The 72,089-nt window shown below is 41.8% G+C and overlaps 4 protein-coding genes and 2 long non-coding RNA genes across 7 annotated transcripts in view; all 6 read left to right on the forward strand.

The window, feature by feature from the left end:
• Positions 1-1,479, forward strand: part of mtfr1l (mitochondrial fission regulator 1-like) — a 6,837-nt gene extending 5,358 nt beyond the window's left edge. For both annotated transcript variants that reach the window (XM_062523664.1, XM_062523665.1), the window contains exon 8: positions 1-1,479. This exon is cut by the window's left edge and continues 880 nt beyond it. The gene's annotated coding sequence lies outside the window, so the exon portion shown is untranslated.
• Positions 1,480-11,725: 10,246 nt separating this feature from the next.
• On the forward strand, positions 11,726-36,344 carry stac (SH3 and cysteine rich domain). The gene is made up of 11 exons (XM_062522812.1): positions 11,726-12,140; positions 15,743-16,076; positions 22,991-23,091; positions 25,994-26,075; positions 26,268-26,374; positions 28,048-28,132; positions 28,492-28,559; positions 32,190-32,284; positions 33,702-33,753; positions 34,014-34,151; positions 34,401-36,344. The coding sequence occupies exons 1-11, from the start codon at positions 12,030-12,032 to the stop codon at positions 34,497-34,499; spliced, it is 1,272 nt and encodes a 423-aa protein (XP_062378796.1). The 5' UTR covers positions 11,726-12,029; the 3' UTR covers positions 34,500-36,344.
• A 4,802-nt stretch (positions 36,345-41,146) lies between these two features.
• LOC134068128 (uncharacterized) lies at positions 41,147-42,811 on the forward strand. The gene is made up of 4 exons (XR_009936596.1): positions 41,147-41,188; positions 41,527-41,642; positions 41,851-42,048; positions 42,375-42,811. It is a non-coding gene; the product is annotated as an uncharacterized LOC134068128 (long non-coding RNA).
• A 6,203-nt stretch (positions 42,812-49,014) lies between these two features.
• Positions 49,015-50,041, forward strand: LOC134067512 (uncharacterized). Its single transcript, XR_009936514.1, has 3 exons — positions 49,015-49,136; positions 49,260-49,363; positions 49,958-50,041. It is a non-coding gene; the product is annotated as an uncharacterized LOC134067512 (long non-coding RNA).
• A 2,958-nt stretch (positions 50,042-52,999) lies between these two features.
• Positions 53,000-54,310, forward strand: LOC134067845 (antimicrobial peptide NK-lysin-like). The gene is made up of 4 exons (XM_062523302.1): positions 53,000-53,110; positions 53,369-53,415; positions 53,910-54,008; positions 54,111-54,310. The coding sequence occupies exons 1-4, from the start codon at positions 53,062-53,064 to the stop codon at positions 54,270-54,272; spliced, it is 357 nt and encodes a 118-aa protein (XP_062379286.1). The 5' UTR covers positions 53,000-53,061; the 3' UTR covers positions 54,273-54,310.
• A 2,421-nt stretch (positions 54,311-56,731) lies between these two features.
• Positions 56,732-57,809, forward strand: LOC134067994 (antimicrobial peptide NK-lysin-like). Its single transcript, XM_062523487.1, has 5 exons — positions 56,732-56,777; positions 56,955-57,007; positions 57,366-57,464; positions 57,535-57,692; positions 57,785-57,809. Exons 1-5 carry the CDS (start codon positions 56,732-56,734, stop codon positions 57,807-57,809), a joined length of 381 nt encoding a protein of 126 aa, XP_062379471.1.
• The last annotated feature ends 14,280 nt before the right edge of the window (positions 57,810-72,089 follow it).

Consider the following 72,089-nt stretch of genomic DNA (forward strand, 5'->3'; position numbering starts at 1 on the left):
AGGGCAACAGTGAAATGTGACCCATATCGTTTGCTGTGGCGTTTGCAAAGAAAATATGATTTTTGTTGTATTTTTTTGGCTTGAGTTTTGCAGATGATATATGTATATATACATATACACACCTACTGTAAAGAGGGAATGAAGTGTCATTTGTTTTTAAAAAAGTGCTGCTGTCATGCTGCCTGAGTCAGCCTAGGGGATATATTTGTGGAAACTGGGGGGGTCTTTTTTTGTGTGTGGTTGATTTGTAGGCAAAACTGCATGTGTGCCATGACTTCAAGAAAATGTTGAGAGAGACTGAATATAAAAAATCCTGTGTAGTTTGTGTGTGTGTCTGCTCTGTTCTGTTGTTGCCTTACTTCAGAAGCTGTTGCCTATTTCCATATGATATGACTGCTGTTTGATTTAGTGGTAACCTTTTGAGATATGACATTTATGACTTGAGCCCTTTGCCCTCTATTCGACTCTCATTAGAGAACACAAGTCATCTCACACCAACAACATGGTTTAGTTTGTTAAAAATAAGTAGTCACTATGGCATTTCTGTATGGCAACGAGGAACGACAGCACCCACAGAATAAAGCTACCTTCTACAACATGTTGAGGGTGTTTAGCTAGAGCAATAGTGTTGTCCCATACCTACACATGAAATATGCTCGTTATGCACCTCCACCTGCCAATCTTGACCTTTCATCAAACCTGACGGGTGAAGTTGAGTTGTTACTTAACTCAAGTTTGATGGATCTCAGTAGAGAGTTGCATAAATCTGAATTAGCTGAAAAACATTTATCAAGCTGGTTTATCCAGAAAATGAATGGACCTAAAACAAGTGTACTGTGCAAGTCCTCAGGGGTGTACATGAAAGCACCATTGTACCAAAGCAGTGAGTGAAGCATTATGTAAAGTGACTGAGATTCCCATGACAAGTTCTGAATGGAGAACATGGCCTGGAGTCCTCTGTCATGGGTTGTCATAGAAAGCGGTTATATGCAAACACACATTACGTAAACTTCATGAGCAGTCTGCGTTTGAATTTCAGTTATTTCTGGATATCTAAGAGATGAAAATCCATCATTTCTCTCAGTAAAAGGCAGGCGTGAGACTGCTGGATTATTTTAACCAGGCATGTCCTTTTTTAATTTCATCATGTTGGTTTAATACCATGGTTCTTTCAGGATGAAAGATAACTAGGAACTTGAAAACAACGATTTTGGTGTCTAATTGTAGGATGTTATGATGGCAAGAAGCAAAGCAATATCAAGGTCTCTCATATTTTCCAAGACTACTCATGAATTTTTTCAAGTGTTTTTTGCTTTGTAATCATGATTTAAGTATGTTCTACATGATTTTGTGCCCTGGCCGATACCTGTTATCTTTTTACAGGTAATGAAGCGTGAATTTGTTTTGTTTAGTCAATGATAGAAAATGTTGCTGTAAATGTTGCATTTGTGGGTAAATAAAATGGGTTGTTTTAATTCATTGAACCATGTTTTTATCTTGTTGTGTGAACCCACTAGTTAATGAAGACTAGCACAACACATTTTGATGAAGGACAATAAAGAGTGGGTCAGTGTATTTTTAGCCTGCAGTGATGTCCTGTGGCCACAAGATGGTGTCATTTTGTTCTAATATAGAGCCTTTCTTCAATCTGAGTAAAATGTACTGGGCCGTCTTCATAGTTTCACATAAACTGCTGTTTGATTTTTTCGACAATATTACTTCTCCAAGTAACAGAATATGCAATCTCAAAGTCCCAGATGGTCAAGACAGTGTTTCAGTCAACTCAAAACTCCAAGTTGCAGCTAAAGGTTTGAGCAGCCTAACATCCTATTGATGGTGGCTGTTGAGGGATGATATTTTTCCTAAGATGAGGATGAGGAGGCCCCTCGTTGGTATCAGACATGCTAATACCTTTCACCTCATAGGGTTTGGCCCTCTGTCCCCCCTCCCTGAAGGTGTTATAGTGACTTCGAAGATTCTAGTTACCCTAATTTTCTCTCGAAGGCCTGAGTTGATTCAGGCCATGTGCAACTCGGAATCTATTTTCTGTGTGAGTCCTTGGCCTACTTTGTCACTCCTCACCTCTAGGAAGTGGATCCTGTCTATTTTAGCTGCTTGTGAGATGTCTGTGGAGAGTTTGTTTAATGGAGCCACGTGTCACAATGTCAAGTTCATAAGCCTATAAATAGCGACCTCTGGAGCAACTCTGATGTGATTTTCATAATCTCAGATGATCTGTGGGCATTTAAAAGATGACGCCTATGAATTGTTCAGACCATATATCTGATTGTGTAGTCTAACACTGTGTGTGTGTGTGTGTGTGTGTGTGTGTGTGTGTGGTGTTGAGTGGGAAGGTATCTTCACACATCTGAACATTCACCCACATGGTATTTGTACCAGAAGAAAGACTTATTTGATTTTAGTAGTAGGATGATTAACAATAATAATTGTAAATTTTTTTTTTTTTTTTTTAAACCAGCCGGAGACTAGACTGGTTTGGTAATTCATCACAGTGAACTGTTAAATGTGTTTGTCTGCTACACAACTGTACAGAGTAAGTGGTTCAACACATGACCTAAAGGATACTAGTTATTCCATCTCTGTCCACCAGCGGGACATTTATGTCTATTTTTGCCAAATGTCTCCTTTTAATGAAGCAACAAACAATGCTGTCATACTCAGAACTCTGAAAATATACAGTTACATGAGGCTCACTAAAGACCTTCTAAATTCTTATTTATTAGTGTGTTTTGAATTTAGGAAACATCTACACGGTTTTCAAGACATGGGTCGAAAAGGTCTACTGATACTCAATTAGTGTCTGAACCTGTGACAGCCCTAATGAATATCACAAAAATGATAGCTTAGGTGTTTTACATCTATTCATTCTAACCATTATTACTCACAGTCACCAGTACATGGCTCAAGCAAAGATCCTTCATTACTCCGCTTTAACCTGCGCTGTATGGCTTAAGCATGTCTTTAAAGTGCTGTATCTCATTCACGTCTCTGCTGACTACAGACTACATTCACTTCTCAACAGACTTTGATGCCCGTCCACCATCAGGACCAGTTGGTGGCTCATCACCCCTGCCTTCTCCCATCGGCAAGATCTGAGACCTTGCCATTTGCCAGATTTTGGATGGGGACCTATGCCAAATACTGCTTACTGCACTCCAGAGACGGCCAACTATATCTGTAATTGTTATCCTCATTGCTGTACGCCCAATCCAAGATCATTATCTATCTCTGTCTACTGAGTCTTACTGAGTCTTTCCGGTAGAATTCCAGTTGCCATAGATTCTTTTGCAGACAACTAACAAAGCCTTATTACAGTAATGCATAATTGCTAGGCCACTTTAAAAATACCTGACATAGAAAATGTCTGGTCAACATTCTTTGTTTCCAGGGCTGGAGCTCAGTGAAAGTCACACTGGTATTTGTGGACAAAAAGAGATGATAATGATGATAATAAATTCCTACAGCTAGCTCCTGGCAAGAGAAGAGTGACTTGAAGTAGCATTGTGGCTCAGCGTCCTTTGGATCTGCCATTTTTATATAAACACTTACAGATTGGAGATGACACTGAATCATTTAAATTAATTTAATTTCCTTGGGATTTCTCTTGCCTTCTGACATCATCAAGTCCAAAGAAAATAACATAGCAACTATACAACCAAAAGGATACCACTAAACAAAGATGCTCATTTGTGTTTCAGTGGGGAGCCTTCATGCATCACTAACATGTGATAAGTGACTCACTTGAATACAATGAAAACAAAAATCAAGACTTTCTCTAGAAGAAACCTTATTGTCTGCATTGCTCTTTACTACCAAGTGTCCTTTTGTCTCAAACTACGGCGACATTTCCAGTGCAAAATGTAAATGTGCACAGTAATTCATAAAACATAATCAGACCTTTCTTAATTTATACTCTTAAATACATTCATCTTCAGTATAACACACTGAAATGTACACAGTTTAACATTGAAACTTGAAATGATCAAACTACCATTGCTTGGATGTGTTTCCCAGAGTTAAGAAAGGTACATGTCCAAAAACACTGTAATTAGACAGCCCCAGTTAGTCGATTGTGCGTAGGAAGGATTCCAGTGCTTTCTCTCTGATCTCTCCATGTTTACACCTCTCAGTGAGACGGCTTTTCATTTCAGCCCAGCGGCCCTCATCCTGGTCTCTTCAGGCTCGGCTGCATTGTATGTTCAGATGTCCAGGCAGGCACCCCCTGGCCAGCTTTGCGTGGTCACTTTCTGGGCTTAGAGCTAGCCGTGGGTGGAAAGCCAGTCATTGATTCATGGCCGATGCGATGAAAGTGTGTGTGTGTGTGTGTGTGTGTGTGTGTGTGTGAGTGTGTGTGTGTGTGTGTGTGTGTGTGTGTGTGTGTGTGTGTGTGTGTGTGTGTGTGTGTGTGTGTGTGTGTGTGTGTGTGTGTGTGTGTGTGTGTGTGTGTGTGTGTGTGTGTGTGTGCATGTGTTTGAGCATATGTGTATGTGTGTGTGAGTGTGTTTGCCCATGTGGCTTTTCACGTTTGACGTGATGAAAGACAGAGTGTGTGGAATCCTCCACTTTGTGAGTCTGTGTGTGTGGGAGGAGCAGATCTCCTTGTGTCTCTGTGTTCTCCCCCATCAGGCGAGTGAGGAGCCGAGAGGGAGTGGATAAGACGCACATGCTCCTCTATGACTCTGGCCTGACTATCTTTACAGCACACTTGAAAGAAAACATTATGTTTTACAAACTTGCATGCCGCAAGCTGAACTCATAATCTATTGTCCATCAGCCCATCAGTCCATCGATCTATCCATCCATCCATCCATCTATCATCCATCCATCCATCTATCCATCCATCCATCCATCCATCCATCTATTCATCACTCCATCCTTTGTTTTAATAAAATGTCAGTGGATGGTATGATGCCATTGATCCACTGCTCATTTAGGCTCAGCTGGAGCTGAGGCACAAATACGCCACATGTCAGAGACAGAGACAGGCGCAGACTCCATCTGACAGCAGGATTGGCAATCGAGGATGTAGACATGGACAGACTGATGACCAAAGACCTCACCTTTGAACAGCATGTGGTACTTTTATTTATAGGTTTGGACAAGTGTAGTATAGGCTATTTTGGGCTGTGTACAAAGACCATGAAAGACTTCTGGATAGGAAACACAATATTGTTTGTGTGTGCACTGGATTCTGAGGGGTGGTGGGGTTTGGACATAACACACACACACATTACAACATAAAACACACTCACACACACAATACCTTTTTAGTGCCCAACACTGCACTACATGTGTCTCCTATTTTTCCCATTTAGCTTTCCTGTTAGATTTCTCCCACCCTGGTGAAGCCTCAGCACAAGCTTAAGGTGTTCAATTTCACCAAATCTGCCCGGCTGACTGGAGCGTGAGCCATTTTGGGTGATGTCTCCAGCTCCTCCCGCTCCTCTTGAATGCTTTAGCAGTAGCATCACACCTTTGTGGCTGCATGGCAGTCTGATTTGGGCCCACTGCTTTCATGCTGGGGCTGGCTGGGTCCCAGGTCTCTTCCCAGGGCCAGCTGCCTCCCCTCTGCCATCAAAGGGGAGAGGAGGTGGGGAGCAGGCCGGAGGAACTCACAGTACGTTCCAGGCTCCCGCTCCTTGACCCGAGCACTGAAGGGTCACATCATGAGCAGTTATCAGCCGAGAGCAGGCCTCCCCAGAACAGACACATGCTTTTGTTTCATTGTGGCTCTTTTTCCAAGCGCACCTCCTGAAATGGCTTGATGTGCCATACAATGGGGTTAGTGCCAGATCTGATTTTCTTTTCAATGTGGGCTATTTTGAAACATCCAAACATGGTTGATTTGTAATGTTTGTCATTGATCTTTGACCTTTTCCTATTTTGTGTGATGCCCCTGACTGGACCTGGTCTGAATTATTACATTTTGTCTCTGCTCATCAAAGACCACTGGTTGTACTGTTCTTTTCAAAAATAACACATAGCCTCAACATTAAGCTTAACACCAACACTGCTAAGACTGGCAGGCACCCACAAACAACAGTGTTAACCAGCTGAGTTGACTCATGTATATCCTCTTCATGACAGATGCACCCAATGAGCACATTTAGCCCTAATACAATACGAATGATAGGAAATGGTGAGCAATTTATTACATCAAAACAAATAGGAGATGAGTCATGCCTTTATAACAGATGAATATTTATAGGATATTGGACCATGTGTTTGTGTCAATTTCCGTGCAAATCAAGTGGAGCAGGGCAAGACATTCTGTCATAACTGGAATCAGAGTGGATGAAGTGGATTTAAATAGTAAACATTTTTACAGCAACAAGCAGTTATAAAAATAGACTGTTCTGGAGTCCTTTTTATTTTGGTGAGACCTATAGGCCTACATATTCCTTATGCAAGTAAAATATTCCCTCTCAAACCTGCTGTGCAGCTATGTTGTGTATGGTTGTTTGTTTGCTTTGTTTTGTTGTTGTTGTTGTGTGATAATGTAGTGTATAATGAGGTACTTGATACAGTGTATTATGGTATTGGTTCAAATACCTAGTGTAACTAACATGTTATTTTGCTCTATGTTTTAAAATGAAAAAAAAATGTGAATTACAAAAAAATATTCCCTCATACATTTGAGTAGACGAAGACTACCAACTAATCCTGAGTAGAAGAGGAATAACAACTAATCCTGTTTGTAAACTCTAAAAATGTATCATCCAGACCTATCTCACAAGAATCATCTGCATGTAAGTTGTGTATGGCCATGCTTCTGCTCATGTTAGTATGGGTGATGATCATCAGCAGTGGTTTAGGTTATTTGAGAATGTCCCCAGGTGCACTGGATGCTGAAGGCTCAATTCAACAGGGGTTTCATTAAAGCTTTTCTCTGCTATATTTACAGATATATTTCGCTGGGCCCTTGTCTCCTCAGGCTGAGCTTCTCCATCCATGTTGGAAAGGTATGTCCATGTCTGTGCTACTGCCTATGCGACCACCCCACTGGCAGAACATTTCCGTGCGTGACCATTCCCATGTGAGACAAGAGAAGTTGCGCAGTTCTGTGCCTTTTGTGACTTTAGATAGGCCTACTGTAAAATGGGCACAGGTCTTGCTGAAACATTTCCATCAGTGTGGCCAGGTGCCCTCGAGTGTCTGTGCACGAGCTCGTTGGGCTGGGATGGAGAAGCTCCCAGCTTGGCCTTCGTTTCGGTTGGAAATGCTTTTAGCGAGGTGGGGGAGCTGGAGCTGCTGTGTGCTGTTTTTAGCCCTCGTCTGCAGCCTCATTAGCGCTGCCTGGTGCACAGAGAGGGTGACCGCCAGCTGGGGAACCGACCGCGCGGTCATAGGAGAGCCGGCTATGCGTCATGTAGGTAGACACGCGAGCGCAAACGCGTCATACCTATCGCTGACATTTCACACTGAATGTACCGTGATGGGCTGACAGCACTTGTAGCATATTGTGTTCATCCATGTTTCTTTTCATGCTATTTACCTCTATGGGTCACTTGCAGCCTACTAAAACTAAAATTTGCATTTGCTCGCTATCAGCGTCTTATAACACATTTGTTCCAGGTTTAGTAAATAGAACGTAAAAGGAGAGGGCAGCTACAGGTGCTGTTTTTGCTGTCGGGCAATTTCTAAGGTAAACAGCGCTCAACATCTGCCTATACATGTATCATGGTATGTCTACCCTTCTCCACCCACTGGCTTTCTGATAGTGGTGACATTAGCCTAGGCTACTAAAAAGAAAATAAAAATATGGTCTTATATTTTAGGCCCTGTTAGTAGACTATGTTGCCTTGAAAACAACAATCAACAGATGTGACACTTTTGCACTTGCGACATGTAACCCCACCAGACTTTATTTTAGCTATACGCACCTGTGCTTTGTCTTTTGTCTTATTTTCATTGTAAAAAAGTAAATAGTTCTGTTGAATTGTTGATAAAGAAATAACACACTGCCATTCAATTCTTGGAATAGGCTGTAATAAGTATTAAGTATATTGGTTGTATTTTTGTGAACTACATGTATCCTATTAGTCGTCAGTAACCTGACCTGCTGGGACTTGAGGTTTGAAACATCTCATTAGGGCCTGACTTAATTAGCACAGAGTCGCAGCACAACTCAACCTGGCAGGTTCATTGAGCACATTTATCCATCCTCCCGCTGCGTTTCCACGGCAGAAGGTCTGCATGGGGTGGCACAGCATGTCCCATACACCAGGGTTCACATTGGGTCGATGTCCTTCCAGTGGCTGCCTGACTTTCGTGTTTTCTAGCTGTTCTGCAATGCATTCTTGAGTTATTGCCAGTATTGTTGAGATGTTCTTTTGATTACACCATGTTAACCTAAGTATAAATACATGTTAATATCAAGTTCTTTGTGGAGTTTAATGTGGGAACCATACTTTACTACTACTATGTGAGTGTAGTGTTTGGAGCTTTGCTTTAGCTTTCTCTCAATTCACAGTTCTCACACTTCTTATGCAGGAGCTATCACATCTGTCAATGGAAAACACATTTTAAAAATAACTCACTGGCATGCTCAGTCTTTGAAAGGTGGTGATAACTTGCGTGGAGTGAAGTGTGACTTCTAGTAAAAAAGTGTGCCTGACAGATCCTCCAGTATGCCAGCAAGATCTCGAAACATCCTCAAACTTTTCCCCCTTGTGAGGATGTCACTTCCTTCACCTGGAAATGGGGTGATGGCTGTTTGATCCAATGGCATCCAATGGCATTTTTTTTATTTTGTTTAATGAATTTCACGTTGCACAGGCAGTAGGCTTTGTTATTTTACTCCATATTACTTGGAGGCCATTTCTATACCCAGAATATTGTATCTGTTACATAATAAGATATGACAGAACATTAATCTTAACGGGAGTAATAATCAGCCTTTTATGGGCTTGCAATTACACTTCCTTCTCTGTGAAATAATTACCAATTCAGCGTTGCTCTGAAAGAGCGCATATACTATTCACACCTCAACTGCTCTCCTAGAGACAGTGAACAATAATTCCTCGATGTCATTTGCACAAACTGAATTTAGCAAACCATAAAATAAGGCTTTTGTCGAAAAAAACGATCCCTGGGTTCTCCAGCTGAGAGTCAATAGTCTGTGCTCCACCTTATGGTAATCAATAATGGCCTTTTAAAATGAGATATTCAGTTATAGCTGTTCAGTATTTGACTAATTACAGTCTCTTTAAAGATTTATGGCCATGTTGTCATATGGCTGTTGGAGAAATATAGTTCCGCTGAGTAGAATTGATTGGGTCAACTCACACATTGTGCAACGTATCCATTATGATTAAATCGATGCCTTAAACTCAGAACAATATGGCATGGACACTGGCAGCTATTGGGCTAAACGGTGCCTAGCCTCGTCCAAGGGGGAAAGCGCCTGGTCGTAGAGTTTGTGAGAGATAGATGGGTTTGCTCTGAGTGTAATCCAGCTCAAACACTCCGTGGGGATCCTACTGTCTGCATGAGATGCGTTCTGACAGATGGGTTCATGAGATGAGAGGCTTGTGCTGTTTGCAGCGGGAACTGAATATTTTGCAGATTTGATTCCCAGAGAAAAATATTTCTTGACAATATAATATAAAGTAAACAATTACATTATTGTTGAGAGAGAGAGAGAGAGAGAGAGAGAGAGACTATTCCATGGTAAATATACTCACAAGGTGTATTGAGATGTTTTTATTGAATGTGCATATGCATGTGTCTTTGTTGGCCCGTCTCTGTGTGTGAGAGAGAGGCAGAGAGGATACATTAATGACCTCATTTGTACATTAGTATACAAACATGCATTATAGCAGCTCTTGATGGAATTAATATGAAAATAAATACCTTACCTTCCTAAGCTTCAATGTATGAGTACTTGACAATTTGGCAAAATGTAATAAACTCTGGTCTGATGAATACAAACAATCCCTGTGGCACACCGATTGCATAGGCTAGGCAACAGGTGACATCCGTGAGGGATCTGAATGATTTTTATTGATATGGTGTTTGTGTTTGTGTGTGCTTCATTGTGACACCAATATATGTCAGTTGTTTAACTGTTGGGACACTCTCATGTGGCCCATCTCACATTTGTCTCTATCTCTCTCTCTCTCTCTCTCTCTCTCTCTCTCTCTCTCTCTCTCTCTCTCTCTCTCTCAGTGTCATTACTTAGATCACCAGCACACAAAGGACACAGCCGGGTTTAAAACACAGACACAACACTGATTTCAACATGCTATTCCGATTTAGCCTATTGTTTTAAATTATTATTTTTAAACTAGCACAAGCACAAATAACCATTAATATTTATTTTAGAAATTAGGGAGCCCATTATATAAACTGTATAAGCGCCGAGCCCATTAACAGCACATCCCTGCGCCGTGCTGCAAAACCAGTCATTTCATACAATTAACTCCCCATCTCCCATTCTCCCTCAGCCATGAGCAGTAGCAGAGCATGGAAATGAGTCCTCCTTTTTTGCACACTTGTTTTCTCCCTCCCCCTCTGTCCCTAGCTTGTGCCCACTATAGATTGATTTCTCAGGCCACTAGCTGACTAAAACCACTATTTGTTGTTTTATACACTGACTGAGGTAGTGAACCTTGCAAGTTGCAGGTTGTATTTTTTTTTTTCAGGAGAGCCACGGCATCACGAGTTATTAAAAGGTGTAAGTGTGTGTGTGTAGGGGTGTGTGCGAAACATCTCACACTCACACCCCAGCATGACAGAGGCATGCTGCTAAGAAAAGGAAGCGAGCATTTGGTTTTTCATCAGTCAGCCGGATATGTATGGGTAATATAGAGCATGAGGAGAAGTGAATGGCCAATACACAAATAGGCCTATACATGCAAGCAAACATAAAAAAAAGAATGACAAAAGTCATTGTTGTTTTTCATTACACTTGTATGTTGTCTTCATTAGTGACCTCTCTCATTAGTTCCAAGAGAAAGCTGTATCGGAGTTACCCTGTGGTCTTTTATTAAATATCGCTTTTTTTGTTTGCACCTTTTTGCATTCAAGTCACAGTGTGACTGCAGTAAGGTTTTCAAGGACACACAGAGCAGGGAGTCAAGACAGACAGAAAGACAGACAGACAGGAAGAATAAGAGAAGGGCTACCGTTACCCAGTAGGCATGTATAATCCACTAAAGTATCCACTCATATGCAAATAAAAGTAGTTTGAGCATGGGTTTCTTCAAGGTTATGGGCATGGTTTATGTTGTGTTAGCAAAACAAGGATGATGAATGTACCAAAATAAACAAATGCAATATTATGCCGCTTCTGCCAATAACTTGCAATTAATTAATTGATAATTGACAATTAATTAATTATGCTGGTCCTATTTTTGCCATGTCATTCCTTCAAAGGTAACAGCACGTTGTCCACACCTCACATTCTCATTCTGAAAGCTAGCAGTTGGAGAGAGCAGAAGAGAGTCATACCTTCCTCTACTGAGTGGAACAGAGAGAAATTGAATTGGTTATCATCATTGCAGGCTATCACAATTTATCATCACCATCTTGAACCTAGAGTGACAGTACTGTCAGAGATTGCTGTACAGTAACTGTCTCTGCAAGACTCCTCCCTCAAGAACTCCTATTCGCCTGTTCACAGCGTAACAGTCGCATCCTCAAGCTCCCTGGAACAGTTGCCTACCACCTCAGATCGCTGAACATTTTCGCGTAGCACCCTCTTCTACAACAGCGAACCAACCGGACCCTTATACCACAAGTATAATCAAAGTTATGACAAAGTGTTTCATAACTTGTGTTGTTGTTAGACAACAGTTATAGGCTACTTCACCTTTGGAGTTTTTTTTCTCGTCGCCTTGCTACTCGAAGACCGTGGGACTTCGTTCACATCTGACTTCTGATTCTTTGTAAATCTCTGGGAAAATATGTAAAGACACCTGGTGCTTCCACAGGTGGACACAGGTGGACACTCGTGTCCAGAGTTCATCAACTCGTATAGCTTGTTTTGTCCGTTTTATAAGGAAATGATTCCACCGACGAATATGATGCAGGACGACAGTAGTGGCAAAGAAAACAATCGCGAGACGCACGACCTGCCACAATCTCCTACATCAAACAGTAACCAAGAATCAAAGGTAGGCTATTGTTTTTCTTATAGGTTTTTCTGAATTGGCTTTCCTGTAACCAACTTGTTTTGGCAGTGAAACCTGAAAAATATCTCCATATAGGCTGCTCTCTACTTGCCTCACCAGCTGTCAAATCAACACGTGTAGCCTATCTGTACAACTGCATATAATACATGGACATGCATGCATAAACCAGGTAAATGCAAAATCCTGTCACTGTCTAAAAATGAAAGGTGAGATTTGTTTATGTTTTTTTTTTTGTGGGTTATGTTTTAATGCCTCCTTGCAATGTACAGCAAGCCTATGTCATTTTGATCTGCGATTCTTTATGAAGTTCACAAGATCTTGCCTCACATATGGCCTGTATAAATTGTGTATAGGCTAGTCTCACAGGGTGGGGGGATGTCGTCATTGCCACTGATATTTTATCTACTTTTATTGATCTCAGATCATAATCTGGGTCATCTATGGCCCTGAGTAGTACTGCAACAATTAGCCTTGAAATAACTTATTGTAGGCTACAGGGCCCTGGTTGTAGATGCGTTTGGTCAGTCAGTTCACCTCCTGTTTAACCATTTACGAAATCAAGAAGGTTTAGGTGATCACCAATCAAATGCGAAGTGTTTTTAAGTGTTAAAATATGTTGTGAATTAAACAAAAGACAAATACACACCATGACAAAATTACAAAATTAACATAGGCCTACCAGGTGACCCATTCACCAGATACCAAGATACATTTTCAGTTTTACAGAATACAGACTGTAACAGTAATAGTCATGACTTGGTTTTTTAATTATTATTGTTTTTAATGTAAGTTCAGATACTCTTGTTACTCACTTGAGTGTTCCTCTGGCATCCCAACAGTAAAGATTGAATTGTCCTTTCATGTGTGACAGACTGTGATGAAGCTGCGGTTGAAAACATTGTCCTCATCTCCTTTTTTTTCTAGACCGAAAGTGAAAATCCAATTATAGTGTTAGATGTCTAATTTGGATTTGGATTTGTTTAAATATAGACATTTTAAATGAATACCTATGGCTTTGGATAAGTGTGTAGGCTTTTCCTCATATGTGTCTTATAAAAGCACAGAAAATGTATTAGCACAAAAAAGTGCACAAAAACAAAAACTTGTTTACTGAGGTGTGATCAGTTCATGAAATAAATGCTTCCCGCAGAGAACTAAAGAATATTTGAATTCATTAAATAATAACTTCCAAAGGAAAGTATTAAATCCATAATATGGTGCTCATAACAGCATATTTAAACTCCAGTATTCATTTCATAATTCATGATGATCCCCGAGGAGCCGTAAGAGATTAGCTCTTAGGGTGAGAAAGGGGGAGGGGGGTAAACAGCCAAGCTCATTAGGTTCTTCCAGAGTTGATTGAGTGCCTCTGTTTGAGACACTTCAGGAAGTTATTGCTCGCGTGACAAATCTGATGTCAGCAGAGTAGTTTTTTTTCGTCGCTCAGGTGGTACCTCCAGATGCGACGCTGTTTTCCTCCTCCTAGTCACGGCCTATTTGTTATCATTTCTCGTTTTCTCATTTAGGCCGGCAAATTGGAGCCGAGATGCAATCTGGGGAGGAAAAACGATGTTGCTTTAGAGCTGTGTGTGTAATGCATCAGGAGGAGAGCTCTGGATTCCTGCAGTTATTTGTGGTCTGACGTGGTCTTGTGCCGTCATATCAGTTTTTCCCTCCATCAGCCAGCGCTTAAGCCCTGGAAAAATCTGGTTCCAAATGGCCAACCTCTGTCATCGACGTGGCTTTTATAACGTCAAGTCCACTAAAGTTGCAAAACAAGCAATCACATAACACTATCGGTGCTCTTGTGAGTTTCAATTAAGGCTAGATATGTAAGACCTGGAGGGCAAGGGCCTGAATAGTGAGGAGTGCACTGCCTAGTCTGGTCCAGTCGGACAGAATGTTTAAGTGGTTTTTGCGGACCCTCTGTGTCCAATTTCTGCCTCGGTCAGACTTTTCTAATTTAATTTGAATGCATGTGCTCAGCACATACCATACTCACCTCACCATATTCAATTATAACAAAATGACACTCATAGCTATTGAAAAGTCTTGAGTGGGGAAGAGAATGACAGACTAATCATGAGGAATGATGAATCGGGCTCCTCAGCCGTCATTTTGGCTGTCATCAGTCAGAGGTCCATGAAGGCTCTGTGGCGTGACAGTAGGGGGGGACCGCCAGCCCCTGGACTGAAGCGCTGTCACCGCTCTCTGATGTCCACAGACAGGGCATGGCGGTGGGCGGGCTCATCATCGATCATGTTCCGATTGGCTGCAGCGATCAATAGGTCATCATTGTACGCTAGCATGCCGGTAGTGCCACAGCGGGGCCTGTTGATGTGCTCTGTCCATTTGGATTGCTGGACTTGTGTTATTGCATAGTCCAAACAGTGAAAGGCGTGACTATAAATAGATGGCGTCCAGCTAGAGAACAGAGTGTTTTCCCTCATTACTCATTACAGAAACTTAGATCATTGTGATTACTCATGCACTCGTCAATGGCTTTATTTGATCCATTTCAAAATGACAGTAACCAAAACCGCTCTTATATGTGGCCTCTGATAGGGTTATTGTTGAAGTACCACTTAAATCTTTGAACTCTGATCAAAGGCCTGCTTTTGACATTGTTATGCTTGTTTACGTCTGACTGTAGAGTGACCTGAACAGCTGAACGTGTCTGAAAGTGTGGCTTTGTCTCAGGAGCAAAACAAAGCAAAATGAAACAGAAGTATATTTGTTCAATTCTACTAAGACTGGAAAATACTAAATATACTATATAATAGGCCTATAGAGCATGAGAAAATTGTACACACACACACACACACACACACACACACACACACACACACACACACACACACACACACACACACACACACACACACACACACGCAGACAGAGCTAAATATACACACAGAGATATATACACACGTTCCAGTTTGGCCGCTCTCCCAGTGTAGTAGCAACTAGAGTTTATACGCTCTCTTCACTGATAGTGTGAATTAGATGAACCCCAGTGCCTATTTATGCTCATTCAAGGGACACATTACCGAGCTCACTTTTGAGACAGAACACAAGCTCATCTTCCTGCCAGCTTGGGCTCCCGATGTCAGCTAAATGACACTGAAATAAATTGGAACAGTACAGGAGACATCTCTCAGGTCGCTGTGAGGGGATATGAAATCGCACCCTGGTGAGAGAGATTTCCCAAGCCTTGTCTATCACAGAGAAAATTAAATTAGTCCTCTTGGCAGGGTACCAATGAAATTTTGTTCTTGACAGTCACAGCGAGTTGATTTAAGCAATTGACATCAGGTGACCTATTTGTAGATTTATATGATTTAATCTGTTGACTCTGGTCCATCTCTTGAAAGTCAGTTGTGTCAGTAATGATTTATGTTGCAACGCCTGTGATGGTTTGTTACACTTATTGCTTTTTTATTGCTCTATTGCCATCTCTTCTTCTCTTCTCTTTGCTTCTCTTCTCTTCTCTTCTTTTCGTTTCTCTTCTCTTCTCCTCTCTTCTCTTCGCTTCGCTTCACTTTTCACCTCTCTTCTGCTTCCCCTGCCGCTGTTTTGTACAGCTGCAGAAACTGAAGAGATCGCTGTCCTTTAAGACCAAGAGTCTTCGCAGCAAGAGCGCCGACAACTTCTTCCAGCGGCCCGGCGGCGACATGACGTTCCAGTCCGACGTCAGCAGCAGCACCGGCCAGCTGAGCGCCTGCGGCGTCGCCCCTGCCACCCCCTCTCCGATGTTGCCCCCCTTCATGCCATGCCCCGCCCCCATGGCCATCTGCCCGCCCATCTTCACCGCTCAGCAGCCGCTGGTGGACCCCTCAGGACACTGCTTCATCGAGTACATCTTCAAGAAGCCCACCTTCTGTGACGTTTGTAATCACATGATCGTAGGTAAGAGAGGTATGTTCTTTCTTGGTATTTTTAGGTTGGTAAAACTGGTCCTCTAGTGACGTATGTATGGTATCTATGTATGATAGGGTATGTATTTGTGGTTTATGGTCATCTTTTCAGCCTACGTGTTGACAAATCCTCTGTGGCTCACAAGAGTTGAAGAGCTGTGACCAGCCATCTCTACCATTAACCTGCCTGGCACCAGAACAGGAATCGCACGTACAGGCATGAGCAGACTGAACTCATCTTGCGTCAGATCTCGTCTGATCTGCATGGCCGAGCCAGACGTGTCCGACAAACGCATGTCTCACCTGAGCGAGTGGGTCAGCTGGTCTGCGCTGGACCCCACTGTCCAACTGATGGGCCATCAGAGCCGGTCCCCAAGCAGATGCTCCAGATTCCTGCCCTCTTGTTAGGCATCCGTCCAGGGGAGAGCGTGGCAGGGGAGGAGAGGGGGTTGGTTGGTTATGTAAGATGGGTCTATTGGGAGAATAATGAGGGTCTTGGTCACCATCTGTTCAGCCAGAGTGCATGAGCTAAATTGTGGACCATGAGAGGAAACATATGACAGTGCACGGCATCTGTGAGGTGATGGCTTCTTTTGAGAAGATGCTCTGTTTTGATTGTTCCCAAGCACCACTCTGGCTCCTTCTGGTTTTGAAATGTGTTTGGAATGAGGTTTCACTGCTTTCTATTCAGGTACCTTGTATTAGTTCTTTGCAAATAGGCTCATACGGAACTGTTTCCATGGTGGAGGATTGTTGTGACTGTGGCTGAGTTATCTCAGTCAATCATACGAGGAATTTGTTTCATTACTCTGTGTGTGTGTGTGTGTGTATGTGTGTGTGTGTGTGTGTGTGTGTGTGTCTGTGTCTCTGTGTGTGTGTGTGTGTGTGTGTGTGTGTGTGTGAGAGGCAGCTGATGAGGTGGGCTGTCGCAGGCTCGTTAATTAGCCCAGCTGGAGCCCTGGCCCTGCTCCATTCCACATGCCCACCTGCCAGAGCCCCGGGGTCAGCCAGCGTCTGCCACCCCAGAGCTGACAGCCCGATTTATGGACGGGAGAGCCAGAGCTTCCCCACAACCCCCCAGCTACCTGGCACACACTGCCCCACGGTCTTACAGTAGAGTCTGTCACAGCAAAACTTTTAACAGGCTCAGGTATATACAGTGTAATGGGCGTTTATGTCACAGTTATCATAGTTTAATGGGCAGTTATGCTGGAGATGGCAAACAGAGTTCCATAATCATATGTTGTTCACAACCTCCTCTTGCGAATGATCACACCCCCAGGACGCTCTCTCAATATGAGGGAACATAAAAGTCAGATGTCTTCTCAAAGCAGTAAAGACTTCAGTGAGAGTGAGAGAGACAGAGAGAGAAAGAGAGAGAGAGAGAGAGAGAGAGAGAGAGCAAGCAGAGGGAAGCAGAGGGAAGCATACAGGATGTCTCACAGACAAACCTTATGAGTCAGACCAGACAACCAAAATCCTTGACAATTTGAAGCGAAAAGCACACCAGGAAATAAGGAAAGTAGCATACAGGCAGTCCCACAGGAGAAGTGATTCATCTAATAAGATCTCATTGATTCACCACATTTCTGGTAAAAGCTGAATCTGCTCCTAGTGGCAAACCGATACTCATTGACTGTTGACCAGGGTCATTTTCTAGTTATTGTGTTCCACACTTCCCGGCAGACGCCACGTTCCTTTTCTGCGGTCCTCTCTCGGCGCTGCGCCCGGTTCGCCATCACCTCATTTCTCTTGCAGTAAGCTAAGCCTAAGTAATCAGTTTACACCCTTGTACCAAAACACACCACTCTGCCACGGGTGGACATGTTGAACAGGTCAGAAGGCAGGGGAAGAGGAGAAATAGCCAGGCCAGGTCAGGAAATGACCAGTCTGAAATGTACCGTGAGCAGTAGACGTGAGCAATAGAACAGTGAAGGCATCCGTTATTTTGAATTAAGGACTGAAGTGCTGTTGTTTTATGGCCAGGTTGAGTGGTTTAGCCCGCCAAATGATTCCTCTCAACTCGCCACTCCCGTGGAGAGGAAACGCTCGGCAGTGGCATTGTTAATAACGCGCCGGCATCTGAGCATATGTCTCCGACAAGCCCCATCGGCCATCCCCCCCGACTCCCCCACCGAGGCAGACCGGAGAGCCGCCTCGCCTCGCCTCGCCTCTGCAGACATGGCCAGGCGGAGGTCGCCTGAGGACGAGGGAAGCCGTCTGTCCTTGAGCTTAATGCCCTCATACAGTGGCTTTTGCTCGGTGAATGTGTCGCGTCCTACGGGGGAAGGTGAACAGCGTCTTGGTAAATGACCTATGTCTAATGAATCAGTTGGATTTAGTCCTTGTGTGTGTGTGGGTGTGATTGTTCTTCGCGACGAGAAGAAAGTGTTGCGGTTTCGGTGTACTAATATGATTGATTGCGTATTCCATTTTAGAAAACCCTTGCACACTACTCTTAGAATAGTCATCCATCAGGATCAGGTCCTTGACACAAAATGGCCATTATTCACCAAAGTGACGCACAAAAGTGGAAACATTTCCCCCTTCCAGAATACCAGAGACGTACTGCTTCAGTCTCTATCTTGCCGTCTGTGGGACTTTGCTATCCCACAGCGGCATCCTCCTACCAAACTCTCCTTGTGCAATTGCTCTGCGAGCAGCTCTCTCTCTCTCTCGCTGCATGCATGACTGTCCCCGTGCCATAAATGAGCGAACGCCGCTGCTCAGAATGGCCCTCCGCCACAGATTGTGAGGGAAATAAGCCGCCGCTGAAGAAAAAAAAGAAAAGCCCTTTGGATGCGTTTGTAATAACCAGCATTGGGGCATTGGGGCGATAGCCATTGGGCCATGAATGCTGAAACCCCCCTCTTTGATTGAAAACAGGGCAAAGCGCGCCACAGATTAGGTTCAGGAGGACATAAAAACACTTTTCTGATGGAGTGCTGAGCTCTTGCCAGTTATTGATTATGGCCTCTGCCTGCAAACGACTCATTACACAAATGTCTACCTCTTACCTGTGAGAGAACAGGGGAGCTCTGTGGGCGTCTAACATCGGCAGAGGGTAATTTACGAGGCCGAAAACAGGTTATCAATCCTCGTCCACCCTCAAATGTATTATTTTAACGTTGAGTAATACTCTGGATGCGGTGATTTGATTGTGGACAAACACCTTGATTTATCAGTGTATTAAGAAGTGTCTGAAAAGGCTTCAGGGAAGGGTGTGTGTGTGTGTGTGTGCGTGTGTGCGTGCGTGCGTGCGTGCGTGCGTTCGTGCGTTCGTGCTTCCGTGTGTGTGTGTGTGTGTGGTGTTTCTCCTTAGAATACTTATACCTGTTCCTAAGAGATGTGAAAGACAAACCCAGTCCCAGGAAGTAGTCTAACGTCAACAACTCTTAAGCAATCAGTGAGAGATAATCAAAGATAGCTCACATGCAGCATCTCAATTCAGGCTCAAACCTGCAGGCACCTCGTTCCACTCTCCTTTAATTACCAACCAGCGAAGCTCCTATTAGCTCAGACCTCCGACGAGATGAAGGTAGCCGCCAAACAACCGGCAGGAGCCTTCCCCTTTGAAGTCTTCGGATGCTGGGGGGGGGGGAATGAGTTAGCAGATGGGGCGAAAGTCATCCTAACGGGAAATGAAAGACCCGGAGTCAGGGAAGAGGGCACCACTGAATCAATGCTCGCCATAGTGAGAAAGAGAAAGACAGCTAGAGAGAGAGAGAGAGAGAGAGAGAGAGAGAGAGAGAGAGAGAGAGAGAGATAGGAAGTTAAAGGGAGGAGAGGGACTGAAGGGAGGTTGTTGCTTGGCGCTGGTCCAGGCCATTACTGTGGCGCAAATGAAAAATGGGCAGTTGAGGCGGCGCGGCCGAGGGAGTAAACGGCCCTGAGAGCGAGCGGCCGCAGCCATCCTTCCTCCTCTGCTCCGCTCTGCTCCTCCACCCTGCAGCATCCCCACAAGTCCGTTTCAATCCAGCATGTTCTCTAACTTCATTTGAAGAAAAATACTAATAGAGACGGCTTTATCTTGCCTGTATCTGATGTGACTGTGCCCAGATACCCAAAAGCTCGGGTTTGTTTACAGCCGTTTCTATTTCGGGGCTACATAAGTCTTCCTAAGTTCCCTGTTATAAACGGACTCTCGTACATTTCCTGCAGGCTCCTTGTGAGCAGCCTCAGCACATGAAGCCATGTGCCAAACTGCCAATAGATACAACTGACCGTGCAGTTTGCAAGTTTTGTTTCGGAATACTTTAAAAAGATTATATTCTTTAATCTTGGCCAAGACATTTTTGCTTCTCACCTCACTGTATCAAATTACCTTCTGCTTTGAAACATAGTCTGTTTAAATAGTAATGGCACCAACTGTACATTGCAGATCCATGGCTTGCTCAGCCTCAGCCCACGTGTGTTCTGGGCCTAAATCTCCACCACTAACTGTAGCGGTAAATGGTGGCTGACCATCACCTGACCCAAATCTCAACAGGTGGATCCTTTTACCTTTTGTCGTGTGCAAGACAGACAAGACGTGTGCTGTTGGCTGGAGTTGGGTCATGGCTGTGGTGCCTTCCAGTCTTCAGGTACAGAATTACCTTTCTTGGGTTTCCAAGTTCATTTCCTGATTACTTGAGCTTGGGCAGGAGAGGCTCCAAGTTGACTCATGTGACTCACCTCACGGTGCATGGTGCAGAACTTTGCTTTCAGGTCAGTGTCCCCAGAAACTGCAGAGCTGCGAAATTGAACATATTCTGCTTGAAAGACCTGATTTGAGAAGCACCTCGATCTCATGTTCTGTGTATTCAAATAGTGACTGTTACCCCCTAAGTGATTACCATGGGTAATGACATATGCTTTACATGTTAGTGAAATCATGGCATGATACACGGCCATTAATAAAATATGACCTATCTTAATTACCACCCCACCCTACATGAAGAATAGTTTTTGGTGCATTCACCTCTATAAAACTTTACATAAAAGGTAATGTTATACAGTATATAATAATAAATGATTGAAAGTGGGTGTAGATCATCTTAAGTATATTTATTTCATGATATGATCCTACGTTATTCTGAGTGGTACAAACATGAAAATGGGGCTGCCACAGATTTGTCCAAGACTACGCTGTTAAAGTTTAAAAGCAAAGGATCACATCTCTGTTTAGCGAGAGAGCTAGCCCTAATCTGTCATTCAGTGGTGAATTACTGTCCTGTAAAGTGATATTGGTGTGTTTAGTGTAGTGTGTGTGTCTCGTCCTACCTGAAGGATTGCGCAAGAACCAAATCCACACCTGGACTGTGGTGCTGCTTAGACATGTGCAGTGGCTTGTACTGCTTCAGTCTGTTGACTGGACTCAGATCGGACTCATGTTGCTGTGACTCACTATCCTGCCTCATCCTGTTTCGCCAGCACTACTTCACCCCAATAGGACCCATGGCAGTCCCGCTCGCTCAGATACTAAATGCACTCTTTTTTGCGAGGTTATTAAATCTCTGAAGATGCAGAAAAAGATCAATAAAGTCATTTTTTCGGACGCGCTCGCTGGTGAGATGTAGAGCACGAGCAAGGCACGTGAGCATTGATTAATCAATTAGATGCCCGCGGGCAAACAGTTCCAACGGATGAGGACAAATGAGAATGGGACTGCAGTCTGGGGAGGGAGTGTTTTCCCCCCCTACTCTACTGCAGCCAGACACACGCTATGCGCTGGAAGGCACCGACGTGTGGCTCAATCACGCAGCCGAGCGTGGCGGAGCACGACATAAAGTTGCCGGCCAAAGAGAATGGAGCAGCGAGCAACCCTGCCCTTTACCTGCAAATGTTATTACTCAGATTTACAGCCGTATAATGTCCCGATGTCGCGCAGAGGGAAGCCCTCATTCTACTTTATAGACTGTTGTGTCAGGGCCAGTCGATAAATTAACCCCTTCATCCCCCATTAATTTTCCACAGACAGTCGTAAAGAGGGCACGGTTCAGAGTTAATGCCATAATTAGCATAAGCTCGTGCCCCCCCTTGACACACACACCCACACACACACACAGAGTCACGCACATGGAGTCATGCACGCACAACCTCAGGAATGAGTGGCAAGCAAACAAGAAGCAGACTCTCCCCTCCCTCTCTCTCAGCTCTGTCATTTCTGAAACTAATTAATGTCAATTTATCTTCATTTACTCAAATGTCTCTGATGCATGCAAGGTGCTGCAAGATTGAAGGAGACTGAGTATGTGTGTGTGTGTGTGTGTGTGTGTGTGTGTGTGTGTGTGTGTGTGTGTGTGTGTGGTGTGTGTGTGTGTGTGTGTGTGTGTGTGTGTGTGTGTGTGTGTGTGTGTGTGTGTATGGTTAAAGGGGAAGAGAGGAAAAAGAGGAGAGTGTTTTTGGAGGTGAGAGAAGGTCCATTAAAGCTTCCCAGAGCAGATGCAGATGTGATGAACTGGCGCTGGAGCTCAGTTGGTCTAAGAGGACAGAAGTTGGAAGTTGGAAGTTGGAAGTGGAGGGAAAGTAAAGAGGAAGGGGACTCTTCTGACATTTTCTTCTGCCATATTTGATGTAATTACCTGAGGTCTGATGTCCCGATGTCCTCCCCTACCTCAAGGTGAAGACTAATATCCAACAACACACACATGTCTGCAGCAGTTTCCACTTGACAGTGATCTGTGCCAGGCAGTTTTATTTGTGTGTACCCCCCTATCCCCACACACACACACACACACACACATGCACACACACACACCTTTAATCTCTCTCGCAGGTAGTGAAGTGTGTCTGTGCATCCCACACATTACAGAGCACTGCGCGACAGACACAGACAGGTGCCAGGAACAAACCGGAGAATCCCCAGACTGAGACCGGCTGACTGACAGCTGATGTGCCTCATCAAGTCTCCTCTGTGTGTTGTGTCATTCACAGGCACCACTGCCAAGTACGGCCTCCGCTGCAAAGCCTGCAAGATGAGCATCCACCACAAATGTGTGCACGGGGTTGGACAGCAGAGGTGCATGGGGAAACTGGTAAGGCTGAATGTGTCAGTTGTGTGTCTGTTTAAATGATGAAAAATGAATTGTGCTATGTCTGTACTGTCTGGTGTTAAATCCCTAAGTTTTGTAGGAGGAATCAGTTGAAGTACAGCTAAATGTTATATCATTCATACAGTTTTATTTATTGATTGTATCTTATGAATCATGAACACTGAAATGATCCTTATGTCTAAGTCTAAATGTCATCCCTATGACATCGTCTCAGAAATAGAAAGCGATGTCTAAAATGGTCATCCGTCAGTAACATGTCTGGCAAGCCAGCGTGGTGGAGAGCACACAGATTAAATGTGATACCCTTACAAGGTGGGTCCAAGGTACAAGGGAATCCCTCTCTCTCTTTCTCATTCTCTCTCTCTCTCTGTCTGTCTTTCTCTCTCCTCTCACTCTGTCTCTCTCTACCTCTCTCGCTCATCTGATGGATAGTGGCCCTGAGTCAGTTTTTTTCCAAATGGTTATTTTTGAGGCGTTCGGCGAGGCATGGCATGCGCGCGTCCCTTCGCGTGATTCATCAGCCGGCGTCTCTTCCCCCTCAGTCTGCGCGCGGCGAGTGTGAGAGTGAGCACGCATCTTAATCAGGAGGCACGGTGGGCAGAGAAGTGATGTCAAAACGCTGCCGAGATACAGGCGTCATTTCTCCGTCTGGGGGTGAGGAAGGGGTGGGTGGGTTTGGAAGGAGGTGTGTGTGTGTGTGGGGGGGGGGAGGCTGGCAGTCACGACAGCACCAGGGTCTTCACACAACCCACACAAGGAGGGGCGGGTGTAAGGGTGGCAGTGGCAGTGGATAGGCTGGGTGGAGGATTGCGCATTTGTCAGTGTGTGTTTGTGTGTGTGTGTGTGGGGGGGGGGGGGGGCAAAGTGAGTCTTGTCTTGTCTCTTGTCATATGCACACAGTGAAGTGTTCCCATCACAGCTCCTCCCTTAACAGATGTGTGTGTGTGTGTGTGCGTGTGCGTGAGAGTCTGTCTTGGGAATGGCAGAGTATTGTCGAGTGGGCCAAATGCTTCATATCCAGAGGAGCTTGAAGAAGAGGTTCAGATTGCGTGTGCTTCTTCCATGAGTGTTTGTGTGTATATGTGGGCAAAACAGGATGTTTAAAGAAAGCCTCTTCCTGTCCCTCTCCGATTTTTCCATGACTGTAGTCGGCACCCAAAGATGAGTCTTTCAGGGACACTATCGTGTTCCAGGAGTGGAAAATGGGGTCGCGGGGTCGAGCGTTAAAAGAGAAGTATTCCCCTTAGACCCCTGTGATAATTTAGGCTTTCTCTTAGCTTGCTAGTCTTTTATTTTTGAGTCTGCTTTATTTCCTTTGGCATGGCTCACTATGTTACAAATACTTTCCAACATTTCCCTAAGTTTTGTTTAAACCAGACATATCCATATTATCAGTGGATCTGAAAGCCTTTGCCGTTTTATTACTCAGCAATCCATCACCCATTGGTCTGAATGGGCTTGAAAAGCAATATGCATGTAAGGTCCGCTGATATTAAAACATAGCACATATTTCTATAGTAATAAATTCTACACTCTGACAAAGTCACAACAAACAAGCTGTGCGGTATGTTCCTTCTCAGTAGACCTGTATTTTAGTGGGCCTCCACAGGGCCTTGTATGGTTTCCCAGTCCCAGAAAGTTCTGCTTGGCAGCGGGCCGTGGGCAGAACCAGTCCCCCTCTCCGTGTGGGACGGTGCAACTCTGCTCACTCTGCTCAAGAGGGAGTGGTGTCAGACAAACAATGTCAAAGTTTCCTATCCTGTCTCGTCAGCTGTCGTAACCATAATGTCCTGCAGTTTACAGTAGCCGTGAGATGTTTATAATAGCCTAGAGTGGACACAAAGAAACAAAATCGAATCCGTGCGCTGAGGGGTTTGTGTACTCCAAGCAACCAGATGCACCCATGAATAAATATGCCGTGTTTAACCTTTTCCCTGAATGAACTTGCATGTGAAATGTGACATTGTGCACGACTCAAGAGGTCCTTCTCCACCTGGAGTGTGGCTCGTTTTGGCCCGGTTCATTTTGGAGGCGCAGCCAATGAAAGATTAATCAAAACAGATTAGCGATGCTGATTGCTCGGCTCTCTCCATTAACTAAACCAAACATAAACAAAACCGCTATGCTAATTACCGCAATACTGTGGCTTTGCACAAAAGAGCAGGAGCTGCAGCAACCCTATATTTAGCTCCGTCTGGTGAGTAGTTTCATTATTTCTTTTACAGCTGCTTTTCATTTGATTCATTAAGATGCATAATGAACAGTATTTGCAAACACCTGAGATCCTCGGAAGAGTGTCTCTTAATTTTAATCAAACATTCATCATGTGAAAGTAATATTGAAAATGAGGGAGACCTTATGCCTGCATGGATGACTGTACCTTAAATGTCTATTAAAGGTTGCCTTTGTATTAGTGCTATAGACAACTGCCTGAGGTTGTCTTATTGACAATCCTGTGTGCTTGTATAGTAAACATGACTTTGAAACTCATTTAGTGTGATTCTCTTTCTGAGGCACCAGATTCGAAATGTACAATATGTCCAGAAGTAGAGGATGAGTTAGAAGAATCAGATTATATAGAGATACTGGGGAAAAGTGAACATTCCTGAAGTCAGTGGGGTGAAAATCCTGCACTGGAAGGAGCGTAAGTGAGTTGGACAGTGTCTGTGTGATTTTTATATAGACTCGTCAAATTGAAGGAGCTCACGTTGCTCTTTCCCTTTAACACACAGATGAAGGGGGCATCTCCCATTGTGTTATTGATCCTCTGTCACTTTTCCTCTCATCCAACTCTTTCTCTATCTGTCTCTCTCTCTCTCCCTCCCCCTCTCTCTCTCTCTCTCTCTCTCTCTCTCTCTGTCTCCCTCTCTCTCTCTCTCTCCAGCCAAAGGGCTTCCGGCGCTACTACAGCTCCCCTCTTCTCATTCAGGAGCAGTTTGGCTGCATCAAAGAGGTCATGCCCATTGGTGAGTAAGTGGCTATTCAGCCATCACCACACCAGTGGACCAGGGGCCGTGTGTACTCTCACAGCTCTGTCTCTCTCTCTTTCTGTCTTTCTTTATCTCTCTCTGTCTTTCTCTCTCTCTCTCTCTCTCTCAACTAACTGCTAACCGGACCATTTTGTTCTGCTCTCTCTCTCTCTCTCTCTTTCATGGCAGCCTGTGGCAGTAAAGTGGACCCGGTGTATGAGGCCCTGCGCTTTGGGACATCTCTGGCCCAGAGAGCCAAGCGGACCAGCGGTTCCGAGTCCCCACACAGACACTCAGTAAGCGAGCAGCCATCGATTGAAACCTTGATGGTCACAGGCAGGCCTCGGGAGTTTTCAATTTGTGACAGGCTTGTTTTCAAATGTCACGGCCGCTTTGAGAGTTCCCGTTTAAATAGCTCTGGTGTCACAGAGGAGAACTCTTTCCCTCTCGTCGGCTGACAGATTTGTGGTGTTTGTGAGTGTGCATGTGTTTGTGCGTTGATAAAGATATAAACAAGTGAGTGTATGTGTGAGAGAGAGAGAGAGAGAGAGAGAGAGAGACTGAGACAGAGGAACAGAGAGAGAGAGAGAGAGAGAAAGAAGGAGAGATAGGGAATGGTCTTGGCGTGGAGCCCTGGGAGGCCGAGGATTGATGAATGGATAGAGGGAATATCCGTCAGAGGAAGTGCAGATTTGCTGGGCATAATTAATCACGTGTCCATAAGTCACTGGAACGGCAGGCTCAGGGCAGAATTTACTGTGGATGCCGCTGACAGCCAGGAGCAGCCTCGTTGTTTGATTGATTTTTCTGTGCCAAACGACACACCGCTCTTGAACCGTGAAACCCTACTCGTGTGCCGTGACACATTTGAAAAAAATATGAAATATGAAGAGCATAATTGGAAATAAATACACAGAGAGCACCTATTGATCAGCTGACTGATGCAGTTGTAACTAGTCATTTACCATTTTAAAGACCAGCAGGGCTGGCCAAGAAGGCAAACTCAAACTCAGCGAAGGAAGTTGAAGATTTGACTCGTGTGGTGAGGAAGGATGCTTTTCACCAACTTGAGCAAACAAACCAGCACAAAATGAGCTGTTTACAATGACAGATGAACATACTATGCAAACACCACGCACAATAGTACTGGCCCACATGGGGATTGTCGTGCTCAGAGACAAAACGAGAATTAGAATGTGTTCATTCTCTTTTCCCTGTGCAAGTCTTTTAAACTTGTTTATCTTGTGTATGAAATGGTGCCATCTTGAACGGTCGGCTTTCCCAGCAATTAAAAGTCAGGTCCAGACATGGCAGATGGCGTACAGCAGATATCACTGCTCACCACAGCACAAATGTGACCAATAAAGGACAGGAACCAGAGGGAGCCATGAACACCATGCACACGGAGGTCTGTGGGCACATGAAACATAAAAATGCAGCAGGTCTCCAGCTTCGCAGGAAGCAGATAACGCCAATAAACAGTACGAGAGACATAAACAAACTGCTCGTATGTTTCTTTTGATATCCAGTGCCTGCTGCCTCCAGTTGAATGGGAAGAGAAGCCATTTGTGCTTTATCAAGTGTCATTGTTTGGCTCGCCGAGGAAACTTAGTGGCTCTAAATCATTCATGGTGCTCAGTGTGGTGTCCAGACGTCCTGCTAGGAAGATCTGTATGGAGGCTTTCTGTCTCCTTCACCTGCTCTCTCTCTCTCTCTGGCCCCCTCTCACTCTTTGCTCATTGAAAGAAAGAAAGAAAGAAAGAAAGAAAGAAAGAAAGAAAGTTAAAATAAAAGTAAAATCAATGCTTTGTGGAAGAAAGGACCTATCACATGGTGACAACATAATGTATATGTAATGTGTATCACATAATGCATGTGTTTAATGTTGTTAACTACATTATTTACAGTGCAAATTGAATGGTGTCTGCAGAGTGTCTGTATTGAATGTTGATGTACTGACCGTTCCCAGAGCAGCGGAGACCTGGCTCAGGTACCGGAGGAGGTGTCGTCCCGCAGCAGCAGAGCAGAGCTCACCAGGAAACACAGCGACAACGGTGCATACTCCATTTCATTCACCTCAGGAGTGGCAGGAGATATTTACATACTGTACTGTGATCGAGAATATTCTTTTCTAATTCATTCTAGAAAGCATGTAGAAAACGTATGAACATTGAGTAAGCATATTATATTGATGACATCAATCATTATGAGACGGGATGTGTGCATGTTTTAGTAAGCTAATCTTGTTCAAGGTCAATTCTGTTGCCAACTTGCCTTTTCATGTCTTTGAAGTACATCCTGTTGTCCAGTTAACTCAGGATATCATTGTTAGGAGAGAAATCAGAAACAGCCGTACCACTCGCAGCAGGTCTGCAGTTTAAAGACATTATGCAATCTTTATTACCATTTGCAGTGTTCTTGGCCCTGGAGAATGGAACAGAGCCTTTCCACGTGGCCGACCGGAAGGCAGACAGCTCACCGGTAAGGATCCTTAGAACATTCCCATGACTGGAATCACTAGAAAACCTCTTGGGGGAAAAAAAAAAGATCTGATGTGTTCAACAGGCTCTTTCCAAATGAAAGAGGAACACAAGATGGGGACCTCTTGGGAGGGGAAGGACAGAGCTGTATGTGTACAGAGGCCACTTACAGCCAAATAAGTTTGAGTGAGTTCATGGAGGAGACAGGAGAAATCAGATAATCAGAGGAGAAGTCATGAGGAGAATATTAGTGTTGGGATCTGGGTTGAAAGCCATCCATTACATGAGTTTTTAAGTACCCCTTCTGTCATAGAGAAATACGGTCGACGAGAAGATGGGAAGTGAGAGCCACAGCGCAAAGGACAAGTGGAAATTAAGATTCATCCGTGGGATTTTTGCATAGTTATGTGTAATTTCAGACGCAGTTTATTTCCTCAAACATCATTACCCGGAACACTCCAATTATGTGCTTGCCATTAAGATTCCACACAAAGATATGTTGCCATTGTGTACCATTCCAGTGTGTTTTAAATCACGCTGGATTAGATGTGAAAAACAGATGTGGTCATTCCCCACGATGTTCACCAAAATCCCACTGACACCACATGATAGAATGTACCCTCGTTTGGCACATTGAGCAAGCCTAAAGACGAGTAAAACCCCAAAAGACGTGGAAAAAATACGGAGTGGAAGTGCAGCTTGAGAGACGAGCCGGGATGGCTTGCCTTGTGGCTTGTGGTGTGGAGCGGAGCGGAGGAGTGGACATGGAGGCATAAATACCAGCGCTGGGCTTTCAGCGCGAGCTGTACAAGGTCGCGAGCAACAGCTCCCCCGTGACGCCCCGTCTCTGAGATGGTCCCCTCGTGCACTTCTGGACAATACTTTCAAGACCACACACATGTACGGCCACGGCCAAGCTGTGGACTAAGGCCAGCAGACAGCTGCTGAAAGTACACATTTTAAAAACCATAATAATCATAACTTGAAATATGGACTAAAGTAATCTTAGACAGAAAGAGTGCTAATGTGTGTTGTCTCCATTAAATTAAATGTTCATTTGAGCTTCAGCAGTGCTGTCAGCATACTTCCCATCGTCCATCTGGCATAGCCATTGAAAGAGTCGTCTAATTTTCTGTAATTTGCGGTGTAGATGCAAAAGTGTTTGGCAGGCAGGAATGGCTGTCTGAATATTTGCAGATTGGCCTGACTCTGTTGATATTGCAGTCAGAATACAGAGCCTTGGAGAACGCCAGAAATATTTTGCACAGAGCATGCAAAGTCATGATTGCTCACGAAATCAGTCGGAGGATTCTACAAAGTATAGCGCACAAGCGGAGCAGCTGTAGACTACTCAGGCATGAGTTCATAACTGGGAAAGATGGATCTGCATTTTGAATCAGTCCCCATCTTCACAAGGGTTGCCTTCATAAGTTGACCTTCATTTGGCATGTCAGGTTCTTGGGTCAGTTCTATTTGGGATGGTCCTGTGGGGACTTTTACTCCACTCCACTCCTGGGTCAGAGCTTTTTAGGATGGTCCGGTGGGTACTAGTGCTCTCCTCTCCTCTCCTCCACTCCGCTCTGCTCTGCTCTGTCTCTCTTGTAAGTCTGAGAACTGATCTTGTGCCAGGTTGTTTGGTGTGTTCATAGACGGCCTGAACTTGGCGAGACTCCACAGGCCCTGAATTTCCCAGCGTTTGAGAGCTCGATCATCCCCCCAAAAAAGCCCACATACCTCTGGCTATGCTTGTGGTACATACAAATATGTATTTGCCTCTCAAGATGAATCCGTTTTCCCCTTGTTCCTCTGACCATGGTCTCCACTGCATTTGGGTGCACTGCAGATTTCATGGATAGATCACAGACAACTACAGCGTTCACAACTCCAGGCCAAGCATTTGTTAGATTTGTATTGTTCGCTCTCCTCTTAGTTGTGCTTCTTTCTACAATTCCTCAAAGGTGTTTTCCCTCTTCAAATATTTAATCAGGTTAGGTTTTGGGCTCAGAGGTAGAGTAACCTAACCCTACAATTTGTACTGTCTTCACAATAAGGCTGACTTATTGGAATAATATGCATTTGTAGCCTATAGCCACAGCGTTTCTGTTGCAACTGTTTCTCATCCGTCCATCATTGTGTAAAGTCCGTCCTGACAACTTGACTGGTCCAAACAGATCTTGTGCGAGCACGTTTTAAGGAATGCTGATAGAAATCTAACTCAAAACTCCCTTTCAAAACTCATATCTACTGTTGATGAATGCAGGTTTACAATTCTAACCACACTGCACCGCACCGCTTTACAAAAATAAAGACTCTCCCACTTGCGCTTACTCTCTCTGTCTCTGCCCGTCATCTCGCTGTGACAAGCATTCCCCCCATTTCCCCTTATCTGGTGGCGCATAGCATCGTCTGCGAGGAGCCCATTTGTCTCAGCTGACGGCCGGCTCCATAAAACAAGCCCGACGGACGTTAGCAGGACAGGGTAATGAGCAGAGGAATAAAACATGGGCCTGGGAAGAGATCACCTGCCGCGGCCGCCTGTGTCTGGAATCAGATTGAACAAACAGAAAGGAAAAAAGCCCCAGTCATTCAGATGCACTTTGAGCTTCCTTATCGCACCAGTTTCCATGGACGCCTGGTTCCGGGCTCTGGTATTGGCCTATTGAAACATTTTATTGCGACTTTCTCGTATGTTAGGGTGTTTCTGTTGTCAGAGGTTTTTGTGTGTATTCAAGGCCCCGCGAACAAATGTGCTTGAATTCTCTGGATGAAGTATAGCAAGCATTGTTTAGTCATTGTGAGCTGGAGCTTTGATACATGATCCATGGCTTGGCACCCTGCATGCGACCATTGTGAATGGTTGACCTGTATTAATCCTCTAAAATGGACAAATCACGAGTCATTTTCCGTTTTTAGTCAGAGATTTGGCAGGGCCTAGTCTCCTTTGTGAATACATAGTGTCACGGCCTGGTTTTCACCGCCCTAGTAGCCCAAAGTGCTTGAGTGCAGAGTGTCCCCCTCTTTAAACAAAAAAACAAGGACACAAAGATGCAGAGAAAACTCAGATGAAGGAGAGCATCACTTTCAGTCAGAGAGTCACCACACTCTTTTTTTTATCACGTAATCTGGAGGGGGAAAAGTCTGTCTGTGTACGCTCATCTATGCCTTTGTAGCATGAATCCTCAGATACAAGGAGCTTCCTTGGCTTTGATTTCCCAGAAAAAAGCAGCAGAGAGAAACAAAGGATATCTTCTCCCACACATGCAGATTAGTCTAATCTCATGACAAAAAAACAAAAAAAATTGGTTACTGTATTTCTCAGAAGGCAGCAAACCATTGTAAACCAAGATACAGATCACAAATGTATTCAGATTCTCCCAAAAAGGAATCTTCCAGATTAAGTCTATGTCATTGCCTTTTACCCATCAAGCACAAATGTTCACAAAATCAATACACAGAATCTGACTCTACTATTCCACAGATCATTTTTGATTAAAGAATCTATTCAATAACCAAAACTCAGAAATGCCATGTTTGCCATGTATAATGCTACGGATGCTAGATAATAAATTCTAACATGATGTGCCCTGTTGTCTTTGTGGCTCAGTATGACAATGGCGTTTGTGCATCGCAGGTGAGGACACAACAGCGTAAGGACCTCCTGCAGCTCAACACCTACGTGGCCATGCACAGGTACACACCACAGGACGGGGACGACTTAGACATGAGGTGAGCATTACCTGTGCATCCCATTCAGCTCCTCAGCTCCTCGTGCATGCCCCACATTGCACATGTCTGTTAAAGGGACAAATACATGAATTGCTTGCTCCAGATTTACTGTCTGCACGCATGTCATAAATGTAAAAGGAGAATGAGGGTAACCACCAGGGGGCGTACGCAAGTGATTAACTTTTAACTATTTCCATGAATACTTAAAAGTACAGTATTCATGGAAATGTTCGGTCCTTTTCTTTGTTCTTGATGGTGGTTTTACTAAAGGAGTGGTGGGCCATTGTTTTCATACAGACTTTGTATATATTCCCGAGAGGATAGCACCTGACGGATTTGCAGGTTACTGTGCATAGCTCAGTTCAACTGATGAAAACATGTGCAGCAAATCTCTTGACACTAGCTGGCACTGTTGTTTGTGAGTAATTTGCAGCTCACCACTGTGTGTTGGATTTGCCTCATCAGTATTTGACACACACACACACACACACACACACACACAGACACACACACACACACACACACACACACACACACACACACACACACACACACACACACACAGTGTGCAAAAACAGAGATGCCCTCAACAGCCCCTCAGGCTTTATATACAGTATGCAGTGGCTGTTATATCAGCTCTGGACGTGCAGGAATAGGAGTAATCCTGGGCCCCAAGAGCCCTTTGTCATTTGGCAGACACTTCAGTCATCTCCTGTGGCACTCCCAAAATACAATCCAATCTTCGGCGCTTCATTTAAAATTCATTGACTCCTCAACGCGAGGCTCAGTTCAAGGAGAGCATCCGCAGTCCAGGCGCCCCTACAAGTGTTGCCATAAACACAGTGTATGCAGCAGTAGGCTTCGAGGGTTCCTTTTGATAAAGAGAAAGAAAATAGCAGGGGAATCACGGCATTTGTCATGTTTAATCATTCCCTCATTGTGTCTTTTTTTTTGTCTTTTGCTGTGAAATATTGACAGCTTGCGCCCACGAGTGCTGCTCATTTCACAGGGATTTCCATGTGAGCCATGTGCAGTTATCAGATTTTGAGGAGCTGAAAAATACATTCTACTTCTTTGAAAATAGAGCATCTTTATCAGACTCTTGACAAGTCACCACACATAAAACCTCTCCTAGCCTGTACTCATACGCTTCCTTGATGTTGTGAAACACTCTTCAGACACATAAGACCCCTCCCCCCGGACCAATATAAAAATAGCATGGTAACAGGTCTTAATAAACCTTAATGTTTTTAAGGAGCTGTTAAACACTTGTTTAGAGAGTACTTTGCCTTTGAGTGCATTGTATATGAGAAAGGAAGCTGAAAGCAGTTGACTGTTGAAACCAGCCAGCTCAGGGGAGGGTGAGCTCACATTAATCATGACTCGTTCTTTTCTCCCCTCCACCCCTTCTCTGCAGACCTGGGGACAGGATCGTGCTGGCAGACGACTCCAACGATGATTGGTGGAAGGTAACAGGCTTCTCTGTTTCAACAGACCCCTGAATATTTAAGAGCTCTGTTGAGTTGTGTCTGAAAACTGTCACTGCCCATTTAGAGTTTCATTTTTTAAAAGAACCCCTAGGTAACGGAATTGTTTGTCAAAATGAAATGAATCACGTCTTTTTTTATTTTATTGTGAGGCTTTGAGGCTTCACTGCCATCCATCATCAAGTCAAAGATGGTGATTGTTAAACCAGATTAAAGGATTAAACTTTTATGTATTACTGCAGGGAGTGATTGAAGACAGGATAGGATTCTTCCCAGCGTCCTTTGCTCAGCAAGTGAGGACGGGCGACCAAGTGTTCAGGTGTATCCGCACATTTATCGGCTGCAAAGAACAAGGCCAGATCACTCTGAAGGAGGGACAGGTGTGTGAAACACACACACACACACACACACACACACACACACACACACACACACACACACTGTATCTCTCTCTCCTCCCATCTCTTCAAAATTGGGAGGTTATACGCATATCTTTAAAGTTTGTTAGAGATAATAGAAAAACTGTCAAGAAAACCTCAACTCATCCTGAATATGCACATAGAAAGTGTCCTACTTTGGATCTATGTGGGACTTTACCCTTTCTGTTTGGTTTCTGTGGAATCTTCTAGATATGCGTGAGCAGTGAGTTGGAGCGGAGCGGCTTCATCCGAGTGACCAGTGGGAAGAAGAGAGGCTTCGTGCCCTGTGACGTCCTGGAGAACATCTGAAGGACAGAGAGACAGAGACAGAAATCAGGGGAGAGGGAGTGCCACAATGTGTGTAGGAGAGAGTGATGAACAGAGATAGAGGTGAAGAGAGAGTGAGAGGAGAGAGATCCACTGAACACATCATGGAACCGAGTTCTTAAGATGCGTAACAGTGAGTCTCTTGTGGCCCATTGTAGGCCATGAGGCGAGGTCCTGGACCTGAGAGGGGCTAACTGGTGGAGCAACTGGAGTTGAAATGGACAGATCCTCCCTTTTTGCTGCTACATTTTAGCACTAGCGTCAGTTTTTTTGTTCATTTCTTTATTGTTTATTTATTTGGTTGGAGGAAATAGATCTACCATGTCGTGTTTTTCGTTTGTAGTGTGTGTTCCTAAACAAAGCCCACGGAGGGAAGATGACTATTGATCCTCATTGTGTGTCAGGAACAGTCTCTGTCTGGCTCCCCGGGCCTCCATTGTTTGAAGCAGATAGGAGGGAACAGTGGATGCTTGTTTACAGAACCACTTGTGCCACTCCCTGAAAATAGCATATATATGCCCCACCACCACCACCACCACAATGAACACTCAGTCCCCTGGCTCCCTTTACCCTAGTACAGGATACCTTAGCCTCTTGTGAAGTTTAAAGGCAGCATTGCTCCAAAGTACAGAGGCTTAATATCAGATGCAGCACGTGCGCAGAGCAGTGGTCTGTATGTCGTGTTTCTGTTAGTGTCCTCAGAGTTCACCTCCTGGGACCCTGTTGTGCTGCACGTTTTCAGGCCTCTCTCTCTGCTCTCAATTAGTTGAATGCACCTGGGCCAGTGTTATCAAGGGTGGCTTAATTATCTCCCAAGTTCAATCAGGCTGGCTGTGAAAGCAGGAGGGAGATCGGAAATGTGGGACTTCCTATCGGGAGTTTCTCAGCCGTAGGAGGGAGAGTCGGTGAGCGCTGAAGGAGGCGTTCACCGCAACGTTTCATCCCAGCACACCCCATCTCCGATGGTTTCGTTCTCAAGCGGACGTTCCACGTGACAGAGTAGAACGCCAAGATGTGAAAAGATTGCACACATATCATGGAAACAAATGTTCTGGGGGAGTATTTTCAAAGGAACTAACCAGGGGGATTTGTTTCAAATAAGACAAAATGGGGGAAAAAATCTAATCTGACAGTCGAGGTCGCGTACAGACAAGCATGCAGGATAAATGAGAAACGTTTAAAAACACTTAAGCGAGATGAGGCAACGCCGGGAAATTGGGTGCATTTTTGGCACTCCGATATCCAACTGTGCAGACATGTGTAGTACCCTCTAATTACGTCTGATGTTTTGTCTTATTCTGTCAGAGGGGTGTAAGGTTTTGCCCCGTGACAGAAGGCACTGAACAAACCCTCAGGCTTTTGCCTCAAGTGAATGTATTCAATGTGAAATTCAACACACAACTTGTTACATGACAAACAATTCCGACTCTCTTCTGATGCAACAGCCATGTAGTATGTGTAACCGAAATATGTGGACTTATTCAATGACGTTTCATGTCCAGAACATTACATTGTCTTAAAAGTAGCCTGATTGCTTTTGTAAAGGCCTGTGTGACACAGGCGAATTGTAATGAATGTTATGACAACACTTAAATACTCACCTATTGGCTATGAGATCACTGCTATAGGAGTCTGTCTTTTTTTAAGCAAACCTTTTTTTCTGAATACACAGAATTTATTTGCAATGTGCTATTTGATTTCTATGTCATTCCAGTTCACAGTCTGTAGGCTATTTGTACATTACTTGAAATGAAAGCTAGGGTAGCTTTGTTGATAGTGAGGTGGATTGCAACACTCAGACAGAGATTATAAAGAGACCTGTGTTGCATTGAGATTGTAAATAATGTATGCACAAAATTAAAGTATTATTTATTAAACTGTGTGTTAACATATGTGTTTGAATGTATCACACTCACCATGGCGGTAGAGTCACAACACTCTGGCTGTGGTTTTGTGTATGTGCAAAAATAATGTGCTCACGTGTCATGTGGTGGAGTTTTAGCACTCGGCATGCAACACTAGTCAGCAACACTTTTTTTGTAAACCCAACTGTAGTTTAAACAAAAACTAGTATTCAGAGACAGTTTTAGTTGTCAATTAGGCAGAAATACCATCAGAGAAGTAAACCTAAGGAGGTGTATATCAATTTACGTTTTCTTGATAGCATATCAAACAGAACACACAGACCAAATACTGCAGCCTCATCATGACATTCACCTTTCTCATTGCACTTCTTAAATAATACACAGTAACTTGTCTTTGATTTGAATTTCTAAGACACAGTATTATTACTCCAACATGCACGTTCAGTCAAAAAATGTCCTCCATCGCATAATGAAGTTATGTCATTAATATTAATGTCACAATATTACTGCCTATATCTAGGTCTGACTGTACTGCCTGTCCATACCACTCAATCAGTAAGTTGGTTAATTCATGTCTCAATGTTACAGGTGATAGTCAGTTCTGATTGCAGAGTGATAAGCAAACCGCTGGGCCTGTTGGACCAAGGGAACATTGCCCTGTGTAGAAGCTGGGCCTGTTGGACAAAAGAAACATTGCCCTGTGTCCAAGCTTGTGCTGTTGAAAGAAACATTGCCCTGTGTCCAAGCTTGTGCTGTTGGACAAAAGAAACATTGCCCTGTGTCCAAGCTTGTCCTGTTGGACCAAGGGAACATTGCCCTGTGTCCAAGCTTGTCCTGTTGGACCAAGGGAACATTGCCCTGTGTCCAAGCTTGTCCTGTTGGACCAAGGGAACATTGCCCTGTGTCCAAGCTTGTCCTGTTGGACCAAGGGAACATTGCCCTGTGTCCAAGCTTGTCCTGTTGGACCAAGGGAACATTGCCCTGTGTCTGAGCTGGGCCTGGCAGTGCCCTGAGAGACAGGTGCGGTGCAGCGTGACGTGCCCATCCATCTCTCTCTGGGAGGGTAATGACAGTCGCCGGCTGCCCGCTGGTCATAACTCCAGACCCAAAATGAGCAGCAACAGTGCTGGGGCTCCTCTGTCCCCGGCCAACTCACGGGGTAATAAGGGTGATGCTTCCATTGTCGGTGGTGGCCGCGTACCGCCAGAAGGTCCTGCTGTGACAGAGAGAGAGAGAGAGAGAGAGAGAGAGAGTGTGTGTGAGTGTGTGTTTGTGTGTGTGTGTGCGTGTGTGCGTGTGTGTGTGTGTGTGCACGCGTGCGTGCGCACCCGAGCGTGTATATGAGCTTGTAGCGGTATCAGATGGGCCACTCACGGTGATAAAGTGGGTGTGCATTCGCTCAGGTTTATGTGTGTGTGTCTGTGTGTGTGCAAGGGTTGAACATGTTGTTCAGCATTTCTTCCACCAAACAGAATATATTGTGAATACCACAATGTCTTTCATTGGGAGGGAATGTTTCTCATTTTTCGGAAACAAAAGCATCCTCATACAAATATTTGTTGAAGAATTACTCATTAGTTTCTGTTAGTGTGGCAGAGCCTTTCCAATGAGGAGACTCAAAAGAATCCTCCATAGTGAGTTCATAATGTCAATATGATAGTTGTCTACACATATACTGTACCGCCCCTTCCTGTAACTAATGTAGGCTAAGTTACTAACCGCATATTTATCAATTGTAGCCTGTAGCAGTTTGGGGGTAATATTTATAACGTTCAATTCAGATTTAAACACAGATTTGCCTGATATACTTTCTAATGACCTATGGCCTTCCTTACGTATGTCTCCCCATTCACTTGAATAGAAAAATAACTGTCCAAAGTGCATTACCAAGATGCAGGGACGGACTGGGGCTAAAAAAATAGGCCCTGGACTTTCTGCCGCTACCATTCTCGCTCACACACACATTATTAGCTGTCTATCTTGATACAGTCTAACAATATTATTATGCCAGTGGAATGATAATATTCAACCTAAACTAACAGGGACGTCATATACCACTGTGATAAATGGGGGTCTCTCAGTAAATGGCTTTCAGTGTCTGATTATCTTTTTAAGACAAACAGACTACATCAAAGCCTACAACTTGGTCAGGTTGGTGCGCATGTACATCAATCAAGATGGACATATTAGAGCTATTCCTTGCAAATATGTGATAGTTGTTGTACTGTAGCAAACCTCTAGACAAGTACACCATGCAAGACATTTTTGGTCCTTCAATAATGATGCAACAACCTGTGTGTTTTGCGCAAGGACAAAAAACCTGAAGCACCAGCCATTACTACCAAACATGCAAATGTGTAGTCTGTCAGAGCCAGGGACATTGAACCAATTTCTGTTAGTGCGTTGAGACGGATGATGTATGCATGGCATCTATTGCACACATGACTGCACCGAGTTCTGGAGACATTTGTCACTTGTGAGAGTTGGCAGCTGTAGTGAAGCGAGAGAGCAGTGACCCCACCCATTCTTGAACCCGGGCCTCCGGGGCACTAAACCTGCAGCTTGACAGCAACGCCAAAGAGCCAGGACCTGCCATACTGCCCCCCCCCTTTGGAAAGCTTGCCAATGCGCTTCATGCACACAAGCGTCCCTCACGCAATCACCAGCCATACTTCTTCCATCCCAGGGTGCCCCATACACGTGCTTCACCCATCTCTGGGGTCCCTCACACTGGGGTCAACCTATCTTAGGGGTCATTCGTACAGCTCACACATTGGGCAGGCTTCCAATCACCTCATGGCAAGCCATCCCACTTCTGACACAATGTACAGTAGCAAAGGGAGAAAGTAGTCTGACCCCACACAGTCTTGAACCTGGGCCTGCAGGGCACTAAACATGCAGCTTCACCGCAACGCCAAAGAGCCAGGCCTGTTGGTGTGGCAGTCAGAGCGCATACTCAAATGTAGTGACGGTACGGTACGGACTTTTCCAGAACGCTCAGAATGCCAGTCTGCCCCTGGACTTGCCTAAAAGGACTTTGACAGGCTGGACTAGTTAGGCTGTAGGTTTACAGTAGCAATATCTCTGAAACCTTCAGTGGCATATGGCCTCAATTCTTTGTCAGGGAAACATCACACAATATACACGAACACCTGCCCACCACTCACTTTATCTGTTGGTAATTAAGAGATAACGATCAGAGACACAAGTGTGGCCTTGGCCTTTCTTTTTCTTCGATAGATGCCTCCTGACTCTCAAAACCTCTAGAGAGCCATGTGTCTGGGTGGCCTTGCACATAAACCAACTCTATTAAAAATGTCATTTGTTGGTATTTGTTTGCAATTGATCAACCATAGAAGTTAAAAGCACTGGCTCTGATGGTGAGAGAGGTGCAGATGAGGACACTTGCTCTGTTTTTTTTTTTTTTTCAAACTCATCAAAAGCTCCTCTTCTCCTTTCAGTCCTCAAGGCCAAGAAATACCAGTTTCCAAGAGCTACCACATTTAACGTCAGCCACAAGCGTTGTCAACAACACAACACAGTTGAACAGCTCGTACAAGATGCTGACTTGGTATTCACACTTACCAAGTAAGTACCAACAGACCGATGGTGTTAGTCCATGCATTTTGTGTTCTGAAAATTGCCTCTCCATATGTAAACTATAATGTATCAGTATGTCACTATGCCCATTTATTTGTATTTCAGATACAGTTGGACATGAATGAGAACTGCACCATGGTAGGAAGATAATTTCATCCTTGCAATGGATGCATATTCATAATAGCAGGCTAGCACAATGCATGAGAATCTAGGGCATAACACAGTGTGAAATGTAACCAAGAGTTCCTTTTGGGTCATTCCACGCCAAATCAACCAGAGCCCACGCACTTGCGTCTCAAAAAAATCTGAAAAAAATACCATGTGTGCCTATGTTACTCAGGAGACACTCTGTAAAATGTTTTTGTGCTAAGATCAATACTTTTCAGGTAACAGCCAGCCAATTCCCCTGTAAAACTGGCTGTTACCTGAAAAGTATTGATCTTAGCACAAAAACATTTTACAGAGTGTCTCCTGGGTAACATAGGCACACATGGTATTTTTTTCAGATTTTTTTGAGACGCAAGTGCGTGGGCTCTGGTTGATTTGGCGTGGAATGACCCTTTTGTTGTGTTGTATATTAACAGATGCTAAAAACAGTACTGTAGGTATCACAATCATGTGAACAAATAAGACCCATGTCTGTGTTTTACCAAACTCATCCCACAATGTCAGAATTATACACTGCCTGGCCAAAAAAGGTCACCACCTGGATTTAACTAAGCAAATAGGTAAAAGCCTCCCTGTGGTTGCTGCAGTTGGTCAGGTCTAGGTTCAGCAACATTACTGTATGTGCCCAAAGAATGAGGTCAGCTGACTATCCGAATATACTGAATGATCAGGTCATCCATCAATGTTTTTTTCTTGCCTGATGGCACGGCATATTTCAAGAGGATTTGACATGGTTGCATGTATGGTGGCCCCAGTACAAGCATCTCTAGTCTCTCATTGCCTCATTATTCTCAAACAAACTTTTAGCTTTAACTTTCTTGATAAATAAATAAATAAATAAAAACTTTTTCAGTTAAAGACACACCCATACTTATTCAGCACAATGCTGGTCTGGATGCCACCTTTCTACAGTTGATCGAGTCTGTTTAGTGGTTTAGCGGTTAAGTTTCACAGTATTTATTGGCTACTATTTCACAGCTCTTATCCATTGATGGAGAGACATGGCTCGCATTATTACTCTTTGGCTGGCATGCACAGGTGAGACTGTAAATATATGTAAATATAATTTAGTGTCTATTGCAATGGAAATATATTGTGATGGCATATTTGTACATTCAGAATGAATTATTAACATTTTGAAAGAGTATATTTGTCTAATTTGGTTCATATATGAACATAGCTTTAGAATAGGCTATATTATTACTGTATTTTCTGTTATTTTATGTAATAAAAGCATCTTGTTAATTCAGGACAATACATAGAACACATATTAAGTTAAGCAGAAAACTGTGATTGCTGCTAAAGGCTTTGTTACCGGGGTATTGGACAAAAGTGACAAAATATAATATTTTTATATAAATATGTTGTGTTTTCAGCTCTAGCTGTGAGTTGTGCTGAGGAGCCAGACCCACAGAGGGAGTTTCCACAGTCTAAGAGGACAGGACAAGAAAGAGCTCAACATGGTCTTTTTATAGCTGCCAACTTAGATGAAGTATGATATGACTCAATATGACATAAACTTCAAAAACTTTATAAACTTTTACATACTACAGTATACAATTGCATACACTGTTCTGCACGTATCACATGATAATTATAACCTGATGATATGCAGAGGCTTTTTTTTTAACTATCCATGGCTTTATTATCTTTGAATGGTTTAATAGGCATGAATTTATCTGCATAATTTTCATTATCAGACTGAAGGCATGAAACCTGGATTGAGGGACTCACGGTCTCATTCAAGTTGGGCCTCATCATCTAAACAAAGACCAAGACAGTTAGAATTAGAGCTGAAAGTGAGACGTAAATATATGAATAAAGGGAAGCCTGAACCAGATTGTGAAGAATGTAGATCAACTCTAAAGAAAGTTAAAGACTCAGCGGGTAAAAACAAGGTAAGCTTTACCATTTGTATAATACAGACTTGTTATACTGTATATTTGGTAGGTGACAACCAGCACATCCTCATGCATAATTGTACTGGAAGGCAGTATTATACAGGTAGCCTAGTAGATGCCATCTACAACTACTGTGCAATCTGGGCCATCAGTTTTACCATCAGTTTTCATTTGTACACATCAAAAGTATCAACATTTTTACTTTACTCTTTAGGTTTATTAATTCCTTATATTTTTCCTGGGATATGTTATTCATATTTGTCTTAGTATCAACTACAACCAACAACTTGTGCAGTGATTTGATGACTAAACTCTTTCCACAGAACAAAATCAAACTGGGAATTGAATCTGCGTGTAAAGGTGGGACGATCAAGTGCTGTAAGACGCTTCGTGATAATAAAAGTCTAATAGCTGATAATATCAGTGATGGCAAAATGCCACTGGAAATATGTCAAACTCTTAAGTTGTGCAATTCAGTGCTACACTGACAACATGACACACAAAGAGGCCAAAGCTTGGCTTACACTTCCTGATTTCTGTTCTTTTTACTTTGCCCCATTCTGAGAAAAATGCCATTTTCTAAATTACATTTAGATGATGATGATGTTTCTAAGATGTATTCAAAGATGCATATTATCTACTTTTTAATTACTGTTGTTCTTTATATTTTACTTTCCTATGCATTTTTCTGATTGCATTGTACAAGTTATGATGTTGCTAAAATACACAAAATAAACATTTGGCTTCCTTTCAAATATAATATTTAAAGACATTGGTTTGTACACTTTGAATATATTTTTTATATGATGTATACATTTATTCAGTATATAGAATAGTGTTTGAGGATATAGTCTTCTTCTTATATTGAAGGTAATGTACAGCCCCAAAACAGAAAAAGTTGGGACATAGTGTCAAACATTAATAAAAACAGGATGTAATAATCAGCAAATCTCTTAAACTCATCATATCAGATGTTGATATTCAACAGTTTTGTAAAGATAAAGAAAACAAAAGGAGGAACGTTTCACAACTAATTAGGGTAACTGGCAACACGATTGGGTATGAAAAACGTATCCCAGAGAGGCAGAGTCTCCTAGAAGTAAAGATATACTGTATATAGAGGTATTCATCACTCTGTGTAAACCTGTGTGCACAAATTATGTAATTGTAATGCTTCTTAACATCAAATTGTGAAGTATTTGTGGAGATCATCAACAGGACATAAAATTAATAAAACATTCAGAGAATCCAGACTTTTTTGCAAACAAGGGAAAGAGCTGAAAAACAAATTTGATGGCCGTGGTCTTTTGGACCTCAGATGGCACTGCACAGACCAGGCCTGTTTCTAGACCTGTCATTATATGGGCTCAGGAAAACCTCTGATAATCATTGTCTATGTGCACAGTTGATACTCAATTCAAGAACTGCAGCCACAATTCCAACAGCCAAAACATCTAAACTTGTATTGAAACATGATACAGGAAATACAACCATCTTATCTGGGCCTGAGCTTGTTTAAAATGGACAGAGGTAACATGGAATAATGTCCTATGGTTAGACCAATCAAAATTTGCCATTCTTTTAAAAAATCATGGACGCGTCCGAGCTAAAGACGAGGGGGCCTATCCAAGTATTCAACCTATCCAACTTGTTTTAGTGCTCAGTTCGAAACCCAACATCTATGACAGTGTGGAGGTGCATTAGTGCAGGCAGCATGGGCATCTTTGCACAATCAATTCTGAATTATGTATACTGATTTTTAACAACTAGGCAATGTCTTTTCCAGGGAAGACCTTCAGGAAGTCAATTCCAAAATGAATTCTGCACATATTTAAACAGCATTTCTCCGTATAGGAAGAGTCAGGTCTATCAAATATTAGTCCAGATTTGTCAAATTAGGGGTATAATGCAACACCATGAAGAATATGACTAAGAATACCCCATATTGTTAAGCAACTGAAATCCTACATCAGGGAGTAATGGGGCAATATGTCATACTCAAAACTCTAGCAACTCTATTACTTTGTTAAATTAAGAGGTGAAGCAACACATTGGTAAACATTTCCTGTACTGTCTTTGTTGGCATTCTGCATTTCATACAACGTCCCAACTTTTTCTGCTTTGGGGTCGTATGAAAATGGTAGGATTTTGCTGAAAATAACTTAAAGTCTGAAATGAGCCTTGAGGAAAACTGTAGTTCCCCATGGCAATTTAAAATAAAGTAGACAAGTGTTTACAAACACCAATATGTGACTAACGTAAGGCCATGTCTGACATTGGACTAAAACCAGACACTCACTGCGACATACAGTATAAGGCAGGATTATAGCTTCAGCTACTACAGCTTCCATCCAATGTAGGCTAGCATCTTCATTTGCATTATAGGAGAACAGGATAAGGAGAGATAACTTCAGCCAGTTCGCATCCACCATCTTTTAAAATTACATACTCACTTTCACTCTCAATTCCCTAAACTAAGCAGTGGGGGGATTTTCTGTGGGAAGGATCAGTTAACCCACTTGTACAAATGATTTGGGGCCACCGGTGATGTGACATCTAATTGGCATGTTTGTGAAAATGTGGGCAGAAGTGAGCACTTAAGAGACGCGCATGGACATTTTGAAAAATGGCAGCATCCACTGAGCTCATATTGGGCTGAATGAACTTACCTATAGCATCAGCCATTCTACTGTTGATCAAGTTGGTTTGGTGGTTTTTAAGAGGTTTCGTTTCACAGAGGAAAAGAGGCTGAAGTTACTCGCCATTTCACAGCTCGTATCCACTGAGAGAGAAACATGTCCCACGTTATCATTCTTTGGCTGGCATGCACAGGTGAGATTATATAGTTATATAATTATAAAGATTGTATAGAGAATATAGAGAACATTCGGCTATCGGGTGAAATTTGTTGGCCTTTGTTTCAATAATTTATTGGATATGAGGAAATCACCATTGCATGTTTCTACTTAAATGCCATACTTTCATGGTATAGTAGCCTACCATTGTAGTTTGAACTTTTCACATATTCCATAAATGTCATCCGAAAGCCAGCTATCCCTAACTTCTTTGAGTAGTGGACATTTAGTGTATATCAGTTATCTTTTATGTATTGTGATTGCATATTTATACTTTCAGAATTAATAATTAGCATATTGTTAAGCATTTGTCTAAGTTGATTCATTTAACATCACAACAATTATAACTTGCATCCTCTCTACTGGCAGTTAAAATACTGTCTTTTGACTTTTCTGATCACTTCAGGAAAGAACATGTACTTCTACTTCTATATGTATGTTCTATTGTAATAAATGCAATAACAAACATGAGTCTTGCTTACAGTAAACATCCATTCAAGAGGATAACATATAAACACATGAATGAAGTTGAACAGATGAAATGTTCAGCATAAAAGTGAGATTGAGTTGTGAAGACTTTTGGCAACCGGGGTATTTTGGTAACTGATCTGTTAGCCAAGTGATCATCTGTGTTTTCAGCTCTAGCTGTGAGTTGTGCTGAGGAGGTGGACCATCCAGACCAGCAGGGGGAGTTTCCACTGGACGACCATAAGACGACTGGACAAGAAAGAAGGCATGGCCTTTTTATAGCTGCCAACTTATATGAAGTATGATATGGTGCATATAAATCATCATACAATTGCATACACTTTTCTGTACGCACATGAGAATAATAACTTGAGTGATGATCTGTCAAAGAGTTTTCCCCATTATCCATGGCTTTATTGTTTTAACAGTCTAGAGCAGTCAGGTCAGGTTACTTTATTGGTGCCCATTAGTAAACAAGGTTTACAGTCTAAGAGGCAGGACATCCTTAACATGAACCTGAACGTGATCCTGCATTGTTTTTCTCTTCACATTTCTTATCAGACTGAAGGCATGAAACCTGGACTGAGGGACTCACGGTCTCAATCAAGTTGGACGTTATCATCTAAGCCAAGAGCAAGACAGTTAGAATTAGACTCAGAAGAGTCAAATGTGAGATGTAAACATACACTTAAAAGAAAGCTTAAACCAAAACCAAATCGTAAACCTAGGCCTAAACCAAATCACAAACATAAGCCTAAACCTAAGCCAAATCCCAAACCTAAACCAAATCCCAAACCTGACCCTAGGCCAAATCCTAAACCTAAACCAAACCCTAAACCCAGCCCTAAACCAAAGCCCAAACCTAACCCAGATCCTAAACCCAAACCCAAGCCAAATCCTAAACCAAACCCTAAACCTAAGCCAAAACCAGCTCCTAAACCTAAACCAAATCCCAAACCTAAACCAAATCCCAAGCCTAAACCAAATCCTAAACCTGAACCCAAGCCAAATCCTAAACCTAAGCCAAAACCAGCTCCTAAACCAAATCCTAAACCTAAACCAAATCCCAAGCCTAAACCAAATCCTAAACCTGAACCCAAGCCAAATCCTAAACCTAAACCAAACCCTAAACCTAAGCCAAAACCAGCTCCTAAACCAAATCCTAAACCTAAACCAAATCCCAAGCCTAAACCAAATCCTAAACCTGAACCCAAGCCAAATCCTAAGCCTAAACCAAACCCTAAACCAAATCCTAAACCTAAGCCAAACTGTAATCCTAAACATAAACCTGGACTTTGGCCAAAAAGAGATTGTGATGAAAGCTGTGAAGCAATCCTGAAGAAGGTTAAACAATCAGCTGGTAAAAACAAGGTAAGATTTCCTTTTTATAATTTAAATTCAATTCCATTTTTTATGTTGGGAACATTGTGTGTGAGAATACAAACACATACAAATAAAACACACAAAAAAACATGGTATACAGTATTAGCCCATTGGGCCTGATAGACCAAAAGCACAAAAGTATTTCCAAGTATTTTCATGGTATATGCAGTAACTCAGTGATGCAGTGATTTAAATGCCTTCTTTCCACAGGACCAAATTACAGCCAAAATAGAGGAAGTTAAGTGTGATGACCTGGAGGGTGCCAGGTGCTGTAAGAAACTTTTGAACAACTACAAAGTGCAAATGATTGACGCCCTCCTCGCTTGCGATGACCCAAAGGCAGCATGCAAAATGCTGATGTTGTGAAAGCCAGTGCTACATTGACGATATGACAAACAATGTAAAGAGGTCACAACTTCAACGTCTTATTCCCAGTATTTTACAGCAGTTGTCCATTCTGATCAAAGTATTTTATAAAACACTTGTTGCCATTTGGCAAGTTATATTTGTTATGTGTCACAATTACAGTATCCCACATAGGCTACTAATTTTTTTATCATATTCTGAAAATGTGATCATGCTCATAGTATTTATCTGTTGTTCAATGTATCGCTGTTTCCCATTATATCCATACACTGTATTTCTCACTTAAAGCAATAGTTCGGAATTTTGGACAGGACCTCATTTTCAACTCAGTCTGGGTGATATAGGTCGGTGAAGACCATTTTCAGTGAATTTCTGCCCTTCCTATGAGTTGCAGCGTTCATCTCGTGCTAATCTGGTGCCAAGATAACGCAAGTCAACGGTAACATCCAGCCTGCCACTGAAAACACTCCACAGAAGACCCGAAACAAATACATTTTAACGTCAGACTATCGATGCACATGCCTAGTGTTGATAGAACCATGTTAGAAATAAAACGAACCTTGCATCGCATTGCAATAGCCTACTTTGTTCCCTGTATGGCAGTGGCGGATTGATATTGAGAAACTAGTCCCTCAAAATGTAATAAATCATTGAGTTGCAAGGTTAGTTTTTTTTCTAAAATTATTCTATCAACACGGACATGTATAATATCGATAGTCCGACGATTTAATTGACTTGTCTCGGGTGTGCGGTGGAGTGAGTAAGACTGTTGTTGATGTCAGACTGATGTTACCGTAGAAATGTGTTAGCTCAAAACCAGCGTTAGCAAAGGGGGACGCTGCAACTGAAGGAAGGGGCTAAACGCGATAAAAACGGTCTCCACCGACCTATATCACCTCGGTAAAGTTGGAAATTAGGTCCTATGTCCAAAATTCCGAACTATTCCTTTAAGTTGGTCTAATGGTATTATTAAAGCCAACTTCATTCTTTTCAAATAAATCAATGATTGCAGGTCAACAGATCAGCCAACAAGTGCTAAAAATGTATGGGCAATCCATATGGGCGATACCAAAAGTGTTGGAAATGGATTCCAACAGCTGTAAAAAAAAAATGTCTGTACTTTGAGCCATTTCAAAAATTAAAAAAAATGTCTACACTTTTTTTATTATAACATAAATCCCTGTGGGCCATTTAAAAATGTTATCCACCTACTCTGCAAAAAAATAAAAATTAAGAAAACAATGAATGGGTGTGTCCAAACTTTTGACTGGTACTTTATACAGAATGGTTTTTGACTTTTTAAAATTATTTTACAGGGTGGTGAGAGACTGACAGGAAATGGTTCAGGATCCGGAAATTACACATATCGGACTTAAAGGGATATTCCACCATTTGGGGAATTACACTCATTATTGAGTTAAACCATTTATTTTTTTACCTTTCTCCAGTATATCCAGCCGTTCTCCGAGTCTGGCAATACCACGTTTAGCTCCAGCCCAGCATTGCATCTGATTAGACCATTAGCAGCTCGCCTGCTAGCATCACTATAATATTCCTATTTAAAACTTCTCTCATCTCAACATAGGTTACATAACATTTGGCTATTTTCCAATAATCTTCTTTACACTAACTTAACATTAACTTAATAATGTCAATAAATGACATACAGTGCCTGCTTCTGTTTACAAATAAACATAACAGCTGCATGTATTTTGAATGTCTAACATTTACATTTGTTGGTGAACATTGTACATTCATTTTCCCTAGCTGTTAACTCAGTGGGATGGCCTATTTTTCAGCTCTCAATATCTGTCAGCAGTTTTGGAGAGCCTCATCACACAAAAGCCACATCCAAACTCATTTTAGCACTTCCTCAGATTCCTCAGTCACACTGCCACTGCAAAAGACTTGCACTGGCATTCAAAATTGGGACGTAACATAGTGATTAAATCCGGATTAATCAAAGTGTTACCATGGTGTCCATTTTCATCTGGATGCTGCTGCTGTGTTCAGGTGAGTCCAGGAAAGCCAACCCTGAGTGAGACCAAAGCCAACTCTGAGTGAGACCATCACACATCTAACATTGAAACCTGATTACAATGTGAACAAACTAAACTCTAATCTCTGTTTCTACAGGTATTCATGTATATGGCCATGCAGATGGAACAGACATGAATGGTGTAAAATCTGACAGGGATTGGTATGGAGAAAACGTGGCGAAGAGCAATCATCCAGCCAAGGTAATGTGTCTGTCATTTCTGGGCATTTGGGCAGACTATTACTACATTTCTATACCAAACCATTACAGGAAGCATATTAGGCCTTTGCATGGTCCATTGGTACCATTCTAAGGGAGTTAAGTCGCAGGTATACCCTAGAAATAGAAAATATGTGATGTTGCATTTTTAACAATCTGTTTATGTGGATTATATGTATATGCAGGCCAGGGATATATTACAGATGAATAGGCTACTGCCAACAGCCAATAAAAAATATGCTTGACATTTTCACAGCTCTCATAAAGAAATCTCCACTTCAGTTGTACTTGCATACACCAAACACAAATGTTTCCAATTTTACTCCTATGTGCTTCATATGATTTGTAACCTATAGTATGGGAAGTCTCCTGCAATCCTGCATAGAAATATAATGGACATACTGTAAACAAGGTGATATAAACACAAAAAGCTGTCTAAAAGCAACACTATCACATATTTCCGAATTCTAGGGTGGTTTATTGCCAAAAATCACAGATGCAATCCTCTCAAATACCGGTTGACCAAAATTAGGGGCTGGTTCAACAACTATATAATATGTTAGCTTCTTCTTTTCAGACTAAAATCATGTGTTCATTGAGGTGCAGGGCTTGTGATTGGGCTCTGAAAGAAGTGAAGACATCAATTGATGGCGAAATTACAAAGGTAGATTGTGTAAAGTTAAGACTGCACTGCATTGTACTGTAGACTTTTCAATAGAATAAATTAATTTGTCTACTTTACAGGAGAAAATTGAAAAAAAAAATGAATGGGATCTGTAATAAAGCTCCAAAACTCCTAAAGGGTCTCTGCAGGAATTTTGTTAACGAATACAAAGACAGAGTGGCAGACACCTTTTTAAAACAAAAGGATCCTAAACAAACCTGCATTGTCTTGGGGTTATGCAAGTAAGTCTCATACCATATCAATGTATGGAACACATTTTCTAATCCTCTGAAATGTTACAGTATCACAGTTAAACATAACTTTAGGATTGGTTTTTTTTCTATGGAATATCAAGCTCAGTGAATTTAAAATGTCATAATTTGTAAGTAATTTTATATTTTTATGTTATGTCTTCACAGGCGCCAGCACCCTTAAAAGAATCTCTTTGGATATGCCTTGTTAAATGTTGGTCATGTGTTTAAATTAATTTGCTTCAAACTAATCCCTCCATAAGAACCCTCAATGTTCCCATTTGTCTTTAGCTTATTAAAGACATTTTACAACTAATCTGCACAAGTAGTTTTAGTCTGTTTTTTTTAATTAGTTCAAGGGAGTTCATGTTTTGATTATCTTATTTTATGGCAGTAAGTAAACAACAAATGGTGCATTACCCTCACTCTGAAATGCAGTGTGGGACTGAACCACAGTGGATGTAACAGTAAAATAAATAATTCAGACCCATTGTTTTCCACTCATCATAAAACAAGACAACTTTTTCCTTGAAAGACGGCAGTGACCGGAAGAATTTAGGCAATTCACTGACTGCACAAACACTCCCACCTTTTCTTCACACTTTCAAATACTTTGCTTTGTTTGCAGGACCCCTCTCCAGGGTGTACAATTTAGATTTTGCCTAGTTAGTGGTTTAAAATACAAATTTACTTTGATGACGCAAGTTTGCTCTGCTGTGCTATTTTGTTGTATATGCACACTCCAGTCCAACTCTGGGCTACTCCAATGCTTTTGTCCCAAATAAAAATGTACACTCATCATCCCAAAATAGAGGCTTTTTTTAAAACCAGTTTTCCTCATTAAGACTGCCTCTTTTTAATCCAGTTTAACTCATTTCAACAGCAGTCAAGTTCATCCACACCAAACTCTGTCATCCATGTCTTTATGGACCTTGCTTTGTGCATTGGTGCACAGTCATGTTGGAACAGGAGATGGCCATCCCCGAGCTGAGCTTGGTCCCTGAGTTTTAGTGAAAGGAACTCTGAATGTTTTAGCATTAACCAAGAGATTTTGGACAAATCCATGCTCCCAACTTTGTGGGAAGTTTGGGGATGGCCACCTCCTGTTCCAACATGACTGTGCACCAGTGCACAAAGCAAGGTCCATAAAGGCAGGGATGACAGAGTTTGGTGTGGATGAACTTGATTGGCCCGAACAGAGTCCTGGATCCTGAGAGCCAGTCGCCTCATCCAACATCAGTGTGTGACCTCACAAATGTGCTTCTGAAAGAATGTTAAAAAATCCCATAAACACACTCCTAAACCTTGTGGAAAGTCTTCTCAGAAGAGTTGAAACTGTTATAGCTGCAAAGAGTGGACCATTGTCATAATAAACCCTATGGATTAAGGATGGGATGTGACTGAAGTTCATATGTGAGTCAAGACAGGTGAGCGAATACTTTTGGCAATATAGTGTAGTTGAAACACCAACTCTTTCATTTTATAAGGCATAACAAAAGGGGAAAATCCTACCACAAACACTATTGAGTTAATGGGTCATCGTTTAATGTCACTAATGTGAAACCAAATACTTAGGCTACATGACAATACTTTCAGCCAATGGCATACTGCAGGACAAGTCATATGTGCAGCTGGAACCAATGTGGCTGTGTCTGCATCATCAATCCATAATCCCACCAACATATCAACACAGATGTTTTCTAATGAATTGTCTGAGTGAACTCGCTGTTTGATGCTGTACATGACTAAACAAAGACCTTGAAAGTTCACTTTTGATGACGACCAAGAACAACAATTCACTGATGAAGGAGGCAGATCAGTGTCTTCATTTTGCTACCCAAACATCAGAGGACTTTAACAAGATTCAGGAAAGATTCTTGAAAGATTGGAGTCTTTTAACTAATGCCCTATTCAAGCTTAACTCAAACGACTACAATCTTTCAAGAATCTTTCCCAAATCTTGTCAAAGTCTTCTGGTGTAAGGATGGCGTTAGACACCTCATGAACATTAGACTACCTCAACAACTGCTAAATAACTAACAGATCAACTATAGAAAGTTAATGGCCTGATATGGTGAGGTCAGTAGAGTGTACAGCGAGGGAGAACAGTGCCCAGTCTTTAGGATATTTACACCAGCAGATGTCAGTCTTGTGCCAAGAAAATCATCAGAGGCCCCAGTCATCTCAACAATAGCCTCTTCTCTACAGTCTAGGAAGTATTACTGCTGCCTGAAAGCCAGCACTGAAAGACTGAGAAAAAAACTTCTATCTACAGTCTATCAGCATCATGACTGCAAAACCTCAATGCACTTAGCTATGCACATCAACATGAATCATATGCATACTGCTTTGACATTTAATACTTATCCACATATTTATCACTGTAACACTTATCTTCTCTTTATTCCCTTTGTTTACTCATTACTTTATACACACTGTAATTTCAGTCAGAGGACTAAGCATTCCACTGCCTATTGTACAGTACTTTGTATATGAATATATATGACAAATAATAATGTGACCATGAGCTTGAACTGTCTCAAGGCCATCCATCGGCTTATGTCATCTCCTGCACTCTCTGGTGCTCAGCGTGCAGCTCACTAACTATAGTATCTGGTAACTGGAACATGCAGTAGGTAGTTCAAATGCACATTGTGGTTAGAACTTGTGAAAAAAGGGGCTGCAAAAAGGGTGGTCTCCTATTAGTCACACATTTCTCACGGCTGAGTCACCTGCAGTCAGTCTGTGAGTTTTAAAGTCGCTAAGATGGGCATGACTGTTACCATTATCGTAGGATATCTGCTTATCTACTCAGGTAGGTCTTACCACACCTTTTCACTTGCCACATGATTGCATATGCCTTGCAAAGGTAATGCATTTTTGCATGCATGGTTTGCAAAGATAATGAAAACTGGTGATCAGTTTAATGTTGTCTTATTATAAGTGTTATTATAAGTGCAAATGACTCAACACCTGATTTTTGCATTGTTACTTATTTTCTTCATAATTTCTTCAAGAATGTGAATGTTATTATTGATATCATCATTATTATTTTACTGTCCTCTGGTCACAGTGTTTGGTAGTCATGACCGCTGGTATGAGGCTGGCAGTGGTGAGAAGGTGAGTCAAATAAGATATAAGCGTTTGATGGCTTCCCAGAGTAATAGTTTACATATAGCCTCTTCTTGTGTTCTCTTTCTGTTATGCAGTGTTACAGTACATGACACGTGGAAAGTGATTTTAGTGAATAGGTATTATGACCGCCGTACAGCGAAGCGGCAGTCATATGTTTAGTCAGCCATGTCAACCCATCCCATATCCACTCATTTGATGTATAATGCCATCTAGTCAAAAATTAAAATGCAAAAATGAGGCCTTGTAAACGCAGGTATCTTTGGCTGACAACAGTACAGAATTTGAAGTGTATGACACAGTTGAATGCATGCCAAATTTTGTGTAATTCTGACCGGTGGTAATATATTGTACTGCTTTGCGGTACATCTAATTATGAAAATGTCATAGATAGATAGATACTTTATTGATCCCCAAGGGGAAATTCAAGAGTAGTGTATACAATAGATCTTTTACATTCTTTCTGTTTGCATGTCTGGTAGGTGCTTGCTAGAGAAGAGGTTCAGCTTCGTGGTCTCTGCGGAGCATGTAAGTGGATTGTGAATAAAGTGAGAAAAGCTCTTCCCCAAGATGCTGACCAGGTAAGGTTTGGCAGACTAATCTAGAGATAATACTTTTCCATTACACCATGAAATGCACTGATGTGGTTTAAAACAGGCTCACTAGATGGCTCTCTTCCACAGGATGAGGTCAAAGAGAAGCTGAAGACGGTGTGTAACAAAATAGGCCTCCTGAAGTCCATTTGCAAGAAGTTTGTGGGGAAATACATCGCCAAACTGGTGGCGGAGATCTCCTCTGCGGATGATGCAAAAACTGCATGTGTTCACCTAAAAGCCTGCAAGTGATTGTTTGTTTTAAAGAATAAAGTTTAAAGTTTAGAGTCTATAGTCTATTTTCCATCAGATTTTCAAGTGAACTAAATGGCTTTTACAAACGGCAGTTCGGGAGGAGCATAACGAAATTCGCCATGCCTTCTTCTTCAATCTGCCTGGTAACTTGTTTGCAGTCTACCTACCGAAGTTGCAACACCGGCTTAATTTAGCTCGCAACCCACCACCTCCCCTCATGCCTACAGTCTTCCTGAGTTAAGAATAAAGCGGTGTTGGGATCCTGCATGACTCCTGGTTGGGCAGTTGACACTTGCATGATCCCGCAAAACACTTCAGGACCCTGGCCAGAGACCTTACCAAACAAGGTGTTCTATAGCATCTCTTTATGCGAATTTCGGATGGAGAACTAATGAACTCTTATATTGATTTTATTTTGAGTGACAAAAGAAGTCTTAAACAATATGAATATAATAGCTTAACTTGAAGATACATGACAAAACATTATAATATAATGTAAACATATTAAATTAAACATAGGCTGGAATATGTGTTATATAATATATAATATATTGGAACATGTTGGAAATATGTTAGCAGTAGAAGTAGGAGTGATGACAGTAGTATTTGTTGTGATGTGATAAAAACGTTCAGCAAAGATGCCTTGCCACTGCAGCACCCAGTTGAACTGACTAATTTACTGACTGCAATGTCTGAACCTATGAGTGTATTTCCTGTGTGGTGGTCAAATAGACCCTCATCATTTCCTTCACACCCAGACTGGTAGGTGTCATAATGACAGCATTAAGAAGAATAAGGGTAGGCCCAGAGCCATCGGGTAGGCCTATTCTTACAACCTGTAGTCATGGAGTCCTGATGATAATATGTGTGACGCACGTACGTAGGGCACCTATTTTATTGTAGATTGATGCATAATAATAACAGTAACAGAAGAAAAGTAAGAATAAATGAACAAAACTCAGTCCAGGGTGCTTGGTCATGAAGATACGTTAGTGAATTAGATTATATAGCAACTCATGCATGACCAACAACCTTGATTTGTCTCTCAGTCTTCAGACTCCACCTGGACCCAAGATTGAACATAGTCACTTCTGGCCTGGGCAGTTATGTTGGTCATCAGTGACACTGAGTCTTACTGTCATTCAATGCCTTTGTTCAAAAACACAAAAGCTACAGTAGCTTCTGCTTTCTGTCAGTGCACATTTTACGTACGTTTTGGTAGACCTGTAGTTTTTTTGGAAAGAAGTTGCCATCAAAGTACACTACAGGAAGTCTTAGTTTCTTACACAGTCTTCAGAAGTACTGGAAGCTGTTCACTTTGTTCACAAGATTAACCAAAGAAGCCGCGAGGCAAACATTAACCAAAACCTCTTGATCACCACACTCTGTTGAGTATGAAGGTAGCATCAAGTAAAATAAGAGGGACCATCTGGTCCTATATACCACACTATTTATCTTTGTCTTTTCATCCGGCAATGTAGCAATCAACCTCTTCTTATAACAAGTAACAGTTTATTTTGAAAATACTAAAAACACTCTATTCCTTCATCACTACACTGACTCTGTAAAGTGGGCAGTGTCTGAGATCAACAGCTTTTGCTCTGCAATACATGCCATAAATCTGCAATCAGTCAACAGATCAACAATGCTGACATCGTCAATGTATGCCCAGAATGATATTGCTCTGTGTAAAGCTGTTGATCAGGAAGGATCATGACCTTTATAGTTGGTTTTCAACTCACTGGGTACTGTGCAAATGGTGTTAAAGTAAGCATAGATATGGATGATAGACGACTTTTTGACCAATGTTGCAGGGGAACCACATAATGGTTTCCATGTGCAGCTGGTTCAAGTTCTTAAGAAACTGATGGTCAAGAAACTTGAGGTTGGTGTGAGAAGGGGGTTGTATTGTGTGTGTGAACAGCCTACATGTTACTCATCTTGTACTGGATCATCTTCCTATTCCTGCGTCTCAATATTATTCTGTGTGGGCAAATTGCTAAGCCAGCACCAGTCTGAGGCTACATTCATTGTCATGAATTCATTTATTCATCTACAGAGCTGCAGAGGACCTTCCACTCTGCCATGAAAGTCTGTTATTTCTGAGAACATAAAAGCTTGGTACGGAAATAGCAACTGTCACAGTCAAGACATTTACAGGTATTGCCATTCAAGGGCAAAGGAAATCATAAAGGAAAGTCACTACCCTGACCACAACCACTTACCCCACCCGTAAACACCATGCATGAAGAAGATGAGTGGAAGTAAGGTGTGAATGACACATGAACATAGCTCAGGTCATACATGTGAAGCAAGACCTGACCTTTTCCTTTCACTTGAGGTAGAAAAAAAACGTTTTGGTCAGGGGGTTGTGTGATCTGTGAGGTTGCAATGAGGTATAAAAGTCGGGTGAGTCTTCACCTTCAAAGACTGCTGTGCCTCGCCTGTCTACCAATATGAAAATCATTGCTGTCATTCTGGGTTCTGTCTTCATATGCTCAGGTGAGTAAAACCAGTTTAAAGTTTTACTGCAGAGAAAGGAAGGTTTGTTTGTTTGTACATTAGTACATTGATGCAATTTCAGCAACTTGACTCATCACTGGTTGCCCAGTCGAAAGTTTTTTTTGTATACATATTGTGAAGTATATTGGAAGAACAAACTCCTCTTTTAAAACACAGTATTGGCACATGACTGGGAGGGTCCTGACTATGAGGATGACATCCTTGAAGTGGTGAGACCATTCATCATTACATTTACATTTATTAATTTAGGAGATACTACTAACCAAATCGACTTACAGTATATTACAAAGGTCATTGTCCCTGGAGAAACTTGGGTTTAATGCCATGCTCAATGGTCAAAGCCGGTATTTGAATCCATACATTTTTCTGGCTAATGCATGTTAGCCCAGCTGCTTCATCCATCTATGTTGTACATAAATACCACAACACTGCTCGCTTGTCAAAACTGAATGTCAAAACTGAATGTATGGCCTCATTTTTTTTAGCATGCTACTGTTGATTTACTTCTCTACAGCACTCTAACTTGAGTTACAGTATCTTTGATTGATTAATGTCTGCGTGCTTCAGGTCAGGGGTGAGGAAAAGGCACAGCTACCTGGTATGTGCTGGGGATGCAAGTGGATCTTAAACAAGGTCAAGAAGTCCATCTCTAACGGCACCACACAGGTGAGAATTCATCTAGTGGAAGCTACATGCTAAACCGTGTGAACTTTTGCTAACGATGACACTTTCACAGGATGACATTCAAGGGAAACTGCGGGCTGTATGTGACCAAATGGGCTTCCTCAGGTCAGCCTGTAAGGGTTTTGTTAGAAGATACATGACTGTGCTGATAGAGGAGCTCTCCACCACCGATGATGTGAGGACCATTTGTGTCAATGTGAAGGCCTGCAAGTGAGTTCCAGTCAAGCTGCACACTCTTATCATGATAAGAAGAGGTCGGGGGAAGTTTGACACAAATCTTGTCTGTGATCTTTTCCCCACAGGCCAAAGCAACTAATCTACATGTGAGACACAAAATGGAGGACAACAACTTGGGAACCGCTGAAGACCCCATTTAATTTTTTGCAAAAGCATTGTTCAGCTAATTATCTTTGAACAATACTGTCCAATCTGTTCACTATTTAAATTGAGGTATAATTGCTGCGTTGTTATATTTAATTAAATTTTCTCAACCTCTTTTAACTGACTCCACACTTTGTGTGTATTTTAAGATTATTGTTCTGATTCTTCTGTTCTATCTTATAACTTAACCTTAACTTATTCTTATTTATTTTAATTTTATTTTATCTTAGTCCACTACACTTTTATTTAATACAGCTTGATATTCTTTGATAGTGTAAATCACATGTAATTGCCTTTGTGTTACATAAATAAACTTGCCTTGACTTTTACTACCTGCAGTTCATTGTGCTCTTAATTATTCTTGCCCTGTGCTCCATTTCACTGTCAAGCATCATGAAATGTGCGGTTATCTCATCTTGTACATTTGATCAGATTTAAGTGAAAGGGAGAATTAGCAAAAAAAAAATGCTTAGTTACACCCTTATTTTTTGACTTCTGAACCCCCACACACGTGAGAATTCGCCCCAATGTGAATTGCAGACTCGAAGAATGCGAAGGAGAGATGATTTGCACCATTAAAGGCTGTGGTTGTGTTTCTACAACATGTTGGCACAAAGCGTAATTTCGATCAGAAACCAAGTAGGCTAAGCGTTTTCTCCAAGTAGGCTAATAATTTTAGATTAAAATAAAAAATCAAGGTGATTTTTCTGTTTTCTCAAATAATGGGGGGCGCAAACATTAAAACAGATATGAAATCCCATGCTTTTACACTGCTTGAATACCTCCATGATCATTTTAAGAATGGAAAATACACTTTCAAACGATGGCTTGTTTACACTTACAATCTGAGGTAAAGATTAAATAGACTAACTGTACAACTGTAAATAAATAACTGTTTGAATACAACTCACCATTGTAATAATACAAATATGACTATTTAGAAATTACAACAGCATGGCATTCTGGGTACCCCAGCGGACAGTCACCGAACCCACCAATGCTAAAATATGAGGGGAAAGTGTATTTGAGATGTGTAGATTTAAGAACAGATCACAGATTATTTGTTGCGATGTGTACATATGTGCACATTCAGCAGATATGCAACTGCAGCACACAGTTGAACTGACAAAACAAACTGCATTGTGTGGAGTGTACCAGTATGTCGAGGGCTGAGAACCAAAGGGGCGTAAGTGACATTTTGGTCAAAATTGAGTTATCACCTGAAGGCTCTTGATGAGCTCTCTTAGCTGACAAAATTATAGAATTAAAATATTTATAAATATATAGTTATTGAACAAAAACCAAAGGTCTTTAACTGTGAACATATAGAAGCAGTTAGATTTGTTTTGGCTCTCCTGTAAAGTTGGTGAAATGTCACTTACATTTTGGTTCTCAGCCCTCGATGTGTAGGTATTTCCTGTGTGGTGGACAAATCGATCAACCTCCATAACTTCCTTCACTGGGTGCTGGTAGGTGTCATGATGACAGCATTAAGAAGAAAAGAGGAAGAGTGCAATAGGCCTATTCTTACAACCTGCAGTCACAGAGTCCTGACGGTAATCTCTTATGTGACACAAGTAGGGAGACTATTCAAATTGTAGTCATAAATTGTAGAATGACGCATAAGAAATAGAAGAATACTGTAAATGAACAAAACAATTCAGTTCAAGGTGCTTTCTACAACTGGGCAACTCATACAGCTTCTATAGTAACTCATATAGGATCAACAACCTTGATAAGCCTCTCAGTCTTCAGACACGAGCTGGATCCAAGACTGAGACTGCTGAACATTGTCCTTTCAGAGGCTGAACCGAGACAAGAGCTAGCGACATAACAGAGCCAGTTCACTGTCAAGCATCAGGCTTCATGAGATGTGTGATTATCTCATCTTGTACATCTAATCATCATATTTTGTGCCATGGTCAAGAAGAAAATAAAGTGTGATGATAAAAATATTGGTAGCTCTTACGAGCCTTATATACATGCTATATGTAGCAGTGAGCTATGTTGCAGCTCCTGGAGTGGAAGATGTGCAAAGAAGACTTGTTGTTTTTATTGATAATGATCAGCACTGTCTGTCTCTATCTCCTTGGTGAGAACCAGAAACCTCAGTCAGCCAAGAGGGGCTTGACATGGCCATGAACTTGCACAGATGAATAGAGGTCTGTGTCTTTATGTCCTCTGTTAATCATACAGATTTGATTGTTAATAGGAATGTTGTGATCCATAATATTTCCATAACAATTCTTGATCAATTCTATTCCAATTCCAACTCCGATTAATTTCTTAGATCAGCACAGATCTCTTCAATCTCTTTGAGGCCTTTCATAAGGTTCATGTACTGTATATCTGTGCTATAAGTTGCTGGGTAGTGAGGAATGTATGTAATAATGTTAATGCATGGAAAGTATGAGATTGCACGAAGATGAGTGAGAGCAAGGAGAGATGATAGCTCAGGTCATGTCAACCCACAGAACCACACCTAGTATTTTGGTCAGGGGCTTGTGGGAGCTGTGAGGTTGCAGTGGGGTATAAAAGGTATAAAAGTCGGGGAGTCATCTACTTCAAAGACTGCTGCGCCTGTCTATCAAAATGAAAATCACCGCTGTCATTCTGGGTTCTGTCTTGATATGCTCAGGTGAGTAAACCAAGAAATGTTTGTTTGCACGGCAGAAATGGGAAGGTACATTAGTACATTAATGCAATTTGACCAATTTCACTAATATCACTGGTTGCTAGTTTTATCAAGTGAGGGATGACCAACGTCTAATTTTTGTGGTGTTATTATTTTCTTCATAATTTCTTCAAGAGTGAGAGTGTGAATGTTATTATTGATATCATTATTACTCTGCTGTCCTCTGATCACAGTGTTTGGCAGACCTGACCCCTGGTATGAGGCTGGCAGAGATGAGAAGGTGAGTCAAATAGGCTATAAGCATTATCAGATGTGTTTGGTGGCTTGTCAGAGTACGTAGTTTACATATGGCTTCCACTTGTGTTTCAATTATTCTTGAAAGTAGTGTTACATGATGAGGGTGAAAAGTGATTTAAGTGAATAGTCATTATGAAAAAGGAACATTGAAGTATTGAAAACATTTTCCATGAAATGGGTGTAGACAATAGATCTTTTAAATGTATTTTGTTTGTGCCTTGCCATGTCTGGCAGATGCTTGCTAAAGAGGTTCAGCTTCCAGGTCTGTGCGACACATGTAAGTGGATTGTGGAAAAAGTGAGGAAAGTTCTTCCTGATGATGCTGGCCAGGTAAGGTTTGGTTCTCGACTAATCTAGAGATAATACTCTTCCATTACTCCATGACATGCATGGATCCGGTTTACAGTATGCTCATTAAATGTCTCTCTTCCACAGGAGAAGATCCGAGAGCAGCTGGAGACGGTGTGTAACAAAACAGGTCCTTTGATGTACAAATGTGTGAAGTTTGTGAGGAATCACATCACCAAACTGATGAAGGAGATTGCTTCTGCAGACGACGCAAATACTGCATGTGTCTACTTAAAAGCCTGCAAGTGAAGATGCTTGCTTGTGATAATAATCAGAATGTCTGCCCGATATTATATTTGTGATTGCAAATAATACAAATAAAAAATAAATCTATACTTTTAAAAGGTGTGATTCATTCTTCTAACCACAGCTACCTGTACTCATTTTTTTAAAAAAAATTTTTATTTATCCTTCATTTAACCAGGGTAATCACATTGAGACAATAGTCTCTTTTCCAATTGAGCCCTGGTCAAGAAAGGCAGAACTAAAAAACATGACTAAAAGACGACATCACGCTAAAAACACACAATGTACAACACATAAACACTATACAGTACAAACAACAAAAACAGGTAAAATATCGGTTAAAAAGACCATCTAAACATTCACAATGATAATTTAAAGTGTCTTAAAATCAGAAAGTGTGATGAACATACGTAGTTTCAACTGTTTTTGAAGTGCCTTCTAGATTGCAGGGGCATAATAACTAAATGCTGTTTTTCCAAATTCAGATCTAACAGCAAGCACATTAAATATAATACTGGTAGACCTGAGGCTATAGGTTACCTGTTGTTAGCTGCAAGTGAGGAAACTGATAGATAAGATGGTAGTACTCCAGTAACTGCTTTGTAAATGAAAATGAACCAGTGATGCTGCCTAGGCAATGACAACAGGAACCAGCCAGAAATTATAATGATGTGTGGAGTACTCTGCTTTGGCTATGAAACTTAATGCAGAATGATAGACAGAAGCGCAACACAGACTTTGCAGCATGCATGTACTATATAGAGCAGTGGTCCCCAATTATTTTTCCACAAGGGCCAAATTATGTACTGCAAGTGAGGCTGAGGGCCAACAACCCGACTCTTCCAGCGGTTACCTCAGCTTGAATTTGACCGATCATTTATATATGTGTTTGTTTGTTTATTTATTGGTTTATTTGGTAAGGACCATGCATATTTCTGAACATTGTTGCATAGAAAAATACACTCATGTTAATATGCCAGAATTAGTCAAATGACTACTTTTCATCTTTAGTCCCCTGGCAGGTAACATAAAAACATATCTAAAAAAGACAATAGACAACAAAAAAGACAAAACATGGACACCACCAAAGCAGGTACAATGCTGACATGGACATCGCCACACACAAAGATGACAATCTACGCCAAGGCAGAAAAACGAACATACATGCAGACAAACAAGCAGAAAAAGCAAGAACAGCTAAACAATAAACAGGTATACAGCAGCAACAAAAGGAAGATGAAGAGAGAATATATGAGATGTGTAACATTTAGTGATTGCATTTTTGGTTTTGAATGTACCACTGTCTTAAATGATTTTTAAAGGTGTTGTAAGTGGGGCACACTCTTATTTGGAGAGGTAGGCTATTCCAAATTTTACCTCCCTACCTGTGCGCATATGCATGTTGTGAGGAGCAGCAGGTAGCAATGAAAACCCGAGAATGAGATGAGCTTCATTGTAGCATTTGTAATCAAATGGAATGGATTTGACATGGACGTCGGAGATATTGCGAACAGTTTTAAAACAGCCCGCTAAAACAGCTATCAACGTTACGTGTTTTTGTAGGCTACTTGTCATGATCTTTAATGAGACTGTTATAGATAACATTTAACTCACTGTGAATGACTATCAGAGATGCCCCCCCCCCCTTATTTATTTATCTATCTGGTATGTTACCGATTGAACAGAGCCAGTTCACTGTCGAGCATCAGGCTTCATGAAATGTGTCATATTTTGTACCATGGTCAAGAAGAATATAAAGTATGATGATAAAAACATTGGCAGCTCTGATTAACCTTATACTGCACGCTATATGCAGCAGTGAGCTATGTTGCAGCTCCTGGAGTGGAACACGTGCAGAGAAGACGTGTTTTTTTTTATTGATAATGATCAGCACTGTCTCTGTCTCCATCTCCTTGGTAAAACACAGAAACCACAGTATGGGTCAGTCATGAGGGCCTTGAAGTGCAGATAGCTGAGATCTTCTATCGGTTCAGCCTCTGGCTTTGTCATGTCACTCCGATGAAGCCTGGTAGACTTCAGTCTAAATGCAAAAATCAGTATGTTTAATTAGGAAGGGTTTTTAAAGAAAAAATTTCATTATTGATACTTTGCTTATGGTCATACTTAACATATTTAAAACCCATTTAACAGTGGATATCCCCTTTAAGCCAGCAGCAGAATGAGGTGAATTCTACCATGTAAAAAAAGTGTGTAACTGCTTTCAGCCTGCGTGAATTCTCTCCTTCACTTAAATCTTTTTTTTTTTAAAGAAAAATGTTTCATTATTGATACTTTGCAAAATTGTGATAATGAACAATCTCAAAAGTGTCAAAATGGTCAAAAATATCCATTTCAATCCATAGTTAACGCTCTTTGAACAACTTAAGTAGCATTCACAGACGGAAATTAAAAATGTGTGTGCCCCTTGCGAAACAACAGCCTTGAAGAGATTGTGCTGGTTTAAGGAATTAATCTGAATTGGAATTGGATTGGAATTGATCAAGAACCTTTATGAAAATGGTGGATCAAATCATTCATAACAATCAATGATTAGCAGGGGACACAAAGACACAGACCTCTGTTCATTTGTGCAACTTCATGGCCATGTTAAGCGCCTCTTGGCAGACTCACCATGGAGATAACCAAGACACTGTTTCTGATATAAAAAAACACAATAAATGTTCGACTCAAGTAGCTGCAAGTCACAGCTGCAAATGGCATGTAGTGTAAAAGGTCCATCAGAGTTATAGGCAATTTTGAAGCACACAAGCAGTTTTTTAGTTTTATCATGAAACTTTATTCTCCTTGCCAATGCTAAACATGCTACTGTATGATCAGATGTACAAGATGAGATAACCACACATTTCATGAAGCCTGATGCTCGACAATAAAGCACACAGTGCCGCTGCTGGCCATGTCGTTGCCCTAAGCGAGTTGTATTTTACAGACCAAGGGCGTAGGTTTGGTCTCAGCTTTGGTGGGGACACATCCACAGCGACATTTACATTCTTTGAAAGACACCTACTGCATCTATTTTCATGAGCAGCAACCGCACTCATAGGGCTAACATTTTTTTGTTTGTTTGTTGAGCTTTAAATAGGCTGTCTGTCTACTTCTGAAATGACATGAAGCTGAAGCCCTGGTAAATGCCTGTTTGAGTCAGTGGCGGGCTATTGGCTAAATGTGGGTGCCACTTCTGTCCTTTGGTGCCCTAAGCACACTGTGTGATGCATGTGGTGGGAGCGGTGGCCCTGGAAGCACATAGCAAGTGGAAATGCAGATAGCTGAGATCGGTGATGGGCAAAAAAACATCAGATTGTGTATTTTCATTTTCATTTTAAACACAAGTAGGCTGCAACCCTGAATATTTGAAATAGGCTAGTATATGGATTCACTTAAATTGAGGACAAAACTAGATGTACCACAAAGCGGTACAAAATATGACCACCGTCCTACGCAATATGTCCTACACACTCTCCGAAAAAATAAATCACGCTTGTGAATTTATTTCCATCTCCTACTCCAACTTTTACAGTATGTATGTAAATGAGTGCATGTGTGCAACGTTCGCAAACAGTATTCCGTTAGCCTTGAGTTTTTGGCGAACATTTGCTAACAATCGCAAACAGTCTGAGGAGGTGGTGCGCCGCGAACATACAGTGGAACTGGACGTGAGTTTGACGAACGCAACAATGCAATTACTGTTAGAATGGAATGTTAACACCAAATCGTTCAAATTTAACTGTTCAAAGAAAACATGTTCACCTCGTACGTTCGCCTATGTTTGCGAATTTGAACGCACCTCAGTTCTTCATCAATTCTACTACAATTCCAATTCCGATCAATTCCTTAGACCAGCACAGATCTTTTCAATTTCTTCAAGGCTGTCCTTTCACAAGGGCCACACACATTTTGACTTTCCATTTGTATAGCACAAATGTTGCTGGAAAGTGAGGAATGTATGTCACAAACCTCTTCGCAGTAGCGCTTTCCCCCCTGACATTGCACTGTGCCTACTTCAGAGGCCACTGTTCCCACCTATTTTGGCCTTGACCTCTTCAGAAAGCTGAGACCCTGTAGTTTCTTAGGAAACAATCAGAATAATTATGTAAAGTACTGGCACAGCATTATAGAGGCTAGAATATTGTTTTTTCTTTCTGCCGGATAACAAGCATCTCTGAACTGACCACATATCAGCCCCCTAAGTCATATCAGGTGACCTAGGAACACAGCTGAGACCTAGCACCAGGTCTTGTGAAGAAGGGTGCAAAAGTATTTCGATGTAGAATGAAATATGAGTACTGTAGACCATTATTTGCCAAGGTATGCTCATGCGCTTTTAAAATTCCCTATGGAAAATCCCCATTGGAGTTTTGGCTATCCAAAATGCATAATGACAATCAAATGCCTACTGCACATGAACCCATTTGTGTACCGTAATTTCCCGACTATTAGCCGCAGCTTATACATTGATTTTACAAAATTTCTTCAGCTATGAGGTTAATACATGGGAGCAGTTAATAGGGCAATAATATGGTTTTGTTTCTTTTAACTTTCATAAAACATTAGGCTTATACACAATGCGGCTAATACACAGGAAATTACCGTAGAAGCATAATCTTGGTCTCAAATGAGAGGTAACACTGAGGTTTCTTGTGGACTCTTTCGATTGTTTGAGTTTTGCCTTTACTCTGTTGGTTCAGTGGTTGTGTATAAAATAGACTATACATCTGCACAACTAATATTGGATAAAACAACATGAAAATTCAATTTCTATGGAATTACAATACCCAATTTGTTGCATCTACTTATTGTGCTGCAGCTACACTGCAGCCAGAGATCTGGGTAGCACCAAAAGCGAAGGAGGGGGAGGAGGGCATTTTTATATAAAATAATCGAGACATTGTAAGATTAATCTGACAATGTAAAGACCTATACAGATTAAACATAAATCAAATTGTCATTTTTGGATTCCCAAGGGTCATAGCTTTCAAATGGTGTATAACATGCTATACATACAGTAGCAAGATGGTGCATACAATTGATTTAGAATGTGGGGGAGGTAGGGGGTGGGGGATTTGTACCTTAAAAGGTCATCCGTCTCCTAACAGGTTTTAATGCATGGAAAGTATTTGCACAAAGAGATTGCACAAAGATGAGAGTTGAAAGATAAAAGTTGACCAGGTCAAAACCACATCTATTTTGGTCAGGGGGTTGCGTGAGCTGTGAGGTTGCAGTGAGGTATAAAAGTCAGGGGAGTCATCTACTTCAAAGACTGCTGTACCTGTCTATCAAAATGAAAATCGCCGCTGTCATTCTGGGTTCTGTCTTCATATGCTCAGGTGAGTAAACCAAGAAATATTTGGTTACACGGCAGAAATAGGAACTTACATTAGTAAGTTAGCATCAGTTACATTAGTAGTTGATGCAATTTCGCCAATTTGACTATTATCACTTGTTGCCCAGTCGATAATGAATTATTTTAGTATACATACTGTGAAGCATGTTGGAGGTTAACTCAAACACAAACTCTTATCGAGTGAGGGATGCAAATTACCGACATCTGATTGTTGTGTTGTCTGAATGTTATATTATTGATATCATCATTATTACTTTACTGTCCTCTGGTCACAGTGTTTGGTAGTCATGACCGCTGGTATGAGGCTGGCAGTGCTGAGAAGGTGAGTCAAATAAGCTATAAGCAACTATCAGGTGTATCAGGTGTATTGTTTGATGGCTTGTCATAGTGAGTAGTACAGAGTACTGTAGTAGTTTAAATATGGCTTCCACTTGTGTTTAAATTATTCTTCTGCTATAGTGTTACATGATGATAAAATCCTGAAAAGTGATTTAAGTGAATAGTTATTATGTTTGGCAGATGCTTGCTAAAGAAGAGGTTCAGCTTCCTGGTCTCTGCGGGGCATGCAAGTGGATTGTGAATAAAGTGAGAAAAGCTCTTCCTGATGATGCTAGCCAGGTAAGGTTTGGTTCTACACTAATGTAGACATAATACTCTCCATTACACCATGACATGCATGGATCCGGTTTACAGTATGCTCATTAAATGGCTCTCTTCCACAGGAGAAGGTCAGAGAGCAACTGGAGACGGTGTGTAACAAAGCAGGTCCTTTGAAGTCCAAATGTGTGAAGTTTGTGGGGAATCACATCGTCAAACTGATGAAGGAGATTTCTTCTGCAGACGACGCAAAAACTGCATGTATCCACTTAAAAGCCTGCAAGTGAAGATGTTTGCTTGTGATAATATTCATATCAGTGCAGATATTCTATTTGTGATTACAGACTTTGGTGAAAATTGCAATTAAAAATTCAATACAGTGTTGAGATAGTCTATGCTACTTTCTGCAGGTGTGATTCATTCTAGCCACAGCAACCTGTACCCATAGTAGGGACTTTGTGGACTGTGTAGAGTTCAATTCAACATAATATTTTCCACATACACAAGATAAGCCTATATTGCTCTTGCGTGCTGACAAAAAAAAAGCAAAGCAACAGTGAAGATATGTGGTGTCCTGTCTGATGTGGTTGTAGAGGTATACAGGCTCATGACACTCCTCAACACAACCTGTTAGTGAGGTCAAGTGCATAAACCACTGTCTAAACAAACAAGACAATAAATATTTGTTGCATGCTAAAGTCCAAAGAAAAAGTGAAGATCCGCACACCGGAGAGCTCCCAATAAAGTTCCTTTTTATTTTCTCAGTAACATTTCAAGCCTTTACCGCCCTTCCTCAGACTTTTTGCATGTTAAAGTCTACACTACACAAGTCTGCACTAGAGAGCCAATAGTAGTGGTTTACCTAAATACGTACTGCGCCGGATTATTGCAGATGCCACACACGGCCTCCAACAAGTAGTAATAAGTGATAACATACCGTACATATCATGCAAGTGATATGTCAATAAGGACACACCAACCCCGTCTCAGCTGGTGGATGAACACATTGATATTAGATTTGACATATCATGAGTTTCTGCTCATGACTGGAGAACAAAAGTTTGCTTTTATGGAAAAGTTCAGGTGTGCTGAACAGGGCTCTTCAGCCAGGGGTGAACACAGTGTTGTAGTGATTCTTCCTTTTGCTATTTTGACCTCATACAGTATGTCAAACAATATGCAATATTTCAACAAATGAGTGAAAATGCATTGGCAACCTGGGAATTGTTTGGATGATAAAATCTATTACTTGTACAATACCTCCCTAAGGAAAAACAGAACCCACAACAGATCACCCAAACTCTTCAGTAAGCCCAGGGCAATATATCAGTTACATAATGTACAAACACTGAATGTGCAAAACATTTCCATTTGCTAACAACAGCTACAAGCAAGTGGCAAAAATGCCCATCAGCACTGAGCCAGTTAAAAAACCCTTCCATCTTTGCATGATAGAGTGGTCCCGCCAATTTGACGTCAGACACCTTTGTGGTCAGTGCAATGCATGAACGTTACATTTTTCAGTGAACGCATCCATTTGCTACTCACGAACGTTCACTTGAACATCCTTCAAGCTGGTGCAAGAAACATGAAATAAACAGAACCGGAACTGTACTGTTTTGACAAATTCAAAATTGTGAGCTATTTCAATCCGTGTGAACTGTACTTGGAGCTAGCACTTGTGAAGTTTGAACCACGCTTGATGTGCAGGGACAGTGCAAGCAAACTCTGAGGAGCTCAGCTGCATGCCAGCCTTGTGCAAGGCACAATGGAAGATAATAGTAGTGTTCACACTTTATGTCAAGCCTTGGGGGACTTCCAAAGGTATGTAAGAGACGTGTAGTCAAGATGACTACTCTGCAGAATACTGCCCATAGTAGACATATGTCCCAATAACCCTAACCTAAGTTTTAGAGAAACTTTTTGAAAGATTTGAAAACAGGAACATCAAGTCCCAGCACAAAACTTTATAAAACATAAAAATGTTCTCTAGATGGCCATTTGGTGCTATTAGGAGGCGCTAAAGAGTAGCTGGTTCCCCAACAGTGACTTACCCAAAGACAGGCTGCGGTAAGGCCCTCTGGTACCACTCAGGCAGAAGGGGGAGGTCCCAGGAACACACCTTCGCAACAACCTTCACACCATTCAGCACAACACACACACAAACAAACAGGATGCAACATGTTGGCACTTTCAGCTCTGACCACATAGAAAAAGGCACATTTGATACAGGTATTAGTCCTATAGTGGTAGCAGCAGAAACAATAGTGGAGGTATTTTAGATGATTTTACTTCCATAATATTAATATATTGTGTATAATCTAGTTCTAATTTATTTTCTATTGCCCTGCCCCATCATGCTCTCTGACCTCCTCGTTGGTGTGCAGGACAGCCAGGAGGGGATCCTGTGGTGCGAGCAGAGCGCCCTCTTTCTGCAGCGAGAGGCGTGGCAGGAGGCCACAGGTCTGGTAGTAGCGTTGGGCCGCCTGCTCGCACAGCCAGGACACGGTGCAGGAGTCGGCCGTGCTGCAGAGAGCAGAACCTCTGGTCAACACATGCAAACCCACAAGTCTAGCGCACACAGACTGGGCAGTTTCATATGGGGTGGCAAACAGGATCACTACAGTTCAGTTCAGTGTGACAGAACTGAACACACACACACACACACACACACACACACACACACACACACACACACACACACACACACACACTACATCACATTACTACATCGGTAACAAAGCATTCAACATTTCATGCATCAAAGCTTGTATCAAAGTAATTATGATACGCAAAAAAGTTATCAGAGCAAGGCATGGGAACTGTGTTATAGTTCACACTCACTAAAGTGTAACATTTAACACCTAACGCGGCCATGTGCTCCTCTCCTCTCGTGCAGGACTATAACACCATCCTATCCTGGTGTATTGTGTGCTCTACGGTCAGCATAGGTGCAGGTGCAGGAGACAAACCTGTGTGGAACTGGAATCAGAAAGACGTTGTCCTGAGTTCTGACCCTCCTCTTGATAGGCGCAGGCATCAGGGCAGCCACTGCTGGGGTCTGGCATAAGATAAAGAAGTTAGGGCTGGGCAACGATTAAAATTCTTAATCGCGATTAATCGCATGATTTCCCTGATTAATCATGATTAATCGCATTATTTTACGCAAAACTCAATAATGAATTCAAAAGTAATATATGGCACATATTTATTTGAAATGTGCTGCCATATGAACGCAAGTAGCATTTTTTCTGCAAACATTTAACATCAGCATTTTGTTTACACAGTAGCAGTTAAATAATTGATTTAGTTTAAATCTCAACTTACACAATGTAATCAAAAGAAATACAAATTTAAAGCTTATTGTACACACTTTTTTGGTGCGTGTAGATATTTCCATAATACTTGTTGTAATAAGCCTACCCTGGTATAATGTCAAAATTATTATTTTATTTAGGCCTATAGGGGTGGGTGATATGGGCAAAAAATAATATCTTGATATTTTTTGTGATTTTGACTATAACGATAATTAGTCGATATCCTTTAAAAAAATGTTTTTTAAAAGTCTGAGTTACTTTACAGCTCATTATTTCTGAGTAGCAACATTACTATTATAATCAATTACCAACTTGTAACTTTTTAACCAAATCAACCAATGCATTGTCACTCTATGACACATTTGTAATTCTGCCCCCACTTGTGTGTGTGGTAATGATGAAGTCAACCAGCTACATTAGAATAGATGGATAGGGCTAACCAATTTCCCAAGGGAAACTCTGATGCTGAAATTCTTTTCAAACTTTTACTGTAAAACTAAGCAGAACAACAGAGTAGCCTACATTTCAGTTATTTCCTTCAATGTTTTGTTAGAGTGCAGTCACGTAGGCTATCATTCCAAGTTACAGAATAGAGACTAATGCGTTAGCTTATGGCTAATGTCTATGAGAAATCCCATAGAAATGCTAACGGTTAGCATAATCGATCAAATTAGATATTTAGAGCGAACTTCAGTCCATTTACAGCTTGGGCTACATAGGAAGATGTCTTTGTTTACAACTGAATATTAAAATACTCAAGGCTAACGTTTTCTTTCCATACAACAACGTTACCATGTAGGAAAAAACGACTGTTTAACTTATCAATGCCAATTGAACACCGTAGCCGCAAATCCAGCGCAAAACATAAACATTAGACGTGCCTGTGACAACGTGCACCGTGATCATGTGACTTGCACTTGCACTGCTGCAGCCAGTGCCTGCTCTCACTTCTGTTGCACATCTCCTGATTTCGTGAATGTATTAGACTGGTCATTTGCTCAACTTTTTGGGCCTAGTTTTCTGTCAAAGTTTTCTCAATGGATTCCTGGTCAGAACCCCTATTGAAACAGATTAAGACTTGGGGCATGTTAAATTTTGTCCAAAAATTCAAGATGGCCGCCGTATGGGCAATTCCATATCAGTTGGAACAGGTCTGACACCATGGTCCTCAGTTTTTCCTGATTTTTGGTCAAAATGTTCCTCCATGTCTCAATAGAGGAAAACCAAAATTTTAGCTTGGTATCTTGTTTAGTTTCTGAGATATGGCTCTTCAAATGTGGATAGACGTGTCCTAAAAAAAGGCTGAAAATGCCTGTATTTAATGAGCACTACTTTTTTTTAAACCCCTCTCCTGTCTTAAGCCTACCATATTATTTTCTAAAAATTTGAACACTGGGGCAGTACCCTGTTTAGTTGTCCAATATCAC

Source organism: Sardina pilchardus, chromosome 20 (assembly GCF_963854185.1).
Source record: "Sardina pilchardus chromosome 20, fSarPil1.1, whole genome shotgun sequence".
Classification (NCBI taxonomy): domain Eukaryota; kingdom Metazoa; phylum Chordata; class Actinopteri; order Clupeiformes; family Clupeidae; genus Sardina; species Sardina pilchardus.

Bases quoted from the DNA above. Each gene is read 5' to 3' on its own strand.
- LOC134067845 (XM_062523302.1), top strand. From the start codon at position 53,062: ATGGGCATGACTGTTACCATTATCGTAGGATATCTGCTTATCTACTCA. The intron at 53,111-53,368 runs GTAGGTCTTACC...CTCTGGTCACAG, and splicing joins ATATCTGCTTATCTACTCAG to TGTTTGGTAGTCATGACCGC. The intron at 54,009-54,110 runs GTAAGGTTTGGC...TCTCTTCCACAG, and splicing joins TTCCCCAAGATGCTGACCAG to GATGAGGTCAAAGAGAAGCT.
- stac (XM_062522812.1), top strand. From the start codon at position 12,030: ATGATTCCACCGACGAATATGATGCAGGACGACAGTAGTGGCAAAGAA. The intron at 12,141-15,742 runs GTAGGCTATTGT...TGTTTTGTACAG, and splicing joins ACAGTAACCAAGAATCAAAG to CTGCAGAAACTGAAGAGATC. The intron at 26,076-26,267 runs GTGAGTAAGTGG...CTTTCATGGCAG, and splicing joins CAAAGAGGTCATGCCCATTG to CCTGTGGCAGTAAAGTGGAC.
- LOC134067994 (XM_062523487.1), top strand. From the start codon at position 56,732: ATGAAAATCATTGCTGTCATTCTGGGTTCTGTCTTCATATGCTCAG. The intron at 56,778-56,954 runs GTGAGTAAAACC...TTTAAAACACAG, and splicing joins TTCTGTCTTCATATGCTCAG to TATTGGCACATGACTGGGAG. The intron at 57,693-57,784 runs GTGAGTTCCAGT...TTTTCCCCACAG, and splicing joins GTCAATGTGAAGGCCTGCAA to GCCAAAGCAACTAATCTACA.